We start from the raw sequence: 54,836 nt of genomic DNA, 5'->3' as shown, positions 1-54,836 counted from the left end.
GATTCTCTTCTATCAGATAGTCACTTTTTCTCGCATCTCCTCTTTCCCCTACAGAGTAGGATGATCTATAGACTAGAATGAAATAAACTAGCATTCCTTTCCTTCGCTACCTGCTTCTTTTTATAATGTAGTTATTAGTCTGGAAATGTGAAAAAGAATTGGATTAATCAAGCTTTGAAAGTCTGCTTCTTCCTAACATGGATTTTAGGCCAAGTGGCCTGTTCCGGTCTCATGCCATCTCTTTCTTGGTCTTCCGATTCTTCTTTTTCCACTTATTTTGTATCTGTATAATATTTTTGGTAGTCTGCTGTTGTCCATTCGATTTAAATGTTCTAGCAATTTTGTTTATACTGACTTATGTAGTAATTAATTGGTTTTATTTTCAGGGATTCTAAGATTTCTTCATTTGTTTTGTGATCCCCACTTGGTATATCCAGCTGTTTTTCTGAGGAAGACAGAAATTCTGCTGTTTGAATTCGTTTTTCATCTTTCCTTTTTTATGGTATAATAGAGTTGGTTTTGACAAGACATTATATAGTGTCTTTTTTGTGATTCTAGTGTGTTTTTGTTTGATATTTTAGTGTCTGAACCACATTCCAAGTATCTGAGAGTGTTTACTTGTTCTAGTATTTTATTATCTATCACTATTTTACTTCTTATTGAGTTTTCTTTTTTGAATGCAATTATTTTTGTTTTTTCTTTAGAAATTGTCATATTATATTGTTTTGAGATATCATTTAATAATTTTAATGATCTTTGTAAATCATTTTCTGATGTAACTAATACTATTTGATCATCTGCAAATAGTAGTGTATCTATATTCATTTGCGGGGTCATTTGTATACCAAATGGTTTATACTGTTTCTAGATTGTTATATATATATATATATATTGAAAAGCAGAGGTGAGAGGGTACATCCTTGTCGTACTCCTCTTGATATATCTTTCCACTCTGAGATGTGTTATAATTTAACTGCTCTTTTATTTCCTGTATATATTTCTTGAATAGATTGTAAAAGTTGGTTTGGTATGTTTAAATCGGTTAATATTTTAAACAATTTTTGTCTACTAATTTTGTCAAAGGCTTTTTCATAATCAATAAAGGCCACGTGTGTTTCTTTTAGAAATTCTCTTCTGTTTTCTATTAATAATTTTAAAGTAAAAATTGGATCTATGTAAGATTGGCCTTTTCGGAAACCAGCTTTAAAAGTAATATAATATAATTATTATTTAGAAATAATAAACAGAAATAATAAGAGTATAGTAAGATTTACGTACAAGACGCAGTGGATCAGAATAATAGGGTGGCAGGATAAAGGGAGGGAGGGAGAGAGAGAGAGAGAGAGAGAGAGAGAGAGAGAGAGAGAGAGAGAGAGAGAGAGAGAGAGAGAGAGAGAGAGGTCCCATGTGACGATGTGTAGAGAGTGGGGGGTAATAAATAACCTATCCACTTTTCAACCTTGTCATGTGGAAACCACATCTCAAATTTTCTTTAGTTATAGAGCTTGCTTGGTTGGCCGAGTGGATGTGTCTTCATTATTCAATCATCAAGCAATGGGATTCAAACTCCCACTCTGACATGAAAGTTTGCGAATGTCTATAGACAGTAGGTAACTGTCATCTCTCAGTGTGAGACCACTATCCTGCTGACTGGAGGCCTGAAGTGGATTGAGAGTTCTATGTTTGGTTTCTAGAGTGGCTTATTTAATCACTAGTCCACCCGCAGCACAAACCAGGGAGGGAGAAGAATTGCTACAGGTTTCCGACCTTTCGTGTGAGTGGGATTGACAAAATTAAAAAAAAAAAAAAAAAGTCATGCAAAATGTCAGCTGCCGGTACCATCTGGAAACATTTGAAACAGAATTCTGGAAGGGGGGGGGGGATTGTTAGTTTGTTGGTGGTACACTTAGACGCTGTTTTGCACTGCAGAAGCCAGCGATTATCTTGCCTTCTACTTAACACTTAATGTTGTGCAATGAAATTACCTTTTTTTAAACATTAATTAGAAGTAACAATATAAAAACAGTTCAAAAACATAACACGATAAACTTTTATCGTATACACTCATTTAATAAGAAATATTTTTTTATTGTTTTTTTAATAGTTTTCATTGTTATGTAATAGTTTTGTTCTAAAATTAGGCTAAAGAATTTCGCACTGGTAACGTTTTTTCGGATACTTGTAATTGGTATTATTATTATTATTATTATTATTATTATTACATTAATTCTCTAACCAGCATGCGCACTATTTACTTTTCTAAAACTAAGCAAACTTTGAGAACAGGTTTCCACATGACAACGTTAAAATCACTTTGCCATGTTATATATCAGTCCTAGAACTTAAGGTATACACTGAAAAATAGCACTGTAGTTTGATTCACTACTCGTTGCATCTCATTCAGTTCAGTTATATTCACATAAATTTTTGATATGCTGTATAGTCTGATGTAATTAATAGGAAAAGCATTGTTTCTTAATATTTAAGTTTTCATTTTCATATATAGTCGTTTTTTCTTGTTAATGGGCTTCGGTATACCCCACCTGATACAGAATGTTGTATTAATGAGGGGGGGGGGGGGAACACACACACAAAGAATGAAAGAAAGAGTGTTGTTGCACCACATAAATCTGTTCGAAGTTCGGGACCATTGTTTAGGGTATACGCTACCCTGAATTCAAGGAAATATGTAGGATTTTTTGTTTTTAATTGCCGCGATACACTTTTGCCGGTTTTTGCTTCCCACTATCCTAAGTTGCCTTAGTTGCTTCGCTGTTTATGATAGCCCTGCCGTAGTGTATGTATACATACCGGCTACTAAATTAGAAACTCAGCAGAAATCAGTGGTTACCAAATAGGTATGACTGCCAATACCGATCCTCTTCAATTCCCTGGGCATAGTTCTCTGAGATATGAGTCGGGAACAGCCTTCATTAAATGCTTCGTTTTTTATTTCAAAATACTCGCCGAAATCTTCAAAATCATCGGTAGGCATAAACTCAAGTACTGGAATGAAGATTTCTAAAGTTTAGTTATGACTAAAAAGAGTTCTCCCTGCTCTCTTTGGGGGGGGGGGGGGTGCATTAAGGGATTAATTTACTCTGTATACAGAAATTGAATAACACCAGAATTAAAGCCTGTATAGACAGTAATAAGAAACTTTATGGAAGATTGTTTTGTTTTCTTTAAATGGAGTTGGTGTGAAATCTCATATTTTATAACAAAGCGACATTTGAATTGCACAACGACAGTGTACACCGCGTAATCGGATGATAGCTGTTCAACAGGTATGAAGTTGTGTGGAAGACTAGACTAAGAGAAAAGTGAACAATGAGCTCGAAAGCACCCTTTCCTTTGTCTCTTCACTTAGGTGAGAATATTATGGAAGAGGAAAAACATATAGAGTCATTTCTGTGGTACATGAATACAAGAACCACGAGGACGAAATAAGATACTAGTTTGAGAATTTTAGATTTTGAAATAGAAAAGAGCGATAGGAAATATCCTATATACAAAAATCTTATTGAAAAATCCTCCCTTTGGGGAGGATTTTTCAATAAGATTGGGAGGGTGGAAGAATGTGGGCATTCTTTGAAATTGAGTGAATTTAGTGAACAAAGGAGAGAAGTAGATGTTTATTGTGGTTAATGGTGAGAGCAATATGCCATCAGATATAGTGCTGTTCCATTAACACTGCGTGAATAAGATAATTGTGATAGACATTATATGAGCAGCTAAGATCCATGTGATTATATGTGGGACTCCCTGAAGATATTCAAATAATGAGGGATAGCCTTAAGCTGATTGTGCCCTGTGTGATGAAGCAAGGAATTTGAAATCTGTTAAAATTTTGGAAGATTTTCTGAATGAAAAACAAAACAAAAAAAATCTCTATAACTACATTGACTACACTAACATCTGCGGCATTTACACCAACGTAAATGGCATTCACTATTACTTAAGGTTATTCAGACCAGATCCCTTACGCTTCACAGAAACCCAAATAGCATCTACATCCATTACTGTCCACCTCCAGTCTTCAAATTACACATTTCACAATGCCTTTCGCCACAAAGGTGCCAACTCTCCCTTTTTGAGACCAGACATTGCATGCCAGACATTTAGAATTAGAATCCCCTTCTCATCCTTCGGCTGAAGGTTTCCTTGGTCCACCACTTAGTAATATTCATATTTTGCATTTACCGTTATCCAAACTGATAACTACTCAGACCTCTTCACATTCTTCTCCATGAAACTCGACTGTCTGAAATCCACACAGTGAGATCATCTTCTTAGCCGACCTCAGCTTCCACAATTCCAACTGACTCCCCTTTACACCACCAACCAAGCTGGACGAGAGGCAGAATATATATATGCCATAAGCAATGTCCAAACGCAAACAGTGCATCTACTTACACGAATTCCTGATAACCTCCTCCACTCTTCCAGTACTCTGGATCTCTTTTTAACCAGTTCTTCCAGGCTACTGTAGAGGTTGCCTCCGCTATCGGAAACTCAGACTACAAACTTATGCAAGTCTCTTCTCCCACAGAACGCCATTCCTGAAATCAATCGCGACCTCGAATCCTCTGGCACTAGTTTCCACATGAAATGAACTCCAGAAATGGCCTGACTGTTGCTTCAGCTCATTCTATCCTAACACCTTCTCAGAATAAGAAACAGAAATTATCCTCACTGGCATGAAGGCCTTAATTCTCCATTTTACCCTAGTCTGCTTTCCAAGCCCTGGTTCCACAGAAAGTGTATGAAAGCAGTGGAAGAAAAATACCCGGCTTAATGTTTGTGGCCCGATCAAGAACTCCATATACCACGCAACAAATGCAACACATTCATCAGCAGATTTAAATCTGGTTTCATAAATGCCAACAGCATAAAATTTCCCTTCTCTCCAAATTGAAGCTGTACCTTTCTAAGGCCGTTGGATGCAACCTCTGCTCACCTCTGCTTTCACCTTTCTGTCATCCTGATGGCATTACTGTTACTTCACCAAAAGATAAAGCTGAACTCCTAGCATTTCTCTTTTCCTCTAACTCCTGAATTGATGACAATGGGGAAATCGCCTCCTACCATATCAGAATCTAAGCACAGTATGCCACCTGTAGTTTTTAAACAAAAATACATCAAATAATTACTAAATAACTTCAACACAAAAACGTTGCCTGGTTCTGATGGCATATCTTCAATTGTTCTCAAACATTGTGATTCAGAGCTAACTCCACTCGTTTATCATCTCTTCAATCTATTATACATAAAAGCAATCACATATCAGCATATTCCTCGAGAGAGAGAGAGAGAGAGAGACAGAGTTCTACCATCAAACTACTGATCAAATGCCATTCCTTCAGAACTCCAAACTAATGGAGAGAATCATCAATAGCCAACTTCTCCACAACCTAAAACCCAACCATTAATCGGCAGAATCCACTAGTATGGATTCTGCCGTTGACGATCCACAGCTGACCTCTCAACTGAGATCACCCCCTCACTGTAACGTCTGATGGAAAGATTCGGCGAAATTTCTGCTGCCACTCTTGACATTTCCAGAGCTTTGGATTCCGTCTGTCATTGAGACCTGCTAAATAAACTGCCATTCTCAGTAATTGGGTTTCCAGCTACCTCTCTGGCCAGTCACTGCTGCATGTCAGGGTTGATGGCTTTCTCTCTTCGTCACTAATGCAAAAGTTCCTCATGGCTGAATTGTTCAACTTGAATGACATGGTTGATATCTGTTGCTTCTTGAAACGATGTGAGAATGTCACATTCGGCTATTTTACCTATGCATGAAAGAAGGCTGATTGGTCTGTAATTTTCAGGAAACTGTGTATTTTTTCCAGGTTTGGGAATTAGGAAAATGTCGACAATTTTCCATCGCTCTGGGAAATAATTTAGCCGGAGGATGGCATTAATGATGGATACCAGATGCATAACCCCTTTGCGGGGAAGTAACTTGAGTACCTTGTTTGTTATTCCATCTGGACCCGGAGCCTTTTTGTTATTTAGTTTTCTTAAAATCTCATATATTTCTGTTGGTGACACGGATTTGTTATTGGATTGGAGTGAGGCATTTTGAGTTATTTTACGCACTTGGGTATGAATTTTACTTATGAAATTTATATCTATATTGATATAATTGGGGCTGCATTGTTTTTCTAAACTGTCAACAAATGCTTCACCTTTTTCCTCGTCGTTGTAGACAACATTAGATTCACCCTGAATTGGAAGAAATGTAAAACGCTTTGAACGGAGTGATTTCATCATTTTCCATATTGATTGACCCTCTGTGTTTAATTGGTGAATTTTGTTATTCCAGAGTTGGTTACGATGGTCCTTTAGGGAATATCGAACCTGGTTTGTTGCTCTATAGACTGCTGTTTATCCGCTGGTTCCATTGTTATCTGATATTGCCTTCTTAATCTGTTTTTCTCTTGGATAAGACGTTTTATATCCTCTGGGAGTTTATTTGATGGTGCGCATTTGGTTATATTTGCTACCTGTGTTATTGCTGTCAGTAGTTATTTTTCAAGAGTTTTCACTGCTTTTTCTATATCTTCGGCAGATATTATATGCGGTATTGTACCAAGGTTTTCCTGGAAGGCTGAGGGAAGTTGTTTCCAATTTATAAATGTGGTGGTGTTTTCCGTTAAATTTTGTATGGCGCCTAGTTGTAATATGATGGGGTTATGATTAGAACTTAAGTCGTTGATTGCTTGTATCTGATAGCTGTGCGCTATGTTTTTTAATATAACTATATCTGGCACATCATTACGTCCTGTTGCTCCGTAATGTGTGGGTTCAGTGGGTCCTATTACTGTTATATTTCTTGAAGTGGTGTAAGAGTTGAGTATTCTTTTGTTAATATTTGAGTTTCTGCTGTTCCAGACTGAATGTTTGGCATTAAAATCTCCGGCTATAATCACTGCTCTGCCTGTATTTAGTATCACATCTATATCAGATTCAAGGAGTTTTTTATTTTGGGGGTTGTAGGCTGCATATATCGTAATGCTGCTTGTGTTTTCCATATGTATTTCTATTCCTGTAGTTTCCATGTGTTCTGTTTGGGGTTCGGCTATTGAATTATGTTTTATGTTTCTTTTTACAAAGATGGCGGTGCCTCCAATTCTAGAAAAGCATCTGTCTGTACGATAAATGCTATAACCGTTGATTCTGATTTTTTCACTTGGATGAAGATGTGTTTCATTTATGAAGATGATTTCCTTGGGTTTTTGCTGCAAACTCCTGCATCTCCTGTAATTTGATAGATAAACCATTTGCGTTCCATGAAACAATTTGTAACGATTTCGGTTTTCTTTTAGACTTATCCATTAAGAATTTCCATAAAGAGTGATTGTGTGTGCCTTAAGATGATATCATTGGCTTCCTGAGTTGGGTTAGTTTGTCGGAGTTCAGCAAGCATTTCACCTAAGTGGCTTGTTATGTTCATTAGGATAGGTTTGTTGGTTTGCTGTGACTGATTTAGCTTTGGGTCTGTTTGGAACCTTGATCTTGTAACTTCAGCATACGATCTTCCATCCGTTGTGGAGACTATGGTTTGATGTGAGGACGTGCGTTCTTAGAGAGGTTTACTGGTTTGGAGTTGTATCTTTTGGTTTTAGGGAAATGCTATACAGCCCATATAGTTTGCAGGGTGTGGTCCTCTGCAGTTTGCACACTTTGCTGGAAGTGTGCGCGGTTTATGGCATTCATTTGATGCGTGTTTGCCACCACATTTCACGCAACGAAATTCAGCCTTGCAGCATCGTTGTGCATGTCCAATCTTCTAGCAACTATAACACTGGGTTGTATTTGATTTATGTTTCAATGCCTCAACTTTTATGACTATATCACAGATGGTTTGAAGATTGTATATATGTTTTTAATCTTTGCTTATTTCCGCCAGAATTAGGGGGTAGGGTGTTTTATCAGTTCTCCGCATTCGGCTGACTTTAATTGGGCTAAATACCTTAAATTGGAGGTCTGCAGTGAGGTCTTCTTTTTGTAATGTTTCAGTAACTCCCCTTAATACTACTTAATAGTATTAAGGGGAGTTACTGAATTAACTCCCCTTAATAGTGCAAAAGTGTGGTATGACAGGTTGTTGTTTTCTAGAAGTTTGGTTATTTTTTTGTAGTCTGATGACGTTTTAGTCTGTATGCGTATCCCTTCTTCTGTGTTTGTGGCTTTCATGAAGGTGATAGCTCAAGATTTCAGTGTGGATGCAATGGACGTCCAGTGCTCCTTGGCCCTTAGGATGACTGGGGGTACCCTTTCTTTAAGTTCATTATCTTTCTATCTCCGCTGTTTTGGGTGTATCTGCAGTAGAGGAGATTTTCCTTTTCTTTTTGACCGTTTGGAATTCCTTGTTGGTTTCCAAAAAATGACGTTTTAGTCTGTATGCGTATCCCTTCTTCTGTGTTTGTGGCTTTCATGAAGGTGATAGCTCAAGATTTCAGTGTGGATGCAATGGACGTCCAGTGCTCCTTGGCCCTTAGGATGACTGGGGGTACCCTTTCTTTAAGTTCATTATCTTTCTATCTCCGCTGTTTTGGGTGTATCTGCAGTAGAGGAGATTTTCCTTTTCTTTTTGACCGTTTGGAATTCCTTGTTGGTTTCCAAAAACTGCGGAGTATTATCTAGCGATGCTGCATTCTCTAAATTCGTGGAGTGTCTTAATTCTGGTTCAGTCAAAATACTTCCATCATTTAAATCATCCATCCTATCCTCTGTGACTGCTGTAGGGGAGAATGTATCTAACAGCTTTACTTTCCCTGGCCAGTTGTCGCTCAATGGTTTTCCTAATCTTAGAAGTTCTCTGTAAACTTCTTCGAAGGTGCTTTCATTGAGGGGTTTTGACATGTCTGATAGGAGGTAATAACTCTGTTAGAATAAAGTTTGAGAAATGGGTTCTAGAGCCCAATGTAAATATCCTGTAGATCAAATCGATCTACCAGCATAGGTAGCAAAATTTTGCACTTAAAAGTTTTCTGAAAAAAATTACTTACGGAATCTAAACCAAAACTCAAGACATTATTCGTCAATCTAAACGATATTACATTCACTAGGATTTATACTACTCAGCTAATCCTAACCTTAACTCCTAATCCGCGATGGCTACCTGGAATCAAAACTGAAATCGTCTTATCGTAATCATAACAATAACAAGCGAGCCGCTATCTTTCTACTCATTATTCTTTCTTATATCAACTATCAACTTTACTGACATAGGGGTGAAGCAAAAGCTTTTCATATTCCCAGCTATCTTGAGAGAAACTGTGAGTGGAGAGTGTTTATGAGCTTATTGCTCGCCCTGAGTGGGCTAGGAGATTAGTCCTGAGTGTTGAAGTTTAGGATGGCTTTAGGTCTTTTATGTTTGAAATAATCCATTGCGCCATAGTCTGCAGCCAGTTGGATCAGTTTGTTAGGGTGCACAGATGCTTTGGAGAAGAATTTGATTGCTATAGTCTGCATGAAAGTATAAATATAGTGGACCTCCGTGTCCCGATGCAGCTGGACAGTTCGAATGAACTATGGAGCGCCCAGGATCATTCTGAGACATTTATTCTGGATACGTTGCAATTTGAGAATATTAGAATTTGAAGTATGACTCCAGGCCGGTGAAGCATAGGTGAGTATTGGACGAATCTTCAGTTTGTATATGAGCAGTTTGATTCTGGTGCTCAGCTTACTGTTTCTGTTAATTAGCGGATAGAGCTGGGCTATGGATTTCGATGTGTTTGCACAGAGAGTCTTAATATGGGAGCTGAAAGTCAGTTTTCTGTCCAGCACTACACCAAGATATTTGATCTCATTTTCCCACGGAATTTTAGTGTTGAAAATGAGAATATCTTCTTTAGGAAGCAGTAATCTTCTGGAGAATAGGATGGCTACGCTCTTCAGGGGATTCACTTGAAGTCGCCATTTGGAAAAACATTGTTCGATTAGCAGTAGGTTTTCTTGCAGTTTCTTGATGGCTAGGTGAGGCTTTAAAGATATGGCAAATATTGCAGTGTCATCAGCGTATAGGGCTTTAATTGAAGATAATAGGTTGTGTGGTATATCATACAAGTATTATTATTATTATTATTATTATTATTTTGACACCTCCAGGGAGTCCAAAGACTCATCGAGGGAGAGTGTGCCGACAGCATCAAACGATTGCCCCCCTTCCAACTACTAACCGCGCTCAAACTTACTTAACTGAGCCATTAGTAGCAGAGGCTCTACCAATCGACCAACCTTTCTAGTAAGGATCCTTGTGGAACTCCAGCTAAGATGCGTTTTTGTGTCGAGACTACCCCACACATCCTAACTTGCATGCGCCTATCATAGAGGTATGCCTTTATAAGATGAATGATTTCGATTGGTACACCAGATGATATCAGTTTGTATAGCAAACCATAATGCCAAACCTTGTCAAACGCACTGGCTATGTCAAGGAAAACAGCCCCAGTGCATTGACGCCAGTTAAAACTCGTGATGATGTGTTACACCAATCAGTACATTTGCTACGTGGTGCTATGCGACTGTTGGAAGCCAAACTGTTCCTCGGGCAGGATATTTAATCGGAGTACTGAATCTTGAGGTCTGATAAGAACTACCTTCTCGGTAATTTTGCCAAGATTTGAGATGAGGCTGATTGGTCTGTAATTTTTAGGCAATCTGGGATCTTTACCAGGTTTATGGATCGGTATTATGTCCACCAGTTTCCAGTAGGAAGGGAAATATTTGTCCAGGAGACTTTTTGTTCTTAAACTTCTTAATAATAGCATATATTTCAGCAGGTGAGGTGGGTGCAATTTGAGTGGAATATGTGAGAGCAGAATTGAGTGAATATCTGACATTACGGTGTATCTTGTATATATGGTTCAACTTCTTTCTTGTGGTTATATTAGTTGCTTTAATATCATTGATGTCTGTGACTATTGTTGGTGTCTATATCCCAGATGAAGGAAGAGAGGAAAATAGCAATGCCTTTTAATTATAATTATTATTATAATAATATTTAAGAGAGACTGTGTAGCTCAGTAGAAGAGGCTTCACGTACCAAGGCAACTGGATCTCTGAAGGATACATCCCCAGTCTCTACAGTAACAAATCTACATAACACAATGGAACAGGCATCAGCGACCGTCTTTCAGTCACCTGCTGCCAGTACAACGAAGGATTTCAATTCAGATGTTCTCTCATCGTTGAATCTCCCAGATGAACTAGATTGGAGCAAGGCCTGCATCCTAAAGTGTGATTCTTCTGGCGCCCCATATACAGAACTGGATATCATCGAAAGTTTGAAAGGCAAGGTAAGAGGTTCCGATGTATGGCACCTTGGCTCCTTAAAGTTCAGTTATGTTTTCATAATTTCATTTAAACATGTTTCTTTGAAAGAAAAATTTGCTAAATTAAAATCGCTTGATGTTAATAACCATACATGTGAAATTATTCCCATTGTGAGATCTAGAAAATTAGATAATTTAATTCATTGGTTTCCCCCCCCCCAAATATCTAATAGATTAGTTGGCATGCACTTTGAATCATTTGGTAAAATAGAATGTATTGAAAATGTATCCAATATAAAAGATAAAGAATGGGTGCATGTATTATCCAACAAAAAAAGATTGACTATTACATTGAATGACGATGCCAGAATAGAAAATATCCTGTACATTATAAAAGTTTCTAAAATGCCAGGCTTAGTAATCATTCCAGGAAGACCTCCTGTATGCTTCAGATTCAGGCAGGTAGGTCATCTAAGAAGAGAATGTACAGCATCTAAATGTGAGCGATCAAGAGAATCGGTCAAGACATTAAACAATGTCCAGGGCAGACATATGCCTCCATGTTGGCCGCGCGCCCTTCAGGCAGTCAACCGAAAACATGTGATGAGCTTGAAAAAGCAGAAGACTTCCAGGAAATAACCTCAAGTATTGAATATGAGGCAGAGAATCGGGTCAATGAGAGCAGCACCCCAGGGCTTAACACCCACGGGCACGAGGAATGTAATGAGAATAACTCTCCGCTAAAGGCAAAGGAAGGGATTATCCGGGTGGGCGAGGAGACTAACAGCCAAAGGTCAGTTTCAAATTCAGAAAAAGTAACAAAACCTGAAACTACAGAGAAAAAAAAATCACTCTGAATAACACAAATGAAGAATTAAATAATAATTGCCCGGTTGAAGATGAAGAACTTCCAAACAGTGAAATAATTCAAACTGAGTTTGAATTATTTCACTGTTTGGAATATGTTATATGAAATAATTCAAACTCGGTAACACAAATTACAGAAAAAAGTAAAACGGATTTAGAAAACGAAGTAGAGAAATCAGAATGGAATACTAAACAGACCCCAGTAAAGAGAGCAAAAATGAATTTTACGCCTCACATCACCAAAAGCCAGAAGTCAAAACCCAAAGAAAAAAAAAAATAGCTAAGTGTCCGAAAAGAAAAGGCTCTAGAAAACTTTCAACTTTCTAACTATGACTCACAATCTAAAAATCATCACACTAAATGTAAACGGGCTAAATAATAAAACATCGATTCAACTAACAGTTAATTTAATCTTTCAACACAGACCCGATATACTTATGATACAAGACACTAGACTACACAACAACACTGACCCATCAAACAGCTTCAAATACAAGTTACAAACAATGTATCATATCGTTGCCGAAGAGGCTCAGACCAATGGAATAGGTGGAGTTACTACACTAATAAAAAAATCGGGTAACCTCCAAATATTATCCCATAATGTTGTAATCAGGCATAGAGTTCTGTAGGTCGAGCTCCTTTGGCAGAAAAAAAAACACAACATAATTAACATATATGGACCAGCCACACATAATCATAAGACCACCTTCTGGGAGGAAGTGCGACACTATATTCAACAAAAAAATAACCCAATAATAGCAGGAGATATGAACTTTACAGAACAACCACAAAAGGATCAAGAACACCCAAACTTAATTCCGCAGAAAAATTTCACAAGAGTTTTCACCCACTGTGGCCTATCAGATGCCTTCAGAATCTTGCATCCCCAAAAGAAAGAATTCACATATTTTGCACCCGGAAACGCCTCTAGAATAGACCGCATGTACATCCAAACATTCAGAAATATAAAGGTCAAAACTGTACAACACACACCTGTCATGTTCAGCGATCACCATATGGTGATGGCTGAACTACAATATCAACAAACAGAAACAGCTGATAAGTTTACAAACAGAAATTTCCCCCTATGGAAATTTAATAAACACCTTAAAGATGACGATGAATTCAACAATAACATAGAGAAAATAGTTGAGGAAATAGAATCCATAGAAAATGCTATAACAGCCTGGGAGAAATTTAAACACATGACAAAACAAACAGCAATCAAAATTAGTAGAATAAAAAAGCAGCAACAAAGGAACAAACAGAACGCTGACACGAAGAAATTATAAAATTGTATCACCACCATGACAGAAATAATGAAAACATCAGAACAGAAATAGAAGAAGAGGCGCTTGCACTCTACAATGCTTGGCCGCATGACGACAGGCGTTCAAGTCTAGTCGCCGACTAGAGTAACTTTTTAACCGGTTCCAGAGTTAGTCAATCTCTGGCACGGGCTAGCGGGTTTTTCCTCCTGGAAACTCGGGTTTTTCGTCCCGTAAACTCAAGAAAATCGGCCATCGAACCCACACTATTTTCAGACATTAAATGTATTGTGTTAGGGTTAGAGACCACCAGATGGCGACACTTACTAGCTGCCTTCTTGACTGCGTTCCGATTAATTAGTGATAGCCTTGGGCCAGTGGTGCTTGCTACCAGTGGAGATTGAACTGCGCACTCAGTCCCCAAAAGTTAGATGGAGCTGAAAAACGGCCTGGCCTATTCCCTATATACGGGAATAAAAAGGCTTTAGTTTTTTTTTTGATAATAATATTTAATTATAATTGTTATAATTAAAAAATAATTATTTCTTGGATAAAAAAATTTTACTTGGTTTAATAAATATTGCTTTAAAATGACTGCTGTGTAAAATGTAAACTATGAAGAACTACGGCATCGTTACTTTATGCAACAAAATATCCTCGTAAAATTTGTTGGCTTAGCTCCCCTTGCCCACCATGTTTTTTTGTATAAGTTCACATGCAAACCTAGAATATTGAAATCTAATGATTGCAGCAGGGATTCAGCAGGCTATTATTACTGCTGCTGCTAATTGGACGTCCTTCTCGTGAATCATCTTCAAGGCTGATACTGTCATGTTTAAACTTGACAGCCCATTTCTTAATTGTCGAAAACGAAGGAGAAGCGTGCCCATAAACTTTTATGAGCTTTGAATGAATATCTTTTGGTGTTAAAACCTTCTTCAACAAAGAATTTTATAACTGCACGATACTCAATTTTATCCATTTCGGGATACTGACAACACTTTTGCTTCAGACAGCTGTATGAAACAAACTGCCTTGTATAGAATGACTTGCAATTTCATATAGATGCTTATGATAGACGTAGCAACTTAGAAAAAAATCTTCCTAAAGTGTTGCCATCTATGGTCGAGGACAAGAACGTTTCAGACCACCCTCGTAAATTAGTCTAGCAGTTGTCAAAAAAAGACCTTCACACTCAGAAGTTTTAAAAGTCATGAGGCCATTATGTGTTGAGGTCTCATCCAACTGAATTAATATCTCATCTCTGCATTGAAAAGTTTAAGAGTTTATTTTGAGCCACTCCGTTCTTATATTTTTCAGTTAATTTTTACTTTAAAGAAAGATTGTTTTTATTATTATTATTAATAAATCAGCAAACGCCTTTTTGGTCACATATAGGGAGTAGACGAGGCCGTTTTAGCCCCATGTAACTTTTGGAGACTGAGTGGGCAGTTCAATCTCTGCTGGTAGCCAATCAGAGATAGCTGGCCCAAGTCTATCACTAATTGTTCCATACGCATTGAAGAAGGCGGTTAACAAGTGCCGCCATCTCGTGCTCCCTAACCCTAACACAATATTTTCTAGAATTTACGGGACGAAAATGGCGAGTTTCTGGGAGAAAAAAATCGCCTGCCCAAGCCGGAGATCAAGTAACTCAGGAACCGTCGAAAAAAAGGCTTATTAAATGTTCGGCGACTAGATTTGAACCCAAGTCTTTCTTCATGCGGTCAAGTCTGTCTCGTAGATTGCAAACGCCCCTTCTATTGAGCTGCAAGACTTCAGTTCAAGTCTAGTCGCTGACTGAAGGAACTTTTTCGAAGCCTATCTACGACCGTTTCTCAAGTTAGTCGATCTCTGGCACGGGCAAGCAGGATTTTTCTTCCGGAAACTCGGTTTTTCATCTCGTAAACTCAAGAAAATAGACCGCAGAACACAGATTTATCCAAACAGTAACATATTCTGTTAGGGTAAGGTACTAAGAGATGGAAGCGCTTGCTTGCCGGTCTTTTTATCCGTGGCAGCTTATAATTAGTGATCGTCATTGACCAATTATTTCTGACTGGCTACCAATGGAGATTGAACTGCCCAGTTCGTCCCCAAAAACTAGATGGTGTTAAAAGGCCTCACCTACTCCCTATAAGTGCTTAAAAAGGCATTAGTTTGTTATTATTTTATTCACATAATTAATACACAGCCAAAACAAGATATCAAAAAAAAAATAATAATAATAATAAATCAGCTAACGCCTTTTTGTACCAGTATAGGAAGTAGGTGAGGCCTTTTTTTATCATATAAATTAAAATTTGACTAGTGATTCAGAACAATTCAGATTCTACCCAAGAATCTAAGAAAAGTCCCTCAGGCAGCGTCGTAAAATATGGACTGTTTCAAGTAATGGTGTTTTTGTAGGTCATATTGGGTCACTTCATTGATTTTTAATTGCTGTAAATAGTTGGAGAGCTTCTTTGAAGTTGCACCAAGTGCACCGATAACTATTGGGATGACTTTGATGTGTTTAAGCCACAGTTGGCCACTTTCTATTGCCAGATCTCGATATTTAGTAATTTTTTCCAGTTCTTTGTTGTTAATGTTCTTATCACTGGGTACTGCAATATCGATAATTCAAATCAATGTTCGATAATTGCGATGTCAGGTCGGTTGTGTTCCAAATGCCGATCAGTTTGTATTCTAAACTCCCAGAGAATTTTTGCTGCTTCCTTTTCCAGTACAGTCTCTATTTTATGCTGCCACCAGTTATCAGAAGTAGGAAAGCCATATTTTTTGCATACATGCCAATGAACTATTTTGGCCACTTGATCATGGCGGTATTTATATTCAGCTTGAGCTATTTTGCTGCAGGCACAGATTAGATGTTCTACAGTCTCATCTTTCTGATCGCATAATCTGCATTTGCTGTTTATTGTTGATGTTCAAAATCTTTGCTTTGATTTCATTAGTTTGTAATGCCTGTTCTTGAGCTGCTAGAATAAATCCTTCTGTTTCTTTTTTAATGTATCCATGTTGTAGTCATTGCCATGTCTTGTTCACGTCAATTTTGTCCTCAGTATCTCGAAGAAATTGGCCATGCAAGAGTTTATTTTCCAGTGCACATATCGGATATTATTATTATTATTATATGGGCACCTCCATCGAGTCCAAAGGCTCATCGCGGGAGACTCAATCAATCCACACAATCTATCATACCTCTCCTTGATGTCAGGACAGAAAAACGCACTCACAATTGAATCTGGCAACCCATTCCACTCATTTACAATTCTCAAAGCACAAAATGTAGTCCTTACACCTTTACTAACCACACCTTTATTTAACTTTCAGGGATGACTCGTTATTTTGGTCTCTCTAGCTCAGTGCTGAAACATTTCCCCCCTGCAGCAATTCTATAAAACCCATTCAGCAACGAGCAACAAGATGTTTCTATCACATATCCCTCTTTTTCTCCTATCAACCAACTTCTGCAATCAACACAACTGCAATCTATCCTCATAGGAGACATTCCACAGGCACTCACCATCTTGGTCATTTGCCTCTGATTCCACTCCACCACTTCGTCATCTCCAAGAATCCCAAGGGAACAGTTTTGAACACAGTTATCGAAATGTTGGTGTATCAAGGCCAGGAATAACAACTCCTTATCTCCACTTGTTAATTCGTTCTTCAATAGTCAAGCAATCTTATCGGCTACCTTAGCAATATGTCCTCTAAACTTTAACTTTCTGTCTTCTACCACCACCACCACCCCTAAATCTTTAGCTTTATTTATATCCTAGAGTACAGTGCTATCAATGTGATACACGGCATGTAATCTATTTGTCCCAATATGCATAACTTTACATATCTCCCCATTAAACTGATACTATTATCTTTTGCCCACACTGACAGCCTATTTAAATCGTCCTGCAAGCTCTCCACATTGGCTTGATTAACTATTACTCTAGCTAATTTTCCATTATCAAGCATACAACTTAATATTTCTTATATCATTTATGTACAAATTAAACAGCAATGATCCCAACACTGAACTTTGCAACACACAACTAGTCACCCGTTTTCGTCTCGATTCTGCCCCTCCATATACCTTTTTGATCTGTCCAGCAGCCACCCTCTTATCCACTTAACCAGTGGCATATCCATTCCCATTTGTGCTAATTTGCGTAATAATGTTCCATGTGACATTGTCAAATGCCTTTGCAAAATCCAGCAAAATCATCGTGTGGCCATTTCCTTTATCGAACTCAGCTGTTACTCCATTACAAAGAAGTTACCAAATCACTAAGGCATGACCTTCACAAAGCATGTTAACCCTCATACAGTATTATATTTCTATATACCCATTCTTGAATTCTCATTTTTATCAAATTTTCTATTACGTTTACCGCCACGCCTGAGATACTGTTTGGTCTATGATTTGCTCTTGCAGTCTTTAAACTTCCCTTATGCAAAGGAATTATTTTACCCTCTTTCCACTCCCTTGGAACTCTACCAGATCATTCAATTTATATATCAAAGTCAGTTAACACAGCAATATCCTTATTTTAATATCGAAATAGGTATATTTATTCGAAGTTGAAAAATGTGATGAAGTCCATTTCTTTATTTTCAACTGATCATCCGTCTATAAATAAGAAATCCCTGATTTTTCATAATTTTAAACATGCTCTCCAATAAATAAAATGAACTGTGTGAAAGTTATTTATACCGTTAGAATGCAATGATTCCACAATCTTGTTCAAGTTAAGGTCAGCAAGAGGTTTTTTTTTGCTTTCCAATTGCGTTCATGCTTTCAGTTCTTTATATTATCGATGGTTAACTTGCATATAATTCATGGCTACTTTTTTTCCTATGAAACTGTTGTGAATGAGGAGAGGAAATCTTTAATGCCTTTTGATTCCTAAGAAGAGCAAGGTAAAAAGAACTAAAATATCCTAACTTTTGGAAATGATGAGAATCCGTTATCTATACTTTGTCATCATCATCAGTAGTAAGGTCATGTATTGGCAATTTGTAGACCAAACATTGAATGAAACGAAAGGATGTCAAGCAACTTCGATATCTCCTGTTCATGACCCTAACTGATATTATTGTATGCAAGAGCGTGAGCTTGAAAATCTGAAGTTCCTTTGAAAGTGGAAAACGAAAAACCTCTTTGCATGCACCAAGGATCACACAATTCTGGAATTGGTTGAAATGGCTTAAAAAATCTTCTAGTGGAATATTCAAGCCATTTTCTAAAACGTACTCAACCTACAATGGCCTCTTTTCATATGAAAACAGTCGGTAGTAATGATTTTTTTTTGTCGTTGTTGAAATGACCTATTTTCCAGTTTCGTCTTGGATGCAAATTTTCAACCAAGACGGATTTTCAATCATCTTTAGTTGAAAATCTCTATAAGAGATTTTTACTTGAAAATCTCTATAAGCGATTTTCGCCTAAGGATGATAATCGTTCTCCTACCAAAATAGCAGGGTTTTTCTTCCAGCCACAAATCGGTAAACTGCCATAGCTGGGAGGGAATTTTTTATATTTGACTTTTAGAACAGGACATTATCTAACTAGGTGAACAATCTTTTTCTTTTCAAATGGACAGTTGGAACTTTTCCAGACTTAATTAATGCAATCTTCTGTTGTTGTTGGTTCTTTTAATTAAAATATAAGCCTTATAGCTCAAGGTACAAGCAGGGGTGTAGTCCTAAAAGAAATAGTGCCAGACCTTGGAAACAAAAATCCAGAGCACAAGTGCGTTATTATTATTATTATTATTATTATTATTATTATTATTATTATTATTATTATTATTATTGTGACGGCCATATGGCTGAGAGATTGCCTTGTTTTCTGAAACGAAAATGACAAGAGCGGCAAGCTGCTATATTTTGACCGACAGCTGGAAATGCATTATGTCTCATTATTATTATTATTACAATATATTATTATGAATTTAAAAATTTTAATAGTTTTAAAAAAGTACCAGGGCGTCGTCCTGGCCCGACAACACCCCTGGGTACAAGTGTAATGTATACGAGATTTGAACTTGCAGCCTTTGCAGTAAACATGTGACGACTTTCACTAAAAGTTACCAAAGCATTTACGTAAAAATCGTTAATTTATTTTAAGCTCAACCACTTTGGGCAACTGGTATATGGTGATATGACTTCTGCATTACCTCCACTTTAGTATCGCCACCTCTGGGTCTGGCTCCCACTGACGAGACCTCAATAAAGGTCGAAACCGGTCTGGGTAGTGAGCCTTCCCTTAATGCATACCAGTATACATGTCGGCAAGAAGATGTGCTTTACATTATGGGATACTAATGCAACTTATACCACTTTACCACGAGTTGCCCCAGTCCTGAAAATACTTCAGGCGCAAACTTTGTTTGCTTACACTTGGATAAAGGATTAAACGAAATATATAATTGATAAACAAAACAAGGCACATTCTTTTGGATGTTCGTTTCATTTTATATTATAGTACAATTTTATTTTGTCAAAATAAGGACACATGAATATATAAGATAAAATGAAATAATTTAACATAATTGTTTTCCTAACATGTTTCTGAACAGTATGTGTATGAATTTTTGGGGGTCTTTCAATAGTCATGTTTTTTTCCTTATCTAGACTTTGAACTATTTTTTTCCACTGAAAACTGCAACACGATATCACTACCTACAACCGCGTATGGTAAAATCACAAACAATTCAAAACTGCAAGCGAAATCATCGACTAACAGTAGTCTCTATTCTGGAACCACTTTTCTTTGAATGAGTTCGTATGTCTCTTTGTGATTTTTATTTATTTTTTAACGTAATCATCAGATGGTTATTCGGAATCCCTGGAGTTTCAAATTAGTGACTTCCAAACTCTTTAGAAATTAAGATCATAATAGAATATTATATTTCTAATATTATTTTGGCTATACACAAAATTTATATTTAATTCCAGTGGAAAATTAGCAATAACGAACAGTGAGGTGAGAAGCACTCATTACAAATCGATTCGATTTAAGAACACTACAGCATAAAATATATTCAATTAGAAGGATGCTATAACATAAAATGGATTCGATTTGCGACTGATATTTACGAAGTCGTTATAACTTCGCAAATGGATATGATGATCGAAGATACTATAATATAATTAAATGTATATTACCAGAAGATCATTTGTTTACTTGTTCAGAACATTTTGAATGTAGAACTAGTATGTTTCATGGAAAATAGTGTGCTTCTGAAAGTAGAAAAGTGACATTTGAGTATTTGCTTAGAATTAGTAATTTAGAAGAAGAAGCTTAGAATTAGTAATTCTTTTTTTTTTTTATTATTATTATTTATTCAGATATGGGTTTCAGGGAAACTGGGATGTGTTATACACGAAGCTTTGCGTCCCTTAAGAAATAAATGAAGTCTTGTGCCTTCGTATCCATATTCTCTTTATATACCTTGTTGCTTTTGAAACCGGTAAGTCTATTGCGTGATGCTAAAATTGTAGGCGTAGTTTTGTGGAAGTAACCAATGAGAAAGTAAAATTGCCTAGTTTAATGTACGACCTGACTTAAAATAATTGTATGGAAATAGAAATATGAATTAAGCATGAAATTCAAATTACCTATCTTTTGTCAACTTTTTGCTCCTCACCTCCTTTTAATGCTAAGTATCACGTGCAACCCTTTATTACCTCTTTTTTCTTTTAGGTAATTATTCTGTTAAGAATTGATACTCGCAAAAGCTGATAATTGTAAAAAAACATTTCATTTATTATTATTCCAATAGATGTTCTAATCATTAATGTGCAGGTTCGTATACGTGTCGCTTGTTGAAGGCGTATACACCACTCAAGGGTAAAACACTGTTTTTTCTCAGTATTTTCGCATGTGCATTCTCCGCTCTTATAACTGTGACATTCAAAAGTAAAAATTTGTCTGGTTGCTGTTTTATATATTATCATTTTATGATTATTATACAAATATCTCCATGGAATTATTATTACACATCTGCCCTCCATGGAGTCAGAGACTCATTTTGGGAGGTACACACTATTGCACACAATGCTTATTCAACCCTGCTTTAAACTGATTCAATGTGTCATCATTCACATTTTACATTCACAGCATGCTCAGGCAATGCATTCCACTCACCATACTCTCCATGCAAAGAACTCACTCCTCTGACACACCCTCTCCTTATACAATTTCCAGCGATGGCCTCTTGTTCTCCCTCTCCCCTCTTCTATCCTATGAAAAATCTCATTAATGTTAACCTGATAACAACCCCTGACTAGCTTATATGTCTCATTCACATTCCTCATCCTCCTCCTATCCATGATGCTTTGGAATTTACATTCTTTCAATATGTCCTCGTACTCCACATACCAAAAACCACTGACTACCTTTGAATCTTCTCTGGACCCTTTCTAACCCATTAACCATGAAAACTTGGAGACCATTTCTGTGCACAGTAATCCATATGAGGCCTTATACAATGGCATCATAACCTCTTTCTTTCTATGTCAGGGTCCTCCACATTGTTGCCATTATCCGATGTGATGTCTTCACAACTTGTGCAATGTGGCTACTGAATTTCGAGACCTTGTCCATCACTACTCCCAGATCTCCCATCTTTTATACCTCATTTAAAGTTTCCCCCACCAAGTGTATACTTTGTATCCAATCATTGCTTACCAAATTTCAGAACCTTACATTGCAACATTTAATTGACAATTCCACTTACCTGCCCATTCATTCAATCTGTTCAAGTCCTGTAAAATCATAACATCTGCTTGACTCTGCATTGCTTTTCCCAATTTTGCATCATCTGCAAACAGCTGCATATCACAGGATTCATTATTCACACACTAGCCATCATTCACACAATACCTATCATACCTCTCCTTAAACTCATTCACTGATGAATCACCCATAACCACCTCTGGCAACCCATTCCTTCCATTCACTATCCTTCAAGCAAAAAATCTAATATTAACACCCTTGTTCTCTCCTTTCTTGCCATGTACTGAAAAGTCTAATGTCAATCTTATAAAACCCCTTTAATAACTTAAATGTTCTGTCATATCTTCTCTTTTTTTACCTATCAGCTAAATTTTGAAGTCTACAGACCATCAATCTGTTCTCATAGCGAGCATTCAACAGACCTACCACCATCTTTGTTGCATGCTCTGGATCCTCTCCACAACTTCTTCATCCCCACGGGATCCAGGAGTAAAGATCTGTTCATGCTAGGTGTGGCTTTATTAAAGACTTATATAGGGAATAATCTCTCTTTCCCTGCTTGTTGGTGTTTTCTTCAACAACCACATAATCTGATGTGCTGCTTTGGTTACCTTTGCAATATGTCCTCTAAACCTCAACTTCCTGTCTACAATCTCACACACACACACACACACACACACACACACCCAAGTCCCTGGCATCATCATTTTCCTTCAGTTCCATCAATGCTGCACACAGCTTGTGATCTCTTCCCAAAGTGCATCACCTTACACCTAGCCACATTGAACTGATAGCCATTTATCTTTTCCCATACCACTAGTCTGTTTAAGTCTTCCTGCAGGATCTCTGCATCACCTTCATGTACCATTGCTCTTCCCAGTTGAATATCATCAGCAGACAACTAAATATTTCCTGTATCATTGATATACAAATTAAACAACAGAGGACCAAGTACTGAGCTCTGTGGTACACCACTGGTCACTTGCCTTCTCCCAGATTCAGCTTCTCCATAAACCACTCTTTAATATCTGTCCATCGTCATCATGTAGCTTCCTCAGTAAGAGGGTGCAGCACCATGTCCTTCTAGTTCTCTCTGTTGGTGGCTTTCCATTTTGTTTCTACATAGCCATGTGATCCTGTCCATGATCTTATATCTTCAAACCATGTCCTTCGTTTTTGACCTTTTGATCCTTTTCCCATAATTTTTCCTTCTAAAACTGTTAGTGTCCTCTGTCCTGCTGAACCTCTCAGTACGTCCTGCCAATCTCATCTTTCTCTGGATCATTTCTTGTAATAAAGATCTCTGTGTTCTCATTCTCTGTAGGACATCTGTATTTGTCGTATAATCTGTCCATAAGATTTTCGGAGCTCTCCTATAGTACCACATTTCAAAGGCCATTATCTGTTGTCTTACTCTCTTCTTGAATACCCAGGTCTCACTTCCATATGTGAAACTGGCCACACTAATGTTCTTATCATTCTCTTCTTTGTCCATCAGCCACCCTCTAATCCAAATCGCCAGATTCTTATCCATCCCCATTTACTCCAGTTGGTGCAATAGAGTTCTATATGGAATCTTGTCAAATGCTTTTGTAAGGTCTAATAATATCGCTGAGTAGCCATTTCTCTTATCCAACTCCATTATTACTTGATTATAAAAATTAAGCAAGGAAAGCCTTTCACAAAACCATGTTATACCTTATAGAGTATCATATTGCTATCCACACAGTACTGAATTATGTCTTTCACCAATTTCTCCAATACCTTATCCGCTGCTCCTTAGATGCTGATTTAGCCTATAATTTGCTACGTCTGTCTTGGAGCCTCCTGTATGCAAAGGAAGCATTCTGCCCTATTTCCACTCCATTGGCACCATCCCAATACCGAGGCTTAAATTAAATAGCTTGGTCAGAGAAGCTGATATTCCCTTGCATATTCTTGTAATACATGAACAAGATGGTTCGATATGCCATCTTACCCTCATGGCTGTGTCCTTTTCTGCAATATTTTAAGCACTTACATTTCATCATCCTCTATTCTCCTATTACCTGTTCTGTTACCACCCCACCATCAGCACTTTTTGAACTCCTTAGGGTTTTTTTTTTTTTGGACTCATCAACTAGCTTTCTCTCATAATTAGACTTAGCCTTCCTAATCATACTCGTTGCTCTTTTTACCTGTGTCTTATACTGCTCATGGGCATGCTGATCACCCTTTTCTTTCTAAGCCCTTCACAACATTTTCTTGGTGTGCAACTGCTGCTTAATGAAGCTATTTATCCATCTAACTCCTATGTGATTTAGTCTTCAGACCCTAGGTCTACCATCACCCTTACTACATAATATTTTCTCCACCAATATAATAAATAATTTTGAACTTTGCAAAGAAGAACTAGAATGTATTAGTGAAACTAACTAGAAAGAGAGTGGAAGCGAGAGGATCTAGAGAAGGTATTGATTGATGGCGGATAAAGTTTAGCAGTCACATAGCATTATTTGTGAAGGGACTCACATATCATTTAACTGACATTCTTACCAACTTTTCTATGGAATCTTCCTTAAGTGACCCCACATCAAATTCTTGACTGTTGCCCATTTCAGTTTTGTATAATCTACAAAACTGGGGAGGACAATAAATATATCTGAATATCTTCCTTCAAACTATAGACTATATTAGCATATAAATTGATAGCAATGGGCTCAGAAAAGAGTCTGGTGGCATACCATTAGTCATCACTCCCTTTCTTTGAGACATTACTTCCCATATATATGTATATATGGTATCTATCAGCCAACCATCCTTGTGTCTAGTGCACTAATACTATTCTTTTTTTATTACCCTCAGTATCAGTACTAATCATCTTTGTATTCTGTCAAGTGTTTTTGCAAAATCCAAAAAAATATTGTTGAATGTGCCCCTACTATTCACTGAATTTTGTTGCCTTATTATAAAATATTACTGAAACAAGACCTTTCTCACCCATCCCTTGTCTCTTAATACTGCTACCCTCTGTAGTGATTTTTGAATTCATCAATCCAGTGTGTGTATGTTAATTATAGTTCTAACCAACTTCTCCATCACTTGGCCGTGATGAAATGATCATGCAGCATTTCAGCTGATTTTTTTTTTGTAGCCTTTGTAGCTTATTGGGTAATGACAGTGACCTTTTGTTGGAAAGAACTTGGTTTGAATCCTCTCTAATATATTCTTTTATAAGGTTTATAAAGGAATTTATAAACCTTATAATTTAGTTTATTAAACTTATAATTCAGTTTATAACTGAAGTTGAGTAAGCCAGTCTAGTCATATCTAAATGACAAAAACACTTGATCAGTGTTTTTCTCCATGTGAAAACAAGAAAAACCAGCCTGGGAAGAACACACACATGTGATTAACAGGCATAATGTGGCTGTGGCAGCTTTGAAGCTCTAGTTTTTCTCTGGCTGTAAATCCAAATAACCCAACCCAGCTGTCTGTCTTCATAAAAGTTACTCTTCCTATAATCTATTATTTTTATGGCTAATATAGCCTACTTTCATTTAGGAGTATCCTTTTTTTTTTACGATGTCATTGGCTCTTTACTCAAATCTTGGGCATTACTGATGTGTTATAAAACTAATATATGAAGAATGATTTAGGAGGAAAATTCTGACACCTTTTTTGGATGTTGTTTTACTGTCTCCTTATTCCAGTGATATGCATTCATCTGCTGTTAAGCTGTTAAAGGAAAGGGGATTTGGGGAAAGTGGGGGGGGGATAAAGCAGTGTGGGAGAATTATTTGAAAAAAATTTTGAAAGAATTATTTGAATCCTCTCTAATATATTCCTTTATAAGGTTTTTTTTAACTGAAGTTGAGTAAGCCAGCCTAGTCATATCTAAATGACAAAAACACTTGATCAGTGTTTTTCTCCATATGAAAACAAGAAAAACCAGCCTGGAAAGAACACACATATGATTCCCCCATTCCAAATTGAAATTATTTGGAATGGGAGAATTATTTGAAAAAAAACTTTTTTTTTTTTTTTTCAAATAATTCCCCCATTCCAAATAATTTCAATGACATCGTAAAAAAAGAGGCACTCCTAAACGACAGTAGGCTATATTAGCCATAAAAATAATAGTTTATTGTAGAGGAATAACATGGGAATTTTCCCAGAAATAATACCTTCCTATAATCATTGTTTCATTTACTTTATCACATTGTAAAATTCTTAAGAATTTATTGTCAACTGCAAGCTTGACCAATTAATTCACATAACCACATGTTTCAAATTTTAAACCTGGAATTTCTGGAAGCTTTAGATATAAATGAATGAATATAAAAAAAAAAAAATCCCCATGAGTTGACTGGTTTAGATTCAGTTAGTGAAGTTTTGAAGAAAGGAAGAAATGCTGTGTTTTTTCAGAGATTGTTTGGTAGATATTGTTCTTTCATTAAATTGTTTTTAGTGAAAGAACAGGGTTTTCACCCTAGATGACAATATTTTAAATACAAATATTTTTCAAATCAAAGTGTTCTTAGTTTCTTAAGTAAGATTAAATCCTGACTTGGAGAATGAATAGACATGTAGAAGTATCACGATGGAACTATTATAGACTTAGAAACCAGCTCGAAGCAGTACAATGAATGTAAAAATTTGAAGGAAGAGAGGGCAGTAGTTCATGAGAGATACTTAAGAAACACTTGTTGGCAGTAACGGCAGATTGTATACCTCAAGTGAAGAAGATAAAGATGGAGTCAGTTGGATGATTAGAGAAATTAAACAGGAATTGCAGAGGAAAAAGAGATTTGGAAGGCATATGAAGAGAGATGTGGAGAACAGTTCTACGAGGAATATAAGACACCAGGCTAGTAAGGAGAGAAAAATTAGCATATGGGAGGAGACTGCAATTCAAAGGGAAGCCCAAGAAGTTTTTTTATTCTATGGCCAGTAAGAAGAAGAATAATGGTTTGGGATAGATTATTTTGCAATGGCGACAAACTTGGGTGAACAAGGAATACTTATAAGCTGTTTAATGATCACTTTCTTAGGGTGTTCTATCTTGGTAAAGCAGGCTTTTATTCCTAGATGAATAAGGAGGGGTGAAGCATTAGAAGTGAATTGGTGTGGGGGGGGGAAGAATGGATGGAATTTAGTCATTTGTTTTAAGGGAATGTTTTGAGGAACTGACCATGCCATTCATCTGGTTCTTTAAATCTTTTGATGGGAAAGTTCCTGGAGAGTGGAAGGAGGGTAAGATGTTGTTGTTACATAAAGCAGTGGTAGAATGGAGGTATCTAACTATAGTTGTTATGATATTGATAAGAACAGCGAGGAGAGAATTGCAAAAATAAATATGCAAGCCATCATAATTTGTCCATAGGCACTCTTGTTTTAGTAATATTATTATTATTATTACCACACCAAGACCTCATGGAGTCAAAGACTCATCTGGGAGGTCCTTTTATCGCACACACAGCTCATCATACCGTGTTTTAAACACATTCAAACTCTTTGCAGACACTACATTCTCACCCAAGGCATTCCAAGACACCCTCTTTATACAGTTCCAGGGATGACCTCCGGTTCTCCCCTGATCTCCCGCTATTCTCTGTAAAACTTCTCCAGCATTGATCCTATAACAACCCCTTACCAACTTGTAGGTCTCTATCATATCTCCCCTATTCCTCCTGTCCATCAGACTCTGCAAATTACATCTTCTCAATCTTTCCTCATACTCGACATTCCAGAGGTCAGAAACTACCTTAGTCAATCTCCTTTGGACCCTTTCCAACATCCTTCAGAAAACACGGTGACCAAATTTGGGCACAATAGTCCATGTGTGGCCTAATTAAAGCCTTATACAACGGAACAAGAATCTCCCTACTTCTACACGTCAGTGTCCTCTGCATCATTCCCAGAAGCCTTTGTGTTGTCTTCACAATTTTGGCGATGTGTCCCCTAAATTTTAGATCCTTATCCACTATCACCCCCAGATCTCTTATTTCCTCTACCTCCAACAATATATTCTCACCAAGCATAAATTCTGCATCCCATCTTTGTTTTCCAAATTTTAAAACCTTACGTTTTGCAACATTGAACTCGCATCCCTATTTCCGTACCGATTCACTTTATCTATTCAAGTCTTCCTGTAAGGCCACAACATCTTCACTACACTTCATGATTCATCCCAACTTTGCATCATCTGCAAACAACTGAATATCTCCATCCAAATCTTCACCTATATCACTAATATACAAGTTAAACAGCAATGGACCTAAAACAGATCCCTGAGGCACTCCACTAGTGACTTTCCTTTTCCAGGATATTGCTCCCCCATTCACAACTTGTTGATACCTATCAGATAGTCAGTCTCCAATCCAGTGCACCAATCTAATATCCAACCCCATCTGCAGTTTGACTGTCAACCTATCATGAAGTACTCTATCAAAAGCCTTTGCGAAATCCAAGTATATTGCTGTGTATCCTTTTCCTCTGTCCAAGGAAACAGTCACTTTATTGTAATAAGTAAGTAGATTACTAAAACATGACCTCCCTTTAGCAAATTCATGCTGTCCATCAAAGATAATACCATTGTTGTCAACCCAATTCTGAATCCTAGTTCTCACAAGCTTCTCCAACAACTTAACCACAACACCTGACACACAGATAGGCGTATAGTTTGATGCTTGAGTTCAATCACCTCCTTTATGAAGTGGCACAATCTTGCCCTCCTTCCACTCCTTAGGAACTTGACCAAGTGCAAGACTCATATTAAAAAAATATGTCAAGGCAGATGTCAACTCCATGCCACATTCTTTCAGAATACGTGGTGATATATTATCACGTCTCACAGCCTTATTAACATCTAGTTTACTCTCAACTCCCCATACACCTCTTGCTCACCTACAGTCAGTCTTTCCTCCCCATCATCAACTGTTCTCAATCCCTCCATGAAGTCACATTCACAAGATTGGAAGATCTTTATGAACTGCTCATTAAGTATCTCCACCATACATTCTGCATCAGTTGTCTTTATACCATTTTCTCCAATCATAGTCATCCTTCCATAATTATTCTTTCTTTTGCTGGCTGCATATCGAAAGAACTCCTTAGGATTCTCTTTGGCTTCATTAGCTAACTGCTGTTCAACCTCTCTTTAGCTACCCTCACCAACCAAGTCACCCTCCTTGCTTGATCTTTGTAGATCTCATGGAATTGGTTATTTCCACTTCTCTTATGCTACCTCTACAATGCCCTTTTTCTCTGTATCGCATACTTAATCTTTTTTATTCATCCATCTCACACCTACCTTATTTAACCTTCTCACCCTTGGAATACATTTAGAATTGTATCTACTAAACAGTTTATGAAAATCCCCCAAGCTGCATGGATCTCTTTTCCAGCTAACTCCCCATTCCACGCTACACCTGCAAGCTGTCTCCTGAGCTCTTCATAATCACCCCCCCCCTTGTAGTTCCACATATACCCTTTTCTCACAGAGGTCCTCGCACTGCTGGCAACCACCTCATGGTCACTCTCACCAATTGGTGGATGATTTGACACCTCATTTACAATTACATCCTCTGATGAGATGACCAAATCCAAGGCCCTCAATCCTCGTATGCCCTCTGTTACATACTGTCTGAGGTAGTTATCCCTCAAAAACTCAAGAAACTCATTTTCTTTACTTCCAATTGCTATCTCATCATTCCAGTCTATATTGCCATAATTAAAATAACTCTTTTCTTATTTACTTGGCTAATTTGATTGTACATTTCATTATCACCACCATCCACATTACCTGGTCTATAACAACATCCCACCAAGTATTTGATTCCATTCACCTGTATCTCACACCATACTGCCTCAAAACCACTGGCACTATTTCCCTCTTGCATCTCCACTTTATATGGACATAACTCTTTCTCTATCATCAATAGCACTCTCTCCCTCCCTTTTTACCCCCTCTGTCCTCACGAAACACATCATACCCTTCCATCTCTATTCCTGTCAGGATCTCATCTTCCTCCAACCATGTCTCACTTATTCCGACAATCTTTGGGTGAACAGACGCAATTAGTGCAACCATTTCATCTGCCTTGTTTCTTATACTTCTAGCATTTGTACACAAACACAACAGCTCATTTCTGGATCTACAGCTAGTTCCACTGATGCTACCACTCACTCGATGTGATCTCTCCATGCTCGACTGGGGCCATTTCCCTTTCTGCTTCTTCATTTTAAAACCCTTTTTAATTCCAACTGTTTCCTCTTGATCCCTGGTCATCCCATTCCTTTCCTGCCTACACATGCTCACCTCCTCTTGGAGCATCCACCTTTCTTATGCTGTGTACCCCTGTCCACCCTGAGCCTCCCTGTTTCCCTGCACCTCTTGCACACCCATTCTCTCATTTTCTATACTCATACCACTCACTTCCTCATTCATAACCACCTCTTCGATCTCTCCTGTCTTACTCTCCCGCTCTTCCACATCACTTCCCACTCGATCTGATTCATTCTCTCTATTCACTTCTCTACCTTCCAGCAGCAGTCTCTCCAAGCGACTCACACCATAACCACTCAAATGCAGTCCATCACTCCCATATGGCTCACTTTGTCCCTCAAACTCATTCCACACATTAACAAACTGTACTCCCGTCTCCTCACACACATTTCAGCCAGCATATCATTCATAATCGTTGCTCTCTGCCTCATTTCACCACAGTCATACCTAGGCAACACGCTAACTACTTTTCCTGTCACACTATTCTCTTTTATCCTTCTAAGCAGCCTCCTGATATCCATTCTGACACACTTTGTCCTCTCTCAAATCATTCGTACCTATTAATACTATTAACTCTTTTGCTCTCTCCTGCCTCATATCCAATGCCTCGATCACTCTACTCATTTTAGCGCCTGGAAAACATACCTTGTGTATTCTATCCTCCAGCACGCCTTTAATAATGGAGTCGCCATACAATGACACTCGCTCATTTTTCGTTAACTCTTTCATTCCATCATTATTTATTTTAATAGTTTTTACCTGAATTTTCTTAATTTCATTCTGCATCCATTTCATTTCTTGCCTCATCCAATCCAAGTCACCTTCCGAATCTCACGACACATTCTCTCTATCATTCAGTCTTTCTAACTCTCAATCCCCCTCTTCTCACTTTCACTCTCATTCATCCTTCTTTGTTTCTGTACTTTCGGTCCAACATGCGTCCAACTTTTGCTATCATTCTTGGTTGCCTTTTACAACAGAGTAATAGGAACAGCAGATAAGGTATATGCTGTCATTTTTTTCGGACTTTTCAAAGGCATTTGACAAGGTATCACGTGACAGTTGGTTTTTAAGTTGCATTATAGAGTTTTGGAAACCAGCTTAATGAATTGGATTGGATCACATAATGGCTTTCTGATGTCCAAAAGTTGTATATTATTATGTGACACTTTCAGGGAGTCTGGGGACTCTTCATGGGAGGACACACCACTTCTCTACACATAACTTATTGTCTTCCCTACTTAACCTTTAACTATAACACTGTAGCTATAATATTTTTGTCTGTAAATTGTGTATGTTCTTAGCTGATTTGCCTGTACGTGGGATGAAAACCCCAAGTATCTGGGAGAAAAATCCTGCTATTTGAGGTCAGCTCACTTACCTTCAATTGAAAATTATTATGATTATCTGAGCCCTCCAGGAAGTCGATTAATCAAGGGAGGCTGTAAATCGCCCAAATCAACTATCATACCTTCCCTTAAATTCATTCACACTAGATGCACTGACTATCCCTAAGGGCAAATTATTCCACTCACTGCTCACTGAGAGAAAAATTTAGCTCCTACCCCTTTGTTGACTGCGAATAAACTTAACTTCCATGGATGTTCCTGACATACCGTCCATATAATGAAAAATTTCATCAGTTGATATCCTATAACACCCATTCAAAAGTTTATAGACCTCTATCATATCATCCCTCTTTCTCCTGTTAACCAGATTCTGCAATCCACATACTGTTAATCTGTCCTCATAATCTAGATCCCATAATCCAGATATAATCTTTGCCCCTTTCTACAGCTTCTTTATTCCCTTGGAACTCAGGACACCAAATCTGCACACAATAATCCAGGTCTGGTCTTATCAAAGCCTTATAAAGATGCAAAATGACTTCCTTATCCGTACATGTCAACGTTTGCTTCAACATTGCCATTATCCTCTGAGTTGTATTTGCAACTTTTACTATGTGACCTTTGAACTTTAAATTCCTATCTACCAATAACCCCACTAATATCATATGCCATTGGAACTCTAATCATGCCAAAGTGCATAACTTTATATTTGCTAACATTAAACTGATAGCCATTTTCGTTTGCCCAAATTTCCAGTCTATTCAAATCATTTTAATTGCTCAATATTAGTAGCATTCCTTATTGCCCTGCCTATTTTTGCATCATCTGCAAACAGTTGCACATCTGATGTTAGATCCTGCCTGATGTCATTAATGTATAGATTGAACAGTAATGGCCCAAGGACTGAACCCTGAGGTACACCACTGTTCACCTTAAATCTGGTAGATTCACAGACACTATATACTACTTTTTGATATCTGTCTGTCAACCATCCCCTGATCCAAGTCAAGAGTTTATATTCCAATCCCATATTTTCCAGTTTATGCAAAGCCTTTTGTGTGGTATCCTATCAAATAGAAAAATCCAACATTATCACCCAACTCGCCCATAACACTGTTATAAAATATGAGCAAATTTCTAAAACATGACCTTCCTTTAGAAAATTCCCATGCCATTCCTTGCAGAGTATAGTATGCTTGTCTATCCATTTCTGTATATGAGTTCTTACCAACTTCTCTAAAATATTCACTACTACACCAAAGATACTGATAGGTCAGTAGTTACACACATCAGTTTTTGCACCATTCTTGTACAATCGAACTATCATACATTCCTTCCATTCCTGTGGTATCATTCCTGAGCTGAGACTCAAGTTATACAAAATGTGAAAGGCCTAGCCAATTCGGCTGAACATTCCTTTAGCAGATGGGCTGATATTCCATCTGTCCCTTTAGACAAATTCTTATCCAGGTTATGCAACAGCTCTTCAACCTCAGTTTCATGAAACCCCTAACTCATCATCAAATGGAGCATTAGCTCTGTGCACCATGTTACATACACCTGGTTGATATATCTTAGCAAAGTGAGCACACTTTAACTGAACAATCTCTTTAGCTTCCAACACTAGAGCACCATGTGCATTCAATAAAGTTATTCTTTCACATTCTTTTTTCTTTTGCTTGCAACATAACGATAAAATTCTTTTCGATTGCCTTAGCTTGCATGGCCAATTTCTTTTCATAGTCTGATTTAGCTTTCCTCACAATACTCATTACTTTTCTGGCAAGAGTTTTATATATTTCATAACTCCTCTCACTGTTATTCTCACGATATTCTTTCCACATCATCTTCTTGTGGATCTCTTGCTTAATAAGGTTGCACATCCATTTCACTTCCAACCTATTTATTCTTCGGATACTAGGGATACATTCAGATATCACCTCATTTAAGCACTTTTTTTTCAAAGATTCCCATGCATTGCTGACATTTTTTTTCAGTAACTCATGCCATGAACCAGAGATAGTATTCTCCTAAGTTGATCATAATTTCCAGCTTTATAGTTCAGCATGTAACCTGTTTTAATCAGCGCATCAATACAATTAGATACTTCCCAAGAAAGCACAGCACGATCACTGTCACCAATTGATTGTAAAATAGCCATATTCTTGTGTTATGACAGAGACCCCTTCTGACGCTATGGGCAAATCCAACACTCTTTGACCTTGAGTTCTTTCTCTCACATGCTGCTTGAGCAAGTTGTCTTGCAACAATTCAATAAATTCCTCTTTCTTATCATGAGATTTCTCTTCTACCCAATTAGTGTTTTGAAAATTAAAGTCACCCATAATGATCATTCGTTTGGTACCCATAAGACTAAATTGGCGATGCATTTCTCTGTCCCCTGCAGTTGAACCGCCAGGTCTGTAGCAACACCCCACCATATATTTCATTCTGTTAACCTCCACTTCACACTAGATAGATTCAAACTCATAGCTACATGGGACATTGTTGCCATCATTGTTTTCTTATGTTTCTACCCTGACTTAAGTCATCTGATGTGATTAGTAGCACCCCTCATCCTCTCATATCTCTTTTGTCATTCCTAAAATTAGTATACCCATCACACTCAATCCCACTTAACATAGCTGATTCTGATAGCCAGGTTTTTCTAATGCCAACAATCTTAGGCCACGTCATATTCAATTAAGCAATGAATTCAACCCCTTTGTTTCTAATGCTCCTGGCATTTGTGGATAGACATAATAAATTACCCCCTAGACTATTCTTATAATTAGATATGCAATCTATTTGGTCTTGTTCTAGAATTTTCTCTTTTCCGCCCCCAGATATACTTAAAAGGTCCGAACCCAAAGCATATTGTTCTGATCCTTTTCGCCTTCGCCACGTACATGTTCGAAGACATTCGTATCTTTACCACTTTGGCATACCATAGCTGAACTTTAACACACATTTTTCCCATCCCCCCCCCCTTGATGATCTAGTTTCCCTGAATTCTTGGTATGATACCAAGAAGTAATTTCTCCAGGCTTCTAATGCCAAATGAATTCAAGTGCAGGCCATCCTTCTTATACAAGTGCTTTCTGCCATCAAACACATTCCACGCATTTAAAAATTTGAATCCATATCTTCTACACAGCCTGTGTGTGAAATCATTTGCTATCATCGCCCTCCTTCTTAACTCAGTATCTGGGTAGTAATCCTACACTGTTTACTCTCTCGCATTTCTTTCCCTCTTCTTTCAACACACCTTTCGTATCTTCTCTCATACTATATTTGTCACTGCTAAATTATTTGTACCTACAAGAACTACCATCTCTTTTACTTTTCTTTTTTAGTTTTCAATTGTTTGTCATATTTTTAATTTTCACTCCCGGGAAACTAGAAGTGGTGACTCCTTCTGCAAGCAAGTGCAAATTTTAAAATTGAGTCACCATACCATATTACCTCTTTTTTCTTAGATTTTAATTGGCTTACCTTGTCGTTATTAATATTTTGATTACCAAGTTCAGTACTTTTCTGCCTGTTCTTGTTCTGATCCTTTTTCTTATCTTGTCTAAGTTTAGTCAAGACATTTTTCCGCCTTTTCCAATTCCCTGGTAGATTTTCTAATAATTTCTTTTAATCAAGATATTTCTAATATCAGCTTATCCTCAGATAAATTATCATCATCACCGCAGCAGTGCTTTTGTTCATCAGGACAAACTGAGTAGCAACAACTCAAGCTTTAGACCCTGCCTTATTACGACGAGTTTTCGGTGCCATTTTTAAGAGTAGTCAAAACTAATAATATGTCTGCAATTATTTTATAAAATGCTGTAGTACAATTATTATTATTATTATTACCTGACTCCTCCAGGGAGGACACCTACTCTACAACTCTGCCTCCACCAACGAACAGCAACTACACTAACGCCATCTATTGCTCATCACCACCACCACTAGTATTTTCACAGACAATCGCAAACATCATGCCAATGGCAGGATTCAAACCCACAGCCTTTTGGCTGGAGAATGGATGTGCTAACCACTCGGCCAGTCAGGCTGGCTAATACACAATTAAATCTGAGAAAACAATCTTCTTCTTCTACTGCGCGTTATTCCCACTTCCCATGCAGGGTCTGCGTGTTACTTTAGATGCGACTTCTGGTTAGTACTACTCCCAACCGACCCATCGCCTGGTCTGCAGCTGGGGGGGAGGATATATTTTTGACTGTAGAGGCGTATGTTCATGGGGCCGGTTTGCCTGTTTGCGGGATGAAAAACGCCAGATAAACTGGCGGAAAAAACCCTACTGACTGCGCCCAAGACCGGCTAACTTGGCTATGCCTGAGGAAGATCCTCAAATTCCTCACGTCTACAACGGGAATCGAACCTGGGACACTCCTTCCCCAGGCATATGGTTGCGAAGCGCAAAGCCACTAGGCTAACCACGCGGTAAATCTGAGAAAACAATAAATCAACAAAAATCACAAATATTTCAGGAGCTCTCTAGTAGCACGTCTTTTTACTGATAGCATCGACACCCAATCATCGAAGTCCACATAAAAATTCCTCTCATCATGATAAGAATCGAACTCAGGTCTTTTCCAGTCAAAGAACTCAGTGTCCCATTGCTCTTTCAATCAGAGAGTAGGAAAGTTACAAACTAAGTTCCACAGGGTTCAGTACTGGGACCATTACTGTTCAGTTTTTGTCAATGATATTGTTACTGGACTACAAGAAGATATACAGTTGTTTGCAGATAATGTGAAGCTTGGAAGAGTTAATAATAGTGCTGATGATTTTGGCTCTTTAAGAGGATTTGAATAAGCTGGAAAGGTAGGAAAATGAATTGGGATGTCATTTTAATGCAACAAGTTATAAGATTTTAAAATTATTTGGATTTACAGATGGGATGCTTCATACACTTGGTGTATGAAGTTATACTGGAAAAAGTGAGGATGCAAGGGATCTTGGAGTGATTGAAGATAAAATTTGAACTTCAGAAGACATATCATGAAAGATACTCAGAGAAATGCTGCAATGAGGAGGACATCTCTTTTCAAATCTTGGTGACCAGATCTGAGCACAGAAATCCAGACATGGTCTGATCTGAAAAGAGATCAGATAACCTTGTAAAGGGAGGGTGCAGAGACAGATAACATACAATATTGATTATGAGCATGGACTGAAGGAGATGTGAACTACAGTCTAGTGAATAGAAGATGAAGGGGGAGATATAATCAAGGCATTTAATATGTTGAAATATTATTATGGAATTGACACGGAAGATTCCATAATAATATTATTTCACCTAACTGCGGAAATTGCAAAGAGGAGGGAAGTTGTAAGGAGTAAGTGTTTAGCATGGAGAGTGGTAGGAGCATGTAATGCATTACCTGAGAAAGTGATAAAGGTGCAAACAATGGATAAGTTTGAGGAATGGTATGATAGACTTCATGTTATCTAAGGTGAGCTTCCTTTGATGAGTGTTATGACAATAGAGGTCAAGAAAGCAATAATCCTTTTCACATATATGCTCATTGTAATTCTAATCAATTGGTATCAAGATGGCAGCAATTCAACAAAAAACTTACATTTTATAGGATGCAAAATTTAAGTCGGTGATTTGTCAACAAATCTGTCAGGTTAATTCACTTAATGCTAAACATATAAAGTAAGAGTATATATATAACCAGTTTAAAGAACCTGACAGTGTTGAGAAACATAAGTCTACAGGATTTCTCGCATAAGTTGATGTATTAAAAAAAGGGCTGATATCCTGATCATATGCTGTAAGTTGTTTATTTTTATTTTTTTCTGTTGGATTTTACCTGAAATGTATACAACAAAAATAACTTCATTGCAGATATTCAAATGCAAAATAGGAGGTGGTTGTGTACACATTTACTCCAAAAATATTTGAGTGAATGTGGCCATAGCTGAGTTACAGGTTTGATTTATTTTATTTATTTATTATATTATATTTTTTTAAATGACAGTCTTAGTTACAGAAATTTACGAATCCATAGTACATCAGTACCATGTGTGTGCCCTGCATTATATAATTCAGAAACCCAGTTTTACACGAAACATGGTAGTTTTTCACACATCTTCAGGCCTCAGATAAGCAGGATGGTAGATTCATACTGGTTATTAAATCATTTATGAACTGAAAGTATTCACCCACACGTATGCTAGTGGAATTCAAATTTACAGCTTACTATAGGTCGGAGAGAGAGAGAAAGCTATCTAGTTTCCTTTTATGTGGTTCCCAACCATGAAAAGTTACTAGTAAACCTACAGTATATTTGTAACATGTGTGGGCTGAGGTTTTTTTTTCTTCTCGATTTTATATATTTTATTTTTATGTATTTATTTTTTTTTTTCATTTTATTTATATTTAGATAGTCCAGAAACCCTGCCCTAGAAACCAAACATGGAACTTTTTCAAGCTACTTCACACCTCCAGTAAGTGGGGTTGTGGGCTCATCTCCCACCTAAAACTAGACCAACTAGACTAGCAATGTAAAAAACTTGCATTCTAACTGAAGAGATTATAGTATATGTTATTAATATAAAGGCATCTCCATGGTGTCCCTAGATTCATCATTGAGAGGTTTGCACTAACCATTATTCACACAATGCCTATCACACACACACACACACATATATATATCCCTGGAAGTTACGAAAGGAAACTGTGAGCAAGAGGGTGAGGAGTGGTTGAACCATGGAATGCATTGCCTGATGGAGTGGTGAGAGCGAGAACGGTCAATGAGTTTAAGGAGTGGTATGATAGACTTTGTGTTTCTTAGGAGGGACCTCCCCTTGATGAGTCTTGATAGACTTTGTGTTTCTTTGGAAGGACCTCCCACGATGAGTCTTTTGAATCCATGGAGGCCTGAATAATAATAATAATAATATATATATATATATCAGGGGCGAATATTCCAGGTGAGCGGTACTCATCCACAAAATATCAGTATTACCCATATTATATTTTTGCATTTATTTCCATTAAAGATCCCCCCCCCAATTGTTTGCAGACCTCGTGCAATTCCTGAAATTGAACACAATATACTGTACTAATACTTCATTGTCCTCTTCACGAGGGTAATAAAGCATTAGCACTTCATGAAGAAGGCACTTTTCGACACGTAAACATTGTGCCACATTTGCGTTAATAGCCCATGTATCCTTTCAAAATACATACACCTTTGCGCCCTTTGAAAAGATGTAAAGAGAGCACAGCGGGTCAAATTCTTAGCTTTCTAATATTTTTAAACTGCTGAGAAGGCAGGGCTGGGCGAGCTAAAATTTTGAACTCACCTAGCGGCTGTGATTGGTTATTGTGTCAGCCAATCCAATTGAATGTTGTCATTTGTCATGAGTTGAGCAATTATTATATCCAATGGCTTTATTACAAACAGCTGTTACATATATTTTCTGTAACTGAAAATTTGAAAGTGGATGTTAGGAGAAAAAAACTAAATGTTTTTCTTGCTATGCAGTATAGCATCTGTTGAGGTTGCAAAGTTTTTTTAACAGTATAGAGACATTTTTATTCTAGTCTTCAGAAACAACAGACAGTAAAAAAAAAATCTATTCCTGAATAAAAATGAATATTCTGTGTATTATAAGACATTGATCTACAACAAAATACCAGCATATGTGAGATTGATAAGACAGAAGAACCGCTGATACTAAAAAAAAAAAAAAAAAAAAAAAAAAAAAAAACTGATCAATGTAGGATTCTTGAAAGTATGGATAATTCCGATAATGATCAAATGTTATGTATACTGAGGCTCAGTAAACAAAAAATTTCTTGGAAAGCGGAGCGAAGCATACACAAACCAGAGAAATGCACATAACATGGGCAACAAATTTTACGAGATGATTTGCTGCTCCATCAAATGATATTTATTCCTGCCATTCTCTGTCTCCTCGTAAGTTTTTTTTTTTTTTAATTATGCCATCATAAATTCACTTATTTGTGTCTAGACTTTATACGATCGTGCTATTTGCTCTACCCAGCAACTTATAGGACACACATATCACAAATGTTAATTATTAATAATTCGTTTATCATTAATGAAAGTATTTCTACTCGCACTTATTCTTTCATATCATTTCCTATTCTAATATGTCTTATAAATGATGGGTCATATATTTTCTTCTTTGAGTATTTCAAATATACCAACCAACTATAGCATTCTCCTTCATTGTTATTTTCTAATAAATCTTAAAACAAACAGATTATTTCCCCACTCTATGCAACAGTATTCAAAGTTATCCTGCAATAAACCCCTCATTAGGAGGGGACTCGATCCATCCTAGGACGGATGAAAAGACACACAATTGAACCTTGAACAACGTGGGGGTTAGGGCACTAACCCCCACGTTGTTTGAAAATCTGCATATAACATTTGGCTGCCCAAAACCTTAAGTACTAATAGTTTACTGTTGGCTGGAAACCTTACTGATAACATAAACAGATTAACACATATTTTGTATGGTATGTGTGTATTGTATACTATATTCTTAAAATACAGTAAGCTAGAGAAAAGAAAATGTTATTAAAGAAAATCATAAGAAAGTGAAAATATATTTACAGTACTGTACTCTACTATATTTATCAATACCATAAGTTTACGTCGTCTGTCAAGATAAATAATATGTCTGTCAGTACCTACATCAATATTGTCTTATATGATACAAAACACTAGATGTTATATATTACTAACACTAGTGATAAAAAATGAGAAGATAATGTGAAAAAGAAATTATTCATATTTATTTATGGGTATAACAATTCATTCATTGATAATGAAGGAGCAGTATGATTGCTTTTATGGTAGCCTACTGTAGGGTTTCCCAAACTTCTTGCTAAAGTGGAGCCCTAAAACAAGAAAAAATTTTTTGCAGCGCCCTCACAACTCAATCTTTAAAATAAACATGAAAACAAGGAAGAAATCAATAAACACTCGCCATTTTACAATTTAGTGCGCTGTAAATTAAAAAAAAAAAAAAGTTCATTTTAATGACTACAGTGCAGTTGTTGCTTTGAGCCGCAGAGTTTTTCAAAGTCTCGTATGATGGATGTAACTTGTACCATCATATCATTTTCTGAATTTAGTCTGTTTCTATGTTTAGTTTTAGTAGCTATATATTGTGAGAATGTCTTTTCACAGCGATGTGTTGTAAAATGTATCAAAAACTTCGATTTCATTCAATTCATTAATTAAAAAAAAGTGAATGTTTGTAAACAAGATTTGCGGAGCCCTAGAATTGCATTTGTGGAGCCCACTTTGGGAAACCTTGGTGTAGTGCAATCGATACGATTGTTTTGCGGTAGCCTAGCTTCTACTCTAATGAATGAATTGTTATAATTTTTTAAAAATTTTATGCTAATTAATTTAATTAATTAACAATCATTTTATACAGTAATAATTTAATGCTGCAGCTTTAAGCTTGTTTACATTTCTCTCGACTGTGAATGGCCATGTACGATCTGTAAGTGTTTGTGTGCGTAAGTTTTGATAAATTTTAACTTTTTTTTTAAATAATAGATCTGTGTATATTTTATGGTAGTAAATGAGTATCAGTGGGATTTTTTCCCCAGTTTATCCTGGGATTTTTCATCCCACAAAGCAGGCAAACCGGCATTGAGAACTTAACACTACAGGACATCGGATACACTGGGGCATAGGGCTGACCACCTTATCCTGTTAACAGTTTGAGGTCTGATGACTAGTAAACCCTCGACACCGCAAGGTAAAAGGAAGATGAGATGAAATGATAAAATAGATTAGTATATACATATATTTTATGCATTCACGACATACCTTTTTCTTAATTTTTTTGAAATTTCTAAGCTATGCAATTTGTCTGCAAATTTTTTCAAATTGTCAAAATCTCTAAAAAATTTCCAATATATTTATGTAAAAAAAAAAAAATGCATATGAGTGGATTTGCGCAGTTCAAATCCGTTCTCTTCAAGGGTCAACTGTATATCTAAACTCATTCATTCATTCACCGCTTTCCAAGTAAAAAATTTAGTCTTAATACACTTGCTAACAACCATGATTTTATGTAACTTCCAGAAATCACCTTTGTTCTCTTCCTCTTCCTTCCTGTCATATACTGAAAAATTTCTGCATCTGCTCTATAAAATCCTTTTAAACTTATGTTTATATCGTATCTTTTCTCTTCTGCCCATCAGCCAAACTTTGTAATCCATGGATATATCCTCACAGATCTCTACACATTTAGATGTGGTAGCAAAGTCTTAAGAAGAGGAATAAGGACTTCCTTCTTAATACTTTTTGTGTGTGTTTCTTAATGCCTTGATGATCCTTTGAGCTATTTTGTTCCACTTTTGTTTTAATGTTCTTTAAACTTCAACTCTTTGTTCACCATCACCCTGAATTTCTACCTGTCTATTCAAATTATCCTGTAGGATCTCTACACCACCTTCTCCTGCCTTTCCCAGTTTAGCATATTTGACAAACAGTTGGATATTCCTCTTCCATTCATTCTCAAATATGATTAATGTTAAACAACATTGATCTAAATACAGAGCTCTACTGTCATGCCATTGATCACTTGCATTCCGTTCCACAATATATTACTCTCTAATATCTATTTATTAGCTACTCTTTTATCCATTCAGTATCATGTAAAATGCTTTTAACAAAGTCTGGCAGTACCATTAGCCATATCAAACCCAAATGTCACATTATTCTAGAAAGTAAATTACTAAGACAAGACTTTTTCTTTGCTTAGGCATGCCTACCCCACCAATGTAATATTCTATCTACCCGTTTCCGAAGTTTATCCTTAATGAACTTTTCCAGTATCTTAATAACCTCTCCTGAGCAACTGATGTCCATAAATTGATGCCCGTATTTTAGAGCTACCCTTTTATAATGGACCTACCTTGCCTTTTTTCTACTCCCTTGGAAGCTTCTCAGTGCTGAGACTTAAAGAGCTTGATTAGGAACACTGCCATTTTGCTTGCACTTTCTCGTTACACATGGGACAATATCCCATCCAAGCTATGGCAGTATTCACATTGAGCTTAATATCCTAAACACATCCTGTTCATATTAATATATCTGTGCTCTCATATTTGTCCCTATCACATCAGCCACTGCATTATACAAGCTTAGATGATACATCTAGGAAAGTAAAATTATCACAATAATTCAACCATTTCATCTGCTTTTGTCACCTCCCTACCATTTGTTTGTTAAAGTTATCCTTCTATAATCATTCTTCATTTTACTTGCCATATAGTGAAAGAACTCTGGGATTTCCTTTTAGCTTGCATGGCTAATTTCTTCTCATAATCTCATTTTGCCTTCCTTACCACGCTGATCACATTTTCTTTTTTTATAGGTCTTGCTTGATGCTATACATCTATTTAGCTTCCACCTTATTTATCATCCTGATATTGGGTATGCAGTCTGATACTGCTCTTCTCACAACCCTGACCAATTCTCCATGCACTGTAACATGCCTCTTGAGTTTTTCATAATCACATAGGGCATTTCTTAACTGAAAAGTCCATGTGGTTAGTCACCTCCAATGTCCTGATTGATTGTATGTTCAACCATTGGCAGAAACCCATCCTTGTTTGTAGTGCTTCTTGCATTGCAATATGAAGTGCATTATCCTTTTAGACTTATATGTATCCTTGAATTCTTTAATATTTACAAGGATTCCTGCATAAATCATCCTTTCCACCCTGTGGGAAGGAGGTTTGTTTTTATAATGCTAGATCACCAAAATGAAAGACTGTTATAGATTTGAATCTATTCACTAACTAGAAAAACTTTTTCTCTCCCCTCCCCTCTCTCTCTCTCTCTCTCTCTCTCTCTCTGGCACAAGCAAGTTAGGGTTCCTCTCTCCTCCTCCTCTGCCCTGAAAGTCAGGTTTTTAATCTCACATCTCAGTAAACTTTGTCATAGAACTCACTCTATTTCAGACATAACGTACACATGCTAGGGTTTAAGGCCACAAGAGGGCAGCAATAATCTGTTATAATCTCTCTATCCTGAAAGTCTCAGTTGACTAAATATCTTTGACCTCAGCTGTCAGTGATGGCTGAAGAGTGGAGATAAGCTGCCCAGCAGTCTTCAGAATGTTAGTTCTGAAAGGCAAAAGAACTCTGGTTACTTCTTTCTTGAATAAAAGATATTAGATGAGTTGTTTGTTTATTTTTATTTTATAGAGACCTATATTCAGCTTTCTTTGGGCTTTCTTATTCTCATACTTACTAACTTCAAGGGTGCTGGTACACACCTGGTCACATGGGCATGCTCACTAATAACTCTGATTTTACACATTCTCTCACTTTTCTAGATGCTTAACCCAAAATCCATTTCAGTGCAAATGATTAGACATGTTCTTTTTGGTTATCAACTTCACCCCATGACTCAAAACTTCACTCCTACACCCACACCTAAAAAAAACTCTTCCTACACAGCTTAATCTTTGATTCATATGCAATTATGCCCTTACCAATAGAGTGACCAAATTTACTTTCTTACTAATTTTTATATTGTTTTGCATTTCTGTACCTGTCACCTTTTATATAATTCCTTCTTGCCAAAACTGTTAACTCTTTCGTGTTTTTTTTTTTTTTTTTTTTAACATTGTCATTTACTGTTAATGCTGCAAACATTACTGTTATCTTTGCACCAAGAAAACAAATGTTGCATATCATGGAATTTCCATGCAATTATCTAGTTATTCCTTTTTTTTTAAAATATTTTTCTTTCTCTTCCCTCTGCTATATATATATATATATATATATATATATATATATATATATCATTGATTTTCCAGTCACTTAATAAGCTTGTGCTTTGTCTTGCAAAAGACTACATAAGTACTGCATTTCTCTCAGTATGGTTGCCTCTTCATTCTTCTCATTTTCCCATCACTTCTTAAACTTCTTTTGATCACTATGTTATCTTTTTCTGACTCAAATTCCTGTTATTTGTATTTTGTTCATCTTCATTCATGCCTACATTACTCTCTCTGTTCTCTATGAAACTCGCATTTTCATGCAAGTTTTTCACAAACGTTCACTCTACCGTTATCTGGCTTTTACATTCATAGCACTTCCTACTCTCTCTCTCACTTTTTGATAACAAATACAGGTAACCCTCAGTACTTATACAACGCGGTTTCGATATAACATGGTCTACAATTTGTAGTAACCCTTTATCTTTTCATATATTTTTCACTGCATGACTTAAAAATTATATTTATCTTTGTTAAATTTGTGTCTGCCCATAACGCACATGTAGTCATAAGTAGCGAATTTATATTAGGGGAAATACCCTTTAGCACACATGCACGTCAATTGTTTACCATATGGATTGTTTATTGTTGAAAATTGTCTTCTTTTTCTCCTAGGAAAGCGCATTAAAAATTATAAGTGTGTTAATCTCAAGCTGTATATATTCTGGTGAGTTACATAATTAATATGTAATGCTTTTTTTTATGTAAAAAATTTCTTTTTATGATAATGGCCACTAAAACTGCAATGAAAGGGAAAAAAACCAACATTGAAAAATCCAGGAGTTGTTGCAGGGACTTTGAATTTAAATAAATCAGCAATTCAACGATTTGAACAATCAAACAAAATGAACTTAAAATTTGAGAAAGTGTTATTGCTGAGTGAACGGTAAGTGCAGAGCGTAAGCTCGTGTACACGATATTCTAATAGAAAAAATGGAGAAATCTCTAATGATTTGGATACAAGATAGCACTCAAAAGAAAATTCCTTTGGATGGAAAGCTTATTAAACAAAAAGCTTACAAAGTTTATAAACATTTAAAAGAACTTGATCAAGATTCTTCAGAAGAAAGCTTTCAGCATGGATTTTGTGCCAGTAAGGGTTGGTTCACTTTAAAAGCAGTTTTCTTTGCATAATCTTAAAATCCATGGAGAATCAGCAGATGCAGAAGCTGCTGAAAACGAAATTATTGAATTGATGGGGAAACAGATTTAAATGAGGAGGAACTAGTACACCTTAATTGATGACGTCAAACCAAATGGCAGTGAAGATTCTGATTGTGATGAATCCGTTAAAGAATTCAGTTTAAAGAAATTAGCAGAAGGATTGGACTTGGCAAGAAAATTAGGAAGTTATTTTATGGATAATAATCCCTCAATGGAGTGCTCTAGAAAATTCACGAGACAATTTGATAGTTTTTTAGCTCTGTATTATGAACTTAATAAAAAATTGCAGCATAGTGGTAAGCAAGGTCTTATTACTGACTTCTTGATAACTAAACCAGCCGAAGTATGCAATGAGAATCATACAAATGTTGTCCAAGAGATTTCAAGTGATAACGTCTAGCCACTCGTAAATAAACAACATCTACAAAATGTTATTTTTGAAGACAGTGATAACAATTAAAATATGCACTTTATTTTATTTTGCCTAAAACATTTCTGCATTATGTGCAATGAAGTTTGCATACAATTTGTAAATTTTATAATGTGCCGGCTTGGTTGGCCGAGCGGCTATCTTATCCGCTCTCCAGCCAAAAGGCTGCGGGTTCGAATCCTGCTGTGGGCATGGATGTTTGTGATTGTCTATGAAAATACTAGTAGTGCTGGTGGGTGGTAAATGGCATTGGTGTAGTTGTGGTTGGTGGATTGAGTGGTGGAGACAGCGTTAAGAGTAAGTGCCCTCCCTCGATGAGTCTTTGGACTCCCTGGAGGTGTCAAGTAATAATAATAATAATTTTATACTATGTATTTGTTTCATAGTTTGTATGCTTTCTTAACCTACATGAATTACCTGAATTAAAATATATTTATGGCGCGGTATGATAAACTGTGTGTATAACAGCGGACCTCCCACGATGAGTTTTTGATTCCATGGAGGTTTTTTATAATAATAGTAATAATTTTTTTATTGGATAAGTCATTGCTATTTATATCATTTAAAAAAAAAACTGTTTCGGAACATATCCCTACTTTTTCTATGTGATCTGAGTTTCGCATAATGCGATTTATATAACGCGGCATTTCTATGGAACCTAACATCTAGGTTATACGAGGGTTATCTGTATATCACACTCGCATGCATGTCAAAGAGTTTCTTATATGTCCTGTTTTTGTTAGCTATGCTGTTGTCCATGACATTGTTTGAATACAATATAAACATGACTATTTTAATCTATCTATGGTGTGTAAAATTACTAAATCTTTTCTTTTGTAACTGAATGTAAATATTTTTATTAATTTGCTTAAAAATATGCATATTTGTTATTAAACTTTTTTTCTTTTACTATAGGAATTTTTCTACTTGCTGATGCTCTTAAACTTCTTTTGATCACTATGAGTGATGATAATGCAGATCCTGTTAATAAAGGCAATTATGTATTATTGTTAGATTCAAAAAATGACATAGTACCACTTAATGAAAGTGCCAAATCAGAACTTAACTGTGAGTCTATGGAAATGATTTGTGATGCCAGCAGTGGTAAGGTATCTAAAGAAAATCATCTAATAACTTCAGAGAATTCACTAACCTATCTTGAAGACAGTCTAGTTACCAGTAATAATGAAGCCTACAAAGTTGACGGCAGTAAAAATTCAGATACTGCCTTGACATGCAAAATCTGTGGACTTCAAATGAAAAATCGATCACGTCTCCAAAAACATGTACAGGTACATACTGGAAGAAAACCACATTCTTGTCCAATATGTAAAAAAGCATTTGCTGAAATGTATAATCTTAAAGTTCACATTCAAAGTCATGATAAAATAGCACGGTATCAATGTGATAAATGCGGTAAAACATTTACGAGCTCTGCAGGTTTTAGAGAGCATATGGTGAACCACGACAAGAAAAAGCAGTTTCAGTGTCCAACTTGTGGGTCTTGGTTTAGCACTACTCGAGGCATTAACAGTCACCTCAAAATTCATGGTGATAGAAGAATGCATACATGTAAAGTTTGTGGAAGAGAATTTAAGCATCCAGCATCTCTCAAAACACACATGCGTATTCATTCTGATGAACATCCTGTAGAATGCTTTGAATGTGGACAGCATTTTAATCAAGAGCACTGCTTAAAAATTCATATGGCAAAACATACAGGAAAAGTAGGATATCCATGTAAAATATGCAAAAAACAATTTAAACATTATAAAAATTATAAATATCACCTGAGCTTACATACTCAAAATGATCCCATTTATTTCAAAACAAACGAATGTGATTTCTGCGGGAAGAAATTTAATAATTTCGGTCATATGAAAGAGCACAGAAGGCTCCACACAGGGGAGAAACCATTTGAATGTGATAAGTGTGATAAAAAATTCACATTTTCTTATAGCTTACGATATCATCGTAAAAAATTTCATGCTGATCGTGATCTGCTTCCAGTTTCTAAAATGAGACATGCAGAAACGTGAAATTTAATTTTGTTCTATCACTTACTTGAGTATATATAAATAGTTAATATCCATTCTGACAAGCATTAAAATGACAGCAAATGGACTTAGTCTTTTAAAGCATTCTCTTTCATTTCTGATCTAGAACACAGTCCAAAAATCTTTTTCATTAATGTACCAATAATTTACAGATTTTTTTGTATTTATTTTCTTCCAACAAGATATTCTTCTTTGACAGATGTTTAATATTATTGACTGTTATTGAGTTAATGCAATGAACTTTTCTTGTTGGGTTAAAAAAAAAAAGAAGCATAATGAGATTATAAATTAATTTGTACTACAGAATTGTATGTGTCCAGACTTTACTCTGATGAATATATACTATAATATATTTATGCTACTGTTCTGATGTACAGAGAGAGATGTCAAATAGTCTTGCCATTTTTTGAATTTGCACAATTTTAATTATATGTGTGTGTGTGTGTGTTTAATTTATTTATACTTGTGTATATGAGAAACCACCCACTGTTTGCTTAATTATCTGAATTAATGAACTTGAATTCAGTTTCCCCCTACCTCCTAGCAGGCCTGTTGCTTAATATTATCTGTTGGCTTTCCATGAAGGTTTTGAGCTTCTAGTTAAACTGCCCAAATTTACTTGCATTGAACAATTTAACTATAGGCTTGAATCAGCAGAGTTTTGAAATAAGCAAATATTTGCTTATTTCAAATCTTGCAAATTATCATAGTTTGGTTAAAGTTAAGTTAAACTCACAACTACTGCTTGTGAATGCTTTGGCAGTCATTGACTTCAGGGAAAGGTAGAATTGATGGTGTGGTTAGTTTGGGTCTCCCGCAATCAGGTGCCCATGCAGTAATAAGTTGACGGATAAATAATATAAAATCCATAGTGTCATAAAAATAATCAGGGAAAATAAAGTATGTGTAAAATTGTATTATGCTTACAAATGCAATGCTGTTTTTGAATAAAATTAAATATTGTTTCTACAGCTTCAGAAATGGCAAGGCTTTTGAAGTAAAACAGTAACAGAAAGAAACTTGTTTCATTACTGTATTAAATATAACACTATAATGTGTGAGCATAATATGTAAATATAATTTGTATACTGGATTCTGCTCCAACATTTACCATAACTGGATTAAAATAAATACATGTAACCACAGTAAGAATGAAAATCATTTTAATACAAATATTTCACTCTACATCTTATATAACTTTAACAGTGCAGAATAAGAACAAGAAAGTAAACATTCAAAGTAACTTGATATAACGTGTGAACATTGACTATCGAAGATGCGTTCATGTGTATGCTAGGGATTAAGACAGTATGTTATTGGGAAATTGAACATTGTGTAAAGAAGTGCGTATGCTGTATATGAATTTAAAAAAATATATGAAATTTAAATGTATGTATCTGAAACTCTAGGGCGATTTGTATTTCTTCTGTGGTTGTCAAGATTTTGAGAAAAATTGGTAAAAATTCATATACAGATGAGGGCAGTATTATTTATGCAGGCCACCATGGATTTGTTAAAGGGCATTTGTTAACCATGCTACTGGCCAGGACGTATATATACGTCCAAGTTGCCATGGATGCGAAATGCATATTAAAATTGTAATACCATTGATATTATATTGAAATATATGATGGATACGAAGCTTTTGAGGATGCATATTTGATCTATAATGAACGGTAAGGTGGTTAAAAGGTACCTGGTTATCTTTTAGTAACGAGAGCTCATTATGTAGTGTAATGGAATAAACACAGCACATAATTAAACATGTTTATTCACTCATATATTTCATCTCAGTGACTGAGACATTGTTAGGAAGACAATTTTAAATTTGAACAAAAAACACTAAGTGGACAAGATTTAGATTGAAAGCTTTAAGTCCTATGAGGGGGCACCCTCTGTAGTCATTGGTGGCTAGCCACCTTAGCTGCATTTGGGGCTGCATTTGTTAAGAATTAGTTTTAAAAATTTTGGGAAGTGTTTAATACAGCCATATTTATTAAGATTAGGTTAGCTTTTTAATTCTGCTTCTGATTCAAAGTATCCAAGGCATAGTTATCAAGTCCTGATTGACCATACTTATGGCAACAGGTGTATTTTTTTTTTTTTTTAATGATCTAGGCAGATGTTAGCAGATCTCCCAGTTTGACCATAATGAGATAAGTTGCAGGAACAAGAAACTTCGTAAATACCTGGAACTGATAGAAGAGGTATAGGATCGTTGGAAGGGTGGATGAGAGTAGCTATGAATTATATACTTGGTTTAATGCTTTATCCAAGTGTAAGCAAACAAGTTTGCACCTGAACTATTTTCAGGACTGGGGCAACTCATATGAAGAAGCTAATGACTTCACATCACTTGCCTTGATATCCCATAATGCAAAGCACATCTCCTTGCAGACATGTATATAATGCTATGCATTATGGGAAGAATCACTATCCAGACTGGTTTCGACCATTATTGAGGTCTCATTATTGGGAGCCAGACTCAGAGGTGATGCTAAGGTTGAAGTAATGCAGAAGTATATTTTCATATACAAGTAGCCAAAAGGTGTCACACCTTATTATTAAAATACTCTGGATTAGAGAAAGTTGTTGGAAGTTTTTCCACTCAGTATCTTTAATTTATAGTATAACCAAGTGGAAAAACTTCTAACAATTTTCTCTAATCCAGAGTATTTTAATAATAAGGTGTGACACCTTTTGGCTACCTGTATATGAAAATATGACTTCTGCATTACTTTAACCTTAGGGTCTTATCACCTCTGGGTCTGGCTCCCACTGATGAGACCTCAAAAGTCTAGACAGGTCTGGGTTGTGACCCTTCCTATAATGCACAGCATTATACATGTCTGCAAGGAGATGTTTTTACATTATGGGATACTAAGGCAAGTGATTGTAATGTTCTTTTCGACCACTGATTATGTACAAAACACATGTAAACTAGATTTAATTGGTCGGAGGTTTTTTTTTATTATAAAGTAATAGCCTACTAGTTTCGCCAACTGTTGGCTTCGTCCGGGCATACAAGGTGACAAAACAGCTTTAAAAAGATCAAAAAACAAGCTAAGGATATCAGGTTAAAACATAAACGAATGTTAAATATTATCTAAATTCAAGTAAAACGTTACATCGAATGCATGGAACACGTATGTTATCAGTCATTGTTATACATGTACGATCTATAATTGGCAGTAAAATGGAACTCCGATCTGTTGAGTAATCTTATGAGACTTTTCCATATGTCACCAAGGATCATCCGTTGGTTTCTGTTCAGGCTGCTTCTTGAATGGATAACTACTGCAGCTTCTTTGATGTTGCAGGAACGAAAATCTTCCAAGTACAGCATAGTACTTTTATCCCATTCGAAGTTATGATTGGTGTTAGAAAAATGGAGCGCCACACCAGAATCGTCTTCTCTGTTGTTATTAACATCCCCAATATGTTATTTTTTTCTTATCTCTAGACTTCTAGAAATTTGTCCTATATAATTTAAACCACAAGAGCAGGGAATGTTGTAAACTCCAGGATGTTTATAGAAAGCATTTTTGTGCTTCGGTGATTTTAACAAGTCGGATTGTCTTCATTGGTTTGAAGGCCACTCATATCTTTCAAGTTGTTGGAAGTTTTTCCACGCAATATCTTTAATTTATAGGATAACCAAGTGGAAAAACTAACAACTTTCTCTAATCCAGAGTATTTTAATAAGGTGTGACACCTTTTGGCTACTTGTATATTGAAAAGGTTTGAGCATTTTAGCAATTTTCTGGGAAACAGTTGCAGGAAAAGGAATGGAAATTGAAGATCTGTAGTGGGTTTCTTGAGTTTGTTGTTGGGAGGAGTTGGAGAAAAGAATCTTATTTATGAAAATTTTCAGATATCCATTGAATTTCAAAGATGAGGTCTAATTCATCTTTTAAAGTTTTGTCATCTCTTCTGATGCAAACTGCTCTCTTTTTCAACAAATGTATAATGTTAAAGTTTGTGAAATGTGATATTATACATTTGGTATTGAGTATTATACATTTGTTGAAAAAGAGAGCAGTTTGCATCACAAGAGATGACAAAACTTTAAAAAATGAATTAGACCTCATCTTCGAAACTCTAACAAACAATGAATATCTGAAAATTTTCATAAATAAGATTCTTTTCTCCAACTCCTCCCAACAAACTCAAGAAACCCACTACAGATCTTCAATTTCCATTCCTTTTGCTGGAACTGTTTTAAAGAAAACTGCTAAAATGCTCAAAACCTTATGAGATCTTGAGTGGCCTTCAAACCAATGAGGACAATCTGCAACTTGTTAAGATCACCGAAAGACAAAAATGCTTTCTATAAACATCCTGAAGTTTACAACATTCCCTGCTCTTGTGGTTTAAATTATATAGGACAAACTTCTAGAAGTCTAGAGATAAGAAAAAAAAGAACATATCAGGGATGTTAATAACAACACAGAAGACAATTCTGGCATGTTGCTCCATTTTTCTAACACCAATCATAACATCAAATGGGATAAAAGTACTATGCCATACTTGGAAGAAGATTTTCATTCCTGCAACATCAAAGAAGCTGCAGTAGTTATCCGTTCAAGAGGCAGCCTGAACAGAAACCAATAATACAGATGATCCTTGGTGACATATGGAAAAGTCTCATAAGATCACTCAACAGATTAGAGTTCAATTTTGCTGCCAATTATAGATCGTACATGTATAACAGTGACTGATAACATACACACTCCATGCGTTTGATGTAATGATTTTGAATTTAGATAATATTTAACATTCGTTTATGTTTTAACCTGATATCCTTAGCTTGTTTTTTTAAGCTGTTTTGTCACCTTGTATGCCCAAATGAACCCAACAGTCAAGTCGGCAAAACTAGTAGGCTATTTACTTTATAATAAAAAAAAAAATCTTCCGACCAGTTAAACCCGTTTTATGTGTTTTGTATAAGGCAAGTGGTGTGAAGTCATTAGCTTCTTTATACGAGTTGCCCGTCCTGAAAATAGTTCACGCACAAACTTGTTTGCTTACACTTGGATAAAAGATTAAACCGAGTATATAATTGCTTGGTATCTTTAATTTATCGGGTAACTAGCTTTAGATAACGTTTGAATGGTATGCTGTACTTTTTTAGAGTTCTGGCTATTTTTTCTGAGGTGCTCTGGAGATAAGGAACAAAGATAGCATTACTATAGTTGACATGTTGAGATGAGAGGAACAATTAATTTGCTGACCTTTCTGGTATTGTAATCATTGGACAGGAAAGTCTGGCAAATAAAAGAGAGTTCAGCAAGAATTTGAGGAGATTATAGGTCAGTCAGGACTTGCTGACCATGCCTTGGATACTTTCCACAGAATCAAATGAATAAAACTGCTTCACCTCAAAAAATACAAATTTGAAACTTTTTTGTAATCAGCAGAATAATCCTAATAATCAATAATAACCTAGTCTTAATAAACATGGTTGTATTAAACTTTTCAAGATTTGGGAAACTAATTTTTAGGCCTCCTGCCCAACAGCTAAGGCTAGCCAACAGTACTCATAAAAGTACCCTTCATAGGACCTTAGGCTTTCGGTCTAATCTTTTCCAATTAGTGTTTGTGCAATTTTCTTTTTTTCTTTTTTTTTTTTTTTTTTTTGCTAATTTAATATTATTTGTCTGATGACAGTGACTGAGATGAAATATATAATGGTGATTAAATTTTTGTTTAGTTACTTACATATGCTGTATTTATTCCATTAAAACCCCCCATAATGAGTTCAAACCAACATAAGTCTAAATAGTGGATAATAACAAGATCAGTTGATAAGTATAAGGCCTACACTGCCTTTTTTTCTTTTAAATTTTTCAAAGACATTTGATGGGGTGCCATATTACAAGTTGGTTTTTTTATGTTGCAACTATAGTTTTAGATATCAGTTTAGTGGACTGGATTGGTAACTGGCTTTCTGATAGATATCAGAGTTGTATATAGGGAAGCAGAATCAGGGAGTAGGAAGGTTACAGTGTTCCACAAGGTTCAATATTGGGACCATTATCGTTCAATATTTGTCAGTGGGCTATAAGAGAGATATTCAGTTGTTTGCAGGTGATGGATGCTCGGGAGAATTATTTGTAACTGTTGATGTTTTGGCTCATTAGCGGGAGTTGAATAGACTGGAAAATAGAGCAAATAAATGGGGATATCAGTTCAATGCATGTAAATCCAAAATCTAAAGTTTTGAAATTTTGGATCCACAGTTAGGATACTTCATATGGCGGAATTATACTGGAAGGGAGAGATCTTGGGGAAATTATAGATAGAAATTTGAACTGAAGAGGACATATTGCAAAGGTTGTGAAGACTCGCAGAATTGTTGCAATGTGGAGGAGTACAAAAGGAACCAACACCATCCTCTTGTCTCTAATGGAGCACCATGAGAGATAAAAGGATGGTGGTGGTTCAATTTGGAAAGATTTCAGTGCTCAGATCTGGTCACCGAGAGTTGTGAAGGAGATGAAATAACCTTGGACATAGTAATAACAAAATTGATGTCAGGACTGTACAATGTTGTTTTTTGAAGACATGCAAAGA

General features: G+C 36.3%; 1 protein-coding gene across 5 annotated transcripts; it reads left to right on the top strand.

The window, feature by feature from the left end:
• Positions 1-20,162: 20,162 nt before the first annotated feature.
• Positions 20,163-49,406, top strand: LOC150104766 (uncharacterized). Of its 5 annotated transcripts, none has more exons than XM_090395952.1 (2): positions 20,163-20,219; positions 47,119-49,406. In XM_090395952.1, exon 2 carries the CDS (start codon positions 47,163-47,165, stop codon positions 48,240-48,242), a length of 1,080 nt encoding a protein of 359 aa, XP_090252078.1. In that variant the 5' UTR covers positions 20,163-20,219; positions 47,119-47,162; the 3' UTR covers positions 48,243-49,406. The 5 variants fall into 5 exon arrangements, with proteins under 5 accessions (XP_090252078.1, XP_090252079.1, XP_090252074.1 ...); XM_090395953.1 differs by lacking the exon at positions 20,163-20,219 and adding an exon at positions 20,395-20,420; XM_090395948.1 differs by lacking the exon at positions 20,163-20,219 and adding an exon at positions 20,831-20,907.
• Positions 49,407-54,836: the final 5,430 nt, after the last annotated feature.

Source organism: Typopeltis vanoorti, chromosome 7 (genome assembly GCF_054136105.1).
Source record: "Typopeltis vanoorti isolate ZY-2024b chromosome 7, IOZ_Tvanoo_1.0, whole genome shotgun sequence".
NCBI classification, from domain to species: domain Eukaryota; kingdom Metazoa; phylum Arthropoda; class Arachnida; order Uropygi; family Thelyphonidae; genus Typopeltis; species Typopeltis vanoorti.
Note: the sequence above shows the minus strand (reverse complement) of the source record. Positions and strands in the feature narration are given on the sequence as shown.

Bases quoted from the DNA above. Each gene is read 5' to 3' on its own strand.
- LOC150104766 (XM_090395952.1), top strand. From the start codon at position 47,163: ATGAGTGATGATAATGCAGATCCTGTTAATAAAGGCAATTATGTATTA.